Here is a 72,089-nt window from a genome sequence, read left to right as displayed (position 1 = left end):
TTTTATTTGCGAACAAGTTTAGAATTAACTAAACTATGTTCTAGTGATTACAAGTTTAAACCTTCGAATAAGATAGCTTTATATGTATGAATTGAATGATGTTATGAACATCATTACTACCTCAAGTTCCTTGGATAAACCTACTGAAAATGAGAAAAAAAGATCTAGCTTCAAAGGATCCTTGGATGGCTTGAAAGTTCTTGAAGCAGAATCATGACACGAAAACAATTTCAAGTAAGATTTCCACTCGAAATAAGATTGTTATCGTTATAGAAATTGAATTAAAGTTTGAATATAATTATTACCTTGTATTAGAAAGATAACCTACAGTAAGTAACAAAGGTTTCTTGATCTTGGATGATTACTTGGAATGGATTTAGAAAACTTGGAAGTAAACTTGCAATCTTGGAAGTATTCTTGATTTTATGAAACTAGAACTTTTGGAATTTATGAAGAACACTTAGAACTTGAAGATAGAACTTGAGAGAGATCAATTAGATGAATAAAATTTAAGAATAAAAGTGTTTGTAGGTGTTTTTGGTCGTTGGTGTATGGATTAGATATAAAGGATATGTAATTTTATTTTCATGTAAATAAGTCATGAATGATTACTCATATTTTTGTAATTTTATGAGATACTTCATGCTAGTTTCCAAATGATGGTTCCCACATGTGTTAGGTGACTCACATGGGCTACTAAGAGCTGATCATTGGAGTGTATATACCAATAGTACATACATCTAAAAGCTGTGTATTGTACGAGTACGAATACGGGTGCATACGAGTAGAATTGTTGATGAAACTGAACGAGGATGTAATTGTAAGCATTTTTGTTAAGTAGAAGTATTTTGATAAGTGTCTTGAAGTCTTTTAAAAGTGTATGAATACATATTAAAACACTACATGTATATACATTTTAACTGAGTCGTTAAGTCATCGTTAGTCGTTACATGTAAATGTTGTTTTGAAACCTTTAGGTTAACGATCTTGTTGAATGTTGTTAACCCATTATTTATTATAATAAATGAGATGTTAAATTGTTATATTATCATGATATTATGATATATAATATATCTTAGTATGATATATATACAGTTAAATGTCGTTACAACGATAATCGTTACATATATGTCTCGTTTCGAAATCATTAAGTTAGTAGTCTTATTTTTATATATGTATTTCATTGTTAATACACTTAATAATATATTTACTTATCATTTAACATAATTAACCAAGTGTATCAATATCTTAATATGATTCATATGTATCTAGTAAGATGTTGTTATAACGATAATCGTTATATATATCGTTTTCGAGTTTCTTAAATTAATAGTCTCATTTTTATGTATATAACTCATTGTTAAAATACCTAATGAGATACATACTTATAATAAAATCATGTTAACTATATATATAACCATATATATGTCATCGTATAGTTTTTACAAGTTTTAACGTTCGTGAATCACCGGTCAACTTGGGTGGTCAATTGTCTATATGAAACCTATTTCAATTAATCAAGTCTTAACAAGTTTGATTGCTTAACATGTTGGAAACACTTAATCATGTAAATAACAATTTCATTTAATATATATATAAACATGGAAAAGTTCGGGTCACTACAGTACCTACCCGTTAAATAAATTTCGTCCCGAAATTTTAAGCAGTTGGAGGTGTTGACGTATCTTCTGGAAATAAATGCGGGTATTTCTTCTTCATCTGATCTTCACGCTCCCAGGTGAACTCGGGTCCTCTACGAGCATTCCATCGAACCTTAACAATCGGTATCTTGTTTTGTTTAAGTCTCTTAACCTCACGATCCATTATTTCGACGGGTTCTTCAATGAATTGAAGTTTTTCATTGATTTGAATTTCGTCCAACGGAATAGTGAGATCTTCTTTAGCAAAACATTTCTTCAAATTTGTGACGTGGAAAGTGTTATGTACAGCCGCGAGTTGTTGAGGTAGCTCCAGTTGGTAAGCTACTGGTCCGACACGATATATAATCTTGAATGGTCCAATGTACCTTGGATTTAGTTTCCCCCGTTTACCAAATCGAACAACGCCTTTCCAAGGTGAAACCTTAAGCATGACCATTTCTCCAATTTCAAACTCTATATCTTTTCTTTTACTGTCCGCGTAGCTCTTTTGTCGACTCTGGGCGGTTTTCAATCTTTATTGAATTTGGATGATTTTCTCGGTAGTTTCTTGTATTATCTCCGGACCCGTAATCTGTCTATCCCCCACTTCACTCCAACAAATCGAAGACCTGCACTTTCTACCATAAAGTGCTTCAAACGGCGGCATCTCAATGTTTGAATGGTAGCTGTTGTTGTAGGAAAATTCTGCTAACGGTAGATGTCGATCCCAACTGTTTCCGAAATCAATAACACAAGCTCGTAGCATGTCTTCAAGCGTTTGTGTCGTCCTTTCGCTCTGCCCATCAGTTTGTGGATGATAGGTAGTACTCATGTCTAGACGAGTTCCCAATGCTTGCTGTAATGTCTGCCAGAATCTTGAAATAAATCTGCCATCCCTATCAGAGATAATAGAGATTGGTATTCCATGTCTGGAGACGACTTCCTTCAAATACAGTCGTGCTAACTTCTCCATCTTGTCATCTTCTCTTATTGGTAGGAAGTGTGCTGACTTGGTGAGACGATCAACTATTACCCAAATAGTATCATAACCACTTGCAGTCCTTGGCAATTTAGTAATGAAATCCATGGTAATGTTTTCCCATTTCCATTCCGGGATTTCAGGTTGTTGTAGTAGACCTGATGGTTTCTGATGTTCAGCTTTGACCTTAGAACACGTCAAACATTCTCCTACATATTTAGCAATATCGGCTTTCATACCTGGCTACCAAAAATGTTTCTTAAGATCCTTGTACATTTTCCCCGTTCCAAGATGTATTGAGTATCTGGTTTTATGAGCTTCTCTAAGTACCATTTCTCTCATATCTCCAAATTTTGGTACCCAAATTCTTTCAGCCCTATACCGGGTTCCGTCTTCCCGAATATTAAGATGCTTCTCCGATCCTTTGGGTATTTCATCCTTTAAATTTCCCTCTTTTAAAACTCCTTGTTGCGCCTCCTTTATTTGAGTAGTAAGGTTAGTGTGAATCATTATATTCATAGATTTTACTCGAATGGGTTCTCTGTCCTTTCTGCTCAAGGCGTCGGCTACCACATTTGCCTTCCCCGGGTGGTAACGAATCTCAAAGTCATAATCATTCAACAATTCAATCCACCTACGCTGCCTCATATTCAGTTGTTTCTGATTAAATATGTGTTGAAGACTTTTGTGGTCAGTATATATAATACTTTTGACCCCATATAAGTAGTGCCTCCAAGTCTTTAATGCAAAAACAACTGCGCCTAATTCCAAATCATGTGTCGTATAATTTTGCTCGTGAATCTTCAATTGTCTAGACGCATAAGCAATCACCTTCGTCCGTTGCATTAATACACAACCGAGACCTTGCTTTGATGCGTCACAATAAATCACAAAATCATCATTCCCTTCAGGCAATGACAATATAGGTGCCGTAGTTAGCTTTTTCTTCAATAATTGAAACGCCTTCTCTTGTTCATCCTTCCTTTCAAATTTCTTCCCTTTATGCGTTAATGCAGTCAAGGGTTTTGCTATTTTAGAGAAATCTTGGATGAATCTTCTGTAGTAACCAGCCAATCCTAAAAATTGTCGTATATGCTTCGGAGTTTTTGGGGTTTCTCACTTTTCAACGGTTTCGATCTTTGCCGGGTCCACCTGGATACCTTCTTTGTTCACTATGTGACCGAGGAATTGAACTTCTTCCAACCAAAATGCACACTTTAAAAACTTAGCGTACAGTTTTTCTTTCCTCAATACTTCTAGTACTTTTCTCAAATGTTCTTCGTACTCTTGATCATTCTTTGAGTAAATAAGTATGTCATCGATGAAAACAATGACAAACTTGTCAAGATATGGCCCACACACTCGGTTCATAAGGTCCATGAACACAGCTGGTGCGTTAGTCAATCCAAACGGCATAACCATAAACTCGTAATGACCATAACGCGTCCTAAAAGCAGTTTTTGGAATATCATCCTCCTTTACTCGCATTTGATGATATCCAGAACGTAAATCGATCTTCGAATAAACCGACGAGCCTTGTAGTTGATCAAATAAGTCGTCAATTCTCGGCAGTGGATAACAGTTTTTGATGGTAAGTTTGTTCAACTCTCTGTAGTCAATACACAACCTAAATGTACCATCCTTCTTCTTGACAAACAAAACAGGAGCTCCCCATGGTGATGTGCTTGGTCGAATGAAACCACGTTCTAATAGTTCTTGCAGTTGGCTTTGCAGTTCTTTCATCTTGCTGGGTGCGAGTCTATAAGGAGCACGAGCTATTGGTGCAGCTCCTGGTACAAGATCTATTTGAAATTCAACAGATCGATGTGGAGGTAGTCCCGGTAATTCTTTCGGAAATACATCGGGAAATTCTTTTGCGACGGGAACATCATTGATGCTCTTTTCTTCAGTTTGTACTTTCTCGACGTGTGCTATAATAGCATAGCAACCTTTTCTTATTAGTTTTTGTGCCTTCAAATTACTAATAAGATGTAGCTTCATGTTGCCCTTTTCTCCGTACACCATTAAGGGTTCTCCTTCTTCTCGTACAATGCGAATTGTATTTTTATAACATACGATCTCTGCTTTCACCTTCTTCAGCCAGTCCATGCCAACTATTACATCAAAACTCCCTAACTCTACTGGTATCAAATCAATCTTAAATATTTCACTACCCAGTTTAATTTCTCGATTCTGGCATATATTATCTGCTGAAATTAATTTACCGTTTGCTAATTCGAGTAAAAATTTACTATCCAACGGCGTCAATGGACAACTTAATTTAGCACAAAAATCTCTACTCATATAGCTTCTATCCGCACCCGAATCAAATAAAACGTAAGCAGATTTATTGTCAATAAAAAACGTACCCGTAACAAGCTCTGGGTCTTCCTGTGCCTCTGCCGCATTAATATTGAAAACTCTTCCGCGGCCTTGTCCATTCGTGTTCTCCTGGTTCGGGCAATTTCTAATAATGTGGCCCGGTTTTCCACATTTATAACAAACTACATTGGCATAACTTGCTCCGACACTACTTGCTCCGCCATTACTCGTTCCGACACCATTTGTTCCTTTCGTTCTGTTAACCCCTAGTCCGTAGAACTCACACTTCACCGCGCTATGACCATTTCTTTTACACTTGTTGCAAAATTTGGTGCAGAACCCCGAGTGATACTTTTCACACCTTTGGCATAGCTGCTTCTGATTGTTGTTGTTGTTGTTGCAGTTGTTATTATTGTTGGGATGATTGTTGTAGTTGCTGTTGTTGTTGTTGTTGTTGTTGTTGTTGTTGTTGTTGTTGTTATTGTTGTTGGGCTTTTGTTGTAGTTGCGATTGATGTTCTGATTGTTGGGATAATTGTTGCGATTATTATTGTAATTGCTGTTGTTGTTGTATTGGTGATTCTTATCACCGTTTTCCTCCCACTTTCTTTTGACTTGCTTCACATTGGCCTCTTCAGCCGTCTGTTCTTTAATTCTTTCCTCAATCTGGTTCACTAGTTTGTGAGCCATTCTACATGCCTGTTGTATGGAGGCGGGCTCGTGTGAACTTATATCTTCTTGGATTCTTTCCGGTAATCCTTTCACAAACGCGTCGATCTTCTCTTCCTCATCTTCGAACGCTCCCGGACACAATAGGCACAATTCTGTGAATCGTCTTTCGTACGTGGTAATATCAAATCCTTGGGTTCGTAACCCTCTAAGTTCTGTCTTGAGCTTATTGACCTCGGTTCTAGGACGGTACTTCTCGTTCATCAAGTGCTTGAATGCTGACCACGGTTGTGCATACGCATCATCTTGTCCCACTTGCTCTAGATAGGTATTCCACCATGTTAACGCAGAACCTGTGAAGGTATGTGTAGCGTACTTCACTTTGTCCTCTTCAGTACACTTACTTATGGCAAACACCGATTCGACCTTCTCGGTCCACCGTTTCAATCCGATCGGTCCTTCGATTCCATCAAATTCCAAAGGTTTGCAGGCAGTGAATTCTTTGTAGGTGCATCCTACACGATTTCCTGTACTGCTAGATCCAAGGTTATTGTTGGTATGTAGCGCAGCCTGTACTGCGGCTATGTTTGAAGCTAGAAAAGTACGGAATTCCTCTTCATTCATATTCACGGTGTGTCGAGTAGTCGGTGCCATTTCCTTCAAAATAGTCAAATGGAACAAGTTAATCATACAGAATATTAAGAGTAGTTAATAGTGTTTCGTAGCATAATATGAACTCATTTATAAAAGCTTTTTCTTCATATTAGCGTTTTATAAGTTTAAATTCGGGTAGTACCTACCCGTTAAGTTCATACTTAGTAGCTAATATACAATTCAACTACTACAATTCTATATGAAAAACTGATTATAATAATATTTCGCGTTCAAACTTTTATACAATATTTTACAAACTTACAATACCGCTTATTTTACATAAAGCATGAAATATAGCACACAATAACTTTGATACAAGATAGTTGGGAAGATAATTCTAGCTAGTACACAAGTCGTTCAGCAAAGGCAATAAAGACACGTAATTCATAAGTCCAGAAACAAGTCATGCATTCTGGTTTTACTAGGACTACTTCCCATCCTTGGTCTTGTGGAACATAACCGTTATGGCCGTTGATAAGACAGCGTGTTGTAACGTCGTCAAAGGGACGAGGGTTACGTAATGACCAACAGTCTCGTAATAACCTAAAAACCTCATTTCTTACCCCAATTACCGACTCCGTCACTTGTGGGAACGTTTTGTTTAATAGTTGTAGCCCGATGTGAAATGTCTCGTTCTTATTGATTAAAAACGTTCCATATTAATTGATTTCGTTGCGAGGTTTTGACCTCTATATGAGACGTTTTTCAAAGACTGCATTCATTTTTAAAACAAACCATAACCTTTATTTCATAAACAAAGGTTTAAAAAGCTTTACGTAGATTATCAAATAATGATAATCTAAAATATCCTGTTTACACATGACCATTACATAATGGTTTACAATACAAATATGTTACATCGAAATCAGTTTCTTGAATGCAGTTTTTACACAATATCATACAAACATGGACTCCAAATCTTGTCCTTATTTTAGTATGCAACAGCGGAAGCTCTTAATATTCACCTGAGAATAAACATGCTTTAAACGTCAACAAAAATGTTGGTGAGTTATAGGTTTAACCTATATATATCAAATCGTAACAATAGACCACAAGATTTCATATTTCAATACACATCCCATACATAGAGATAAAAATCATTCATATGGTGAACACCTGGTAACCGACATTAACAAGATGCATATATAAGAATATCCCCATCATTCCAGGACACCCTTCGGATATGATATAAATTTCAAAGTACTAAAGCATCTGGTACTTTGGATGGGGTTTGTTAGGCCCAATAGATCTATCTTTAGGATTCGCGTCAATTAGGGTGTCTGTTCCCTAATTCTTAGATTACCAGACATAATAAAAAGGGGCATATTCGATTTCGATAATTCAACCATAGAATGTAGTTTCACGTACTTGTGTCTATTTTGTAAATCATTTATAAAACCTGCATGTATTCTCATCCCAAAAATATTAGATTTTAAAAGTGGGACTATAACTCACTTTCACAAAATTTTTTTTTTACTTCGTCGGGAAGTAAGACTTGGCCACTGGTTGATTCACGAACCTATAACAATATATACATATATATCAAAGTATGTTCAAAATATATTTACAACACTTTTAATATATTTTGATGTTTTAAGTTTATTAAGTCAGCTGTCCTCGTTAGTAACCTACAACTAGTTGTCCACAGTTAGATGTACAGAAATAAATCGATAAATATTATCTTGAATCAATCCACGACCCAGTGTATACGTATCTCAGTATTGATCACAACTCAAACTATATATATTTTGAAATCAACCTCAACCCTGTATAGCTAACTCCAACATTCACATATAGAGTGTCTATGGTTGTTCCGAAATATATATAGATGTGTCGACATGATAGGTCGAAACATTGTATACGTGTCTATGGTATCTCAAGATTACATAATATACAATACAAGTTGATTAAGTTATGGTTGGAATAGATTTGTTACCAATTTTCACGTAGCTAAAATGAGAAAAATTATCCAATCTTGTTTTACCCATAACTTCTTCATTTTAAATCCGTTTTGAGTGAATCAAATTGCTATGGTTTCATATTGAACTCAATTTTAAGAATCTAAATAGAAAAAGTATAGGTTTATAGTCGGAAAAATAAGTTACAAGTCATTTTTGTAAAGGTAGTTATTTCAGTCGAAAGAACGACGTCTAGATGACCATTTTAGAAAACATACTTCCACTTTGAGTTTAACCATAATTTTTGGATATAGTTTCATGTTCATAATAACAATCATTTTCTCAGAATAACAACTTTTAAATCAAAGTTTATCATAGTTTTTAATTAACTAACCCAAAACAGCCCGCGGTGTTACTACGACGGCGTAAATCCGGTTTTACGGTGTTTTTCGTGTTTCCAGGTTTTAAATCATTAAGTTAGCATATCATATAGATATAGAACATGTGTTTAGTTAATTTTAAAAGTCAAGTTAGAAGGATTAACTTTTGTTTGCGAACAAGTTTAGAATTAACTAAACTATGTTCTAGTGATTACAAGTTTAAACCTTCGAATAAGATAGCTTTATATGTATGAATCGAATGATGTTATGAACATCATTACTACCTTAAGTTCCTTGGATAAACCTACTAGAAAAGAGAAAAATGGATCTAGCTTCAACGGATCCTTGGATGGCTCGAAGTTATTGAAGCAGAATCATGACACGAAAACAAGTTCAAGTAAGATCATCACTTGAAATAAGATTGTTATAGTTATAGAAATTGAACCAAAGTTTGAATATGATTATTACCTTGTATTAGAATGATAACCTACTGTAAGAAACAAAGATTTCTTGAGGTTGAATGATCACCTTACAAGATTGGAAGTGAGCTAGCAAACTTGAAAGTATTCTTGATTTTATGTAACTAGAACTTGTAGAATATATGAAGAACACTTAGAACTTGAAGATAGAACTTGAGAGAGATCAATTAGATGAAGAAAATTGAAGAATGAAAGTGTTTGTAGGTGTTTTTGGTCGTTGGTGTATGGATTAGATATAAAGGATATGTAATTTTGTTTTCATGTAAATAAGTCATGAATGATTACTCATATTTTTGTAATTTTATGAGATATTTCATGCTAGTTTCCAAATGATGGTTCCCACATGTGTTAGGTGACTCACATGGGCTGCTAAGAGCTGATCATTGGAGTGTATATACCAATAGTACATACATCTAAAAGCTGTGTATTGTACGAGTACGAACACGGGTGCATACGAGTAGAATTGTTGATGAAACTGAACGAGGATGTAATTGTAAGCATTTTTGTTAAGTAGAAGTATTTTGATAAGTGTATTGAAGTCTTTAAAAAGTGTATAAATACATATTAAAACACTACATGTATATACATTTTAACTGAGTCGTTAAGTTATCGTTAGTCGTTACATGTAAGTGTTGTTTTGAAACCTTTAGGTTAACGATCTTGTTAAATGTTGTTAACCTAATGTTTATAATATCAAATGAGATTTTAAATTATTATATTATCATGATATTATCATGTATGAATATCTCTTAATATGATATATATATATTAAATGTATTTACAACGATAATCGTTACATATATGTCTCGTTTAAAAATCATTAAGTTAGTAGTCTTGTTTTGACATATGTAGTTCATTGTTAATATACTTAATGATATGTTTACTTATCATAGTATCATGTTAACTATATATATATATATCCATATATATGTCATCATATAGTTTTTACAAGTTTTAACGTTCGTGAATCACCGGTCAACTTGGGTGGTCAATTGTCTATATGAAACATATTTCAATTAATCAAGTCTTAACAAGTTTGATTGCTTAACATGTTGGAAACATTTAATCATGTAAATATCAATCTCAATTAATATATATAAACATGGAAAAGTTCGGGTCACTACAGTACCTACCCGTTAAATAAATTTCGTCCCGAAATTTTAAGCTGTTGAAGGTGTTGACGAATCTTCTGGAAATAGATGCGGGTATTTCTTCTTCATCTGATCTTCACGCTCCCAGGTGAACTCGGGTCCTCTACGAGCATTCCATCGAACCTTAACAATTGGTATCTTGTTTTGCTTAAGTCTTTTAACCTCACGATCCATTATTTCGACGGGTTCTTCGATGAATTGAAGTTTTTCGTTGATTTGGATTTCATCTAACGGAATAGTGAGATCTTCTTTAGCAAAACATTTCTTCAAATTCGAGACGTGGAAAGTGTTATGTACAGCCGCGAGTTGTTGAGGTAACTCAAGTCGGTAAGCTACTGGTCTGACACGATCAATAATCTTGAATGGTCCAATATACCTTGGATTTAATTTCCCTCGTTTACCAAATCGAACAATGCCTTTCCAAGGTGCAACTTTAAGCATGACCATCTCTACAATTTCAAATTCTATATCTTTTCTTTTAATGTCAGCGTAGCTCTTTTGTCGACTTTGGGCGGTTTTCAACCGTTGTTGAATTTGGATGATCTTCTTGGTAGTTTCTTGTATAATCTCCGGACCCGTAATCTGTCTATCCCCCACTTCACTCCAACAAATCGGAGACCTGCACTTTCTACCATAAAGTGCTTCAAACGGCGCCATCTCAATGCTTGAATGGTAACTGTTGTTGTAGGAAAATTCTGCTAACGGTAGATGTCGATCCCAACTGTTTCCGAAATCAATAACACATGCTTGTAGCATGTCTTCAAGCGTTTGTATCGTCCTTTCGCTCTGCCCATCAGTTTGTGGATGATAGGCAGTACTCATGTCTAGGCGAGTTCCTAATGCTTGCTGTAATGTCTGCCAGAATTTTGAAATAAATCTGCCATCCCTATCAGAGATAATAGAGATTGGTATTCCATGTCTGGAGACGACTTCCTTCAAATACAGTCGTGCTAACTTCTCCATCTTGTAATCTTCTCTTATTGGCAGGAAATGTGCTGATTTGGTGAGACGATCAACTATTACCTAAATAGTATCAAAACCACTTGCAGTCCTTGGCAATTTAGTGATGAAATCCATGGTAATGTTTTCCCATTTCCATTCCGGGATTTCGGGTTGTTGAAGTAGACCTGATGGTTTCTGATGCTCAGCTTTGACCTTAGAACACGTCAAACATTCTCCTACGTATTTAGCAACATCGGCTTTCATACCTGGCCACCAAAAATGTTTCTTGAGATCCTTGTACATCTTCCCCGTTCCAGGATGTATTGAGTATCTAGTTTTATGAGCTTCTCTAAGTACCATTTCTCTCATATCTCCAAATTTTGGTACCCAAATCCTTTCAGCCCTATACCGGGTTCCGTCTTCCCGAATATTAAGATGCTTCTCCGATCCTTTGGGTATTTCATCCTTTAAATTTCCCTCTTTTAAAACTCCTTGTTGCGCCTCCTTTATTTGAGTAGTAAGGTTATTATGAATCATTATATTCATAGATTTTACTCGAATGGGTTCTCTGTCCTTCCTGCTCAAGGCATCGGCTACCACATTTGCCTTCCCCGGGTAGTAACGAATCTCAAAGTCGTAATCATTCAATAATTCAATCCACCTACGCTGCCTCATATTCAGTTGTTTCTGATTAAATATGTGTTGAAGACTTTTGTGGTCAGTATATATAATACTTTTGACCCCATATAAGTAGTGCCTCCAAGTCTTTAATGCAAAAACAACCGCGCCTAATTCCAAATCATGCGTCGTATAATTTTGTTCGTGAATCTTCAATTGTCTAGACGCATAAGCAATCACCTTCGTTCGTTGCATTAATACATAACTGAGACCTTGCTTTGATGCGTCACAATAAATCACAAAATCATCATTCCCTTCAGGCAATGACAATATAGGTGCTGTAGTTAGCTTTTTCTTCAATAACTGAAACGCTTTCTCTTGTTCATCATTCCATTCAAATTTCTTCCCTTTATGCGTTAGTGCAGTCAAGGGTTTTGCTATTCTGGAAAAGTCTTGGATGAACCTTCTGTAGTAACCAGCTAGTCCTACAAACTGGCGTATGTGTTTCGGAGTTTTCGGGGTTTCCCACTTTTCAACAGTTTCTATCTTTGCCGGATCCACCTTAATACCTTCTTTGTTCACTATGTGACAGAGGAATTGAACTTCTTCCAACCAAAATGCACACTTTGAAAACTTAGCGTACAATTCTTCCCTCCTCAATACTTCTAACACCTTTCTCAAATGTTCACCGTGTTCTTGGTCATTCTTTGAGTAAATAAGTATGTCATCAATGAAAACAATGACAAACTTGTCAAGGTATGGTCCACACACTCGGTTCATAAGGTCCATGAACACAGCTGGTGCATTAGTTAAACCAAACGGCATGACCATAAACTCGTAATGACCGTAACGTGTTCTGAAAGCAGTCTTTGGAATATCATCTTCTTTAACCCGCATTTGATGATACCCGGAACGTAAGTCAATCTTTGAATAAACAGACGAGCCTTGTAGTTGATCAAATAAGTCGTCAATTCTCGGTAGTGGGTAGCGGTTCTTGATGGTAAGTTTGTTCAACTCTCGGTAGTCAATACACAACCTGAATGTACCATCTTTCTTCTTGACAAACAAAACAGGAGCTCCCCACGGTGATGTGCTTGGTCGAATGAAACCACGCTCTAAAAGTTCTTGTAATTGGCTTTGCAGTTCTTTCATCTCGCTGGGTGCGAGTCTGTAAGGAGCACGAGCTATTGGTGCAGCTCCTGGTACAAGATCTATTTGAAATTCAACGGATCGATGTGGGGGTAATCCCGGTAATTCTTTCGGAAATACGTCGGGAAATTCTTTTGCAATGGGAACATCATTGATGCTCTTTTCTTCAGTTTGTACTTTCTCGACGTGTGCTAGAATAGCATTGCAACCTTTTCTTATTAGTTTTTGTGCCTTCAAATTACTAATAAGATGTAGCTTCGTGTTGCCCTTTTCTCCGTACACCATTAAGGGTTTTCCTTTTTCTCGTATAATGCGAATTGCATTTTTGTAACAAACGATCTCTGCTTTCACTTCTTTCAACCAGTCCATACCGATTATCACATCAAAACTCCCTAACTCTACTGGTATCAAATCAATCTTAAATGTTTCGCTAACCAGTTTAATTTCTCGATTCCGACATATATTATCTGCTGAAATTAATTTACCATTTGCTAATTCGAGTAAAAATTTACTATCCAAAGGCGTCAATGGACAACTTAATTTAGCACAAAAATCTCTACTCATATAGCTTCTATCCGCACCCGAATCAAATAAAACGTAAGCAGATTTATTGTCAATAAGAAACGTACCCGTAACAAGCTCCGGGTCTTCCTGTGCCTCTGCCGCATTAATATTGAAAACTCTTCCGCGGCCTTGTCCATTCGTGTTCTCCTGGTTCGGGCAATTTCTAATAATGTGGCCTGGTTTTCCACATTTATAACAAACTACATTGGCATAACTTGCTCCGACACTACTTGCTCTGCCATTACTCGTTCCGACACCATTTGTTCCTTTCGTTCTATTAACCCCTGGTCCGTAGACCTCACACTTCGCCGCGCTATGACCATTTCTTTTACACTTGTTGCAAAATTTGGTGCAGAACCCCGAGTGATACTTTTCACACCTTTGGCATAGCTGCTTCTGATTGTTGTTGTTGTTGCGGTTATTATTGTTGTTGGGATAATTGTTGTAGTTGTAGTTGTTGTTGTTGTTGTTGTTGGGCCGTTTGTTGTAGTTGCGATTGATGTTGCGATTGTTGGGATAATTGTTGCGATTATTGTTGTAATTGCTGTTGTTGTTGTATTGGTGATTCTTATCACCATTTTCCTCCCACTTTCTTTTGACTTGCTTCACATTGGCCTCTTCAGCAGTCTGTTCTTTAATTCTTTCTTCAATCTGGTTCACTAGTTTGTGAGCCATTCTACATGCCTGTTGTATGGAGGCGGGCTCGTGTGAACTTATATCTTCTTGGATTCTTTCCGGTAATCCTTTCACAAACGCGTCGATCTTCTCTACCTCATCTTCGAATGCTCCCGGACACAATAGGCACAATTCTGTGAATCGTCTTTCGTACGTGGTAATATCAAATCCTTAGGTTCGTAACCCTCTAAGTTCTGTCTTGAGCTTATTGACCTTGTAGCGACCCGACCAAATCGTCATTGACGGCGCCGACTACTTAGGTCCCGTTACGTGGTCGTAGTCCCTATATGAGACTCGTTTGACCAAAATTATGTCGCATTCATTTGAAAGGTACAAGACTTGCAAGTTTAGTTTACAAAACCGTTCGACAACAAGTCTAAGTTTACAAAAGTCATAAAGTATAAATGAAATAACTTGCGACATAATATAAGTTGAAAAACACAGTTGCTATAAATAGCGTAAGTATGTAAACAATATGTTTGAATCCAAAGGTGCTATCACTAGCGTATGCATGTATGTATCTTGACTCCAAGCAAATAATCAGAGTGTATGCGGAAGCATGTATCAAATAGCCATGTATGAACCTGAGAAACATATAGAAAACTGTCAACGAAAAACGTTGGTGAAATCATAGGTGTATTAGTAAACGTTATATTTTGAACCACAAGATTTAGTATTTCCATAAATTGATCATCCAAAAGTTGCATTCCAAAAGTTGGTTCGCGAGCACCCAATTATCAAAGCTTAACATTCCTTCCATTGTATACCCCATCACTTAGTGCTAGAACAAACACTGATTCTCGAAAATATATTTCATCCGTAGACGGTAGCGAACCGTCAAAGATGAGGGTTGTCAACCCATATGGCCATATAACATAAGTTCTCGCTTACACCAGGCAAGTGTAACTAATGATAATCGAATTGAGGATTTTCGTTCTAAACTCGCTGTAGAATGTTTGTTTTCCTTGTTCTTGTGTTCAAAGTATAAAAGCAAGTAGTACAAAATGTAACAAAGTATATGTTTCTCAGCCCACAATTTAAAAGTATAAAAAGTTGTTGAAAAGGTGGGACTATGATCTCACCTCGAGTGCACGAGTATAAAAGTACTTCACAAAGTAACGTATGCATGAAAGTTGCTTAGCCTTGACCTAAACAAGTAAGTTATATCAATTAACCGGTTACGACACAAGGTCGGGTGAAATGTGTTCAATTAGTCCTATGGCTCGTTACGACTCGAATAGTATAGCATGTGAATCACGTTGTCAAGTTTCATGCAAGAATCAAGTATAGAAGCATGTTAGAACGATTGTAATAAAGTTTGAGTTGACATTTCAAAACCTTACCATTAGAAAGGAAATCTTATTACGTTTCCAACGATATTTGATTCATCGAAAACGGAGTTACGGTCAAAAAGTTATGGCCAAAACAAGTTTGCTGAAGTTCGGATGAAACAGGCAATTGTCGCGGCGCGACAAATTGCTCCGCGGCGCGACAAATGCCTATGTTGAAGGTCAGAAAGCCTGAAAAACATGTTCTAAAATCACCCTTTGGGCCACGGCGCGACAAAAAGCTCCGCGGCGCGACAAATAACGTGGTCTGGTGCCTGGTCAGTTTCAAAAGTTCAAGTCTTGATCCAAAATTCAATTTAGCACAAAACGCAAACCGTAAACACTTAGAATACGCATCTTATATCATTGGAAAGCTCTTTTGACAAGGAACACAACTAACCACATATCATCAAACAAAAACATCATTTATAATAGCCGAAATCTCATCAAGTGATCAATAAAAGTCCATTTTCAAAGTTTCAAGTTCGTAAAACGTATTTTATGATTCGGGAATCCAATTTACACATACGATATGCCGTTTTGAGGGTAATGAAGCATACATTACTACTAACCACTAACAATTAACATTCCATGGCATTCAAGCATCAAAAGTTCATGTCAAGAACTATCAAACCCTAGTCAAACATCACAAAATCATTAATCGGGTTTTTGAAGTTTTCTTAATCAACCTACACATCCAAACGAAGCTAGTGATACTAGTAACACAATTAAAACATGCACTTTAACAATCTAACAACATTAACTCATCCAAAATCAAGGATTAAGCTAACCCGTTTCAAGTTCATGCTAGTTACTCCAAAAACAACAAATCGAGCAAACCAAACATATATTCATGCTAGACACGAGCCATAGACACTAACTAACACCATTTCAAATCAAAAACACGAATTTAGAGAAATCTAGAGTTTTAGAAATGTTACCCAAAATGGATGAAATTGGTACCAAATCGAAGAGGATGATGAGAGGATCACGAATATGTAATTTGTTTTGAAGTTTGCTTCCCGATCCGAATTTAGATGATGAATTATGTTTGTGTTCTTGAGAGAAAAAAAAAGAAAGAGAGAGAGATGGAGGGATTGAATGGTGGAGAAAATGGGTTGACTAGTTGACCTAGTCAACTAGTTTGCCCATTTGGCAACTCCGGTCCCTCGAGTTTCAAAGCGGGTGCGGGATTTAACCGATCGAATATTTTTAAAACGTTCGAGTAAACGGGTGATGTCAAAATTAAATAGCGGGAATATAATGAACGTTACTCACGGAAACTATTAATTTAAATACGAAAGATTATGTTTTTAAAAAAAAAAAAGACGGTGTTAAAATTAAATTTAACGGAAAAACGCGGGATGTTACATTATCCACACCTCAAAAGAAATTTCGTCCCGAAATTTAGTTGGAAGTAGTAGTTGTTGAATCTTCCTCGAGATTTTGTGTTGCCAATTCTACGAATGAGGGAGAAGTACGTTCTAGGGTATTTCAACGAATTTTGACTGTCGGGATCATATGTTGTTTTAAGGTTTGGCTTCACGATTTATGGTTTCAACCGGTCCTCCTAGGAAGTGAGGTTTATCGTCGATAGTGAGTTCATCAGAGGAGATAACAAGTTCTCGTTTCGCAAAACACGTCTTTGAGTTGATACATCGAATGTAGGATAAACGGAGACCCAAAATGAGTCGGAAAAGTCTAAACGGCTAGCGACGGGTCCAAAACACCCCAAGAATTTAAAGGATCAAAATATCGCGGATTTAGCTTCCTACGTTTCCCGAAACGGATTTGCACCTTTCCAAGGTGCGACTCTTAACGTGACGCGGTTTCCCACGTGGAATTTGAAATGTTTACGTCTAACATCGGCGTAGCTCTTGGTGATTACGAGTCGCGTAGGGTTTTACCCGAATATGAATAAATTTTCTCGGTTGCTCATGAATAACCTCGGCCCCGGTGAATTGATCATCGTTTACTTGGTTCGACAAAGGAGAATGACGTTTCCGGTCACATGTGGTTTCAAAAGGAGTGACGTTAAAACTCGAATGAAAATCATTGTAGTACGAGGATTCGGTTAAAGAAAAATACTTTTCTCAAGTAAATTTGAAGTTGGTAATACAAATTCGTATTATGGTTTCCAAGGTTTAAATCGCATGTTTGTTTGGTCCGTCGGGTTGTGGATGGTACGCGGTACTCATGTCTAAACGCGGTCCCGAGGCTTTTTTTGTAAGTCTAGAAATGAAACGAGGATCTCGATCCGAAACGAGGTACATTTCCTTAAGGCATATTGAACAAGTTTGCTAGGAATTGAAAACGTTAGCTAGGACAAATTTCTCAAGAAAATTCGCGTCGCGAAAGATTTATCAGTTTCCAAAAACGTTCGTCGGGGCAAGTCCTCATCGGTTTCTGAAAGAAAAACGTTCGTCGGAACTATTCACCCTCGAGGTGAATACTAGTATAACGTGGAGAGTCTCTCTCCATTGGGAATTTAGAATAAGGACCTCCTGAACCGGAAGTACGAGGGTGATGCAAAAGAAGTTTCCGCCTCGGTGCGAGCATAACGAGTAAATCGTAATTAGTCAATAAGACTGTGCGAGGACGAGATAGTATCCACGTGTAACATACGGTTGAAGTCGAGAGGAATCGGTAATTCATTCGGAAGCATAAGTATAGTTCGACAAAAGTCGAAGGGGTGTCCCCGGTATGGTTGTTATCAATATTCTCGGAGTTTTCGGATGTCCAAACATGAAAGGATGAAGTCATGTACATGGCACATGGTGGTGTTTAGGTTGATCGAGTCTAACCACCATCACGCGTCACTAGAACTTTGGTATGTCTTACCGTAATATAACCACGTTGATCGAGTGTCGTTATATTACGCTAACTCATACCTCCATTCCCACATCACTCTATAGATTCAAGTTCGTGTCATCGCGAAAATCTAAAATGAACAAAATGTAACGACGTCTCAAACGTGACTCGTATTAAATCGAAATAGTTTCTACAACTCTAAAGAAGCGTTTCCCCGCGGGAAGTGTATAAAGGATTGTTAACGTCAAATCGGTTCGATTCAAACAATAATGTATTTAGGTATGAAAAGAGTAACGAGTCATGATAACGAGTAGCACGCAACCGTAGTGATAAATGTTGATGACGATACTCACCTAGAGTAGTGATGGTAGTAACACCAAAAAGTAGATAGTAAGAAACACCAGTGAGAAACCGAGAGTAAGTTGAAACGGTGGCAAATAACAATCCGGGAGACAGAGTTCCCGAACGAGTGTGACTAATGAAGTCGTCGTCATCCATACGTGTATGAATCATGAATTTACGTGTGTTACCAAAAAGTGGCGGAATACGAGTTCGTATGATGAAGGTTGGGTACCATTAAAAAGTTTGCCTAAGAATGATTCAAGTATAATGCACAAGTAGTCAAGTAAGGGCTATCTATAGCAAATGTATGTAAGAATGCAAATGCTAACTATCCGGTTGTAGTCTAGACTCACTAATGCGTCCTAACGACTCTGTTAGACACACTAATGCACGTCCTAGTTCCCTACAACCAACGCTCTGATACCATCTGTAGCGACCCGACCAAATCGTCATTGACGGCGCCGACTACTTAGGTCCCGTTACGTGGTCGTAGTCCCTATATGAGACTCGTTTGACCAAAATTATGTCGCATTCATTTGAAAGGTACAAGACTTGCAAGTTTAGTTTACAAAACCGTTCGACAACAAGTCTAAGTTTACAAAAGTCATAAAGTATAAATGAAATAACTTGCGACATAATATAAGTTGAAAAACACAGTTGCTATAAATAGCGTAAGTATGTAAACAATATGTTTGAATCCAAAGGTGCTATCACTAGCGTATGCATGTATGTATCTTGACTCCAAGCAAATAATCAGAGTGTATGCGGAAGCATGTATCAAATAGCCATGTATGAACCTGAGAAACATATAGAAAACTGTCAACGAAAAACGTTGGTGAAATCATAGGTGTATTAGTAAACGTTATATTTTGAACCACAAGATTTAGTATTTCCATAAATTGATCATCCAAAAGTTGCATTCCAAAAGTTGGTTCGCGAGCACCCAATTATCAAAGCTTAACATTCCTTCCATTGTATACCCCATCACTTAGTGCTAGAACAAACACTGATTCTCGAAAATATATTTCATCCGTAGACGGTAGCGAACCGTCAAAGATGAGGGTTGTCAACCCATATGGCCATATAACATAAGTTCTCGCTTACACCCGGCAAGTGTAACTAATGATAATCGAATTGAGGATTTTCGTTCTAAACTCGCTGTAGAATGTTTGTTTTCCTTGTTCTTGTGTTCAAAGTATAAAAGCAAGTAGTACAAAATGTAACAAAGTATATGTTTCTCAGCCCACAATTTAAAAGTATAAAAAGTTGTTGAAAAGGTGGGACTATGATCTCACCTCGAGTGCACGAGTATAAAAGTACTTCACAAAGTAACGTATGCATGAAAGTTGCTTAGCCTTGACCTAAACAAGTAAGTTATATCAATTAACCGGTTACGACACAAGGTCGGGTGAAATGTGTTCAATTAGTCCTATGGCTCGTTACGACTCGAATAGTATAGCATGTGAATCACGTTGTCAAGTTTCATGCAAGAATCAAGTATAGAAGCATGTTAGAACGATTGTAATAAAGTTTGAGTTGACATTTCAAAACCTTACCATTAGAAAGGAAATCTTATTACGTTTCCAACGATATTTGATTCATCGAAAACGGAGTTACGGTCAAAAAGTTATGGCCAAAACAAGTTTGCTGAAGTTCGGATGAAACAGGCAATTGTCGCGGCGCGACAAATTGCTCCGCGGCGCGACAAATGCCTATGTTGAAGGTCAGAAAGCCTGAAAAACATGTTCTAAAATCACCCTTTGGGCCACGGCGCGACAAAAAGCTCCGCGGCGCGACAAATAACGTGGTCTGGTGCCTGGTCAGTTTCAAAAGTTCAAGTCTTGATCCAAAATTCAATTTAGCACAAAACGCAAACCGTAAACACTTAGAATACGCATCTTATATCATTGGAAAGCTCTTTTGACAAGGAACACAACTAACCACATATCATCAAACAAAAACATCATTTATAATAGCCGAAATCTCATCAAGTGATCAATAAAAGTCCATTTTCAAAGTTTCAAGTTCGTAAAACGTATTTTATGATTCGGGAATCCAATTTACACATACGATATGCCGTTTTGAGGGTAATGAAGCATACATTACTACTAACCACTAACAATTAACATTCCATGGCATTCAAGCATCAAAAGTTCATGTCAAGAACTATCAAACCCTAGTCAAACATCACAAAATCATTAATCGGGTTTTTGAAGTTTTCTTAATCAACCTACACATCCAAACGAAGCTAGTGATACTAGTAACACAATTAAAACATGCACTTTAACAATCTAACAACATTAACTCATCCAAAATCAAGGATTAAGCTAACCCGTTTCAAGTTCATGCTAGTTACTCCAAAAACAACAAATCGAGCAAACCAAACATATATTCATGCTAGACACGAGCCATAGACACTAACTAACACCATTTCAAATCAAAAACACGAATTTAGAGAAATCTAGAGTTTTAGAAATGTTACCCAAAATGGATGAAATTGGTACCAAATCGAAGAGGATGATGAGAGGATCACGAATATGTAATTTGTTTTGAAGTTTGCTTCCCGATCCGAATTTAGATGATGAATTATGTTTGTGTTCTTGAGAGAAAAAAAAAGAAAGAGAGAGAGATGGAGGGATTGAATGGTGGAGAAAATGGGTTGACTAGTTGACCTAGTCAACTAGTTTGCCCATTTGGCAACTCCGGTCCCTCGAGTTTCAAAGCGGGTGCGGGATTTAACCGATCGAATATTTTTAAAACGTTCGAGTAAACGGGTGATGTCAAAATTAAATAGCGGGAATATAATGAACGTTACTCACGGAAACTATTAATTTAAATACGAAAGATTATGTTTTTAAAAAAAAAAAAGACGGTGTTAAAATTAAATTTAACGGAAAAACGCGGGATGTTACAGACCTCGGTTCTGGGACGGTACTTCTCGTTCATCAAGTGCTTGAATACTGACCACGGTAGTGCGTACGCATCGTCTTGTCCCACTTGCTCTAGATAGGTATTCCACCATGTTAACGCAGAACCTGTGAAGGTATGCGTAGCGTACTTCACTTTGTCCTCTTCAGTACACTTACTTATGGCAAACACCGATTCGACCTTCTCGGTCCACCGTTTCAATCCGATCGGTCCTTCGGTTCCATCAAATTCCAAAGGTTTGCAGGCAGTGAATTCTTTGTAGGTGCATCCTACACGATTTCCTGTACTGCTAGATCCAAGGTTATTGTTGGTATGTAGTGCAGCCTGTACTGCGGCTATGTTTGAAGCTAGAAAAGTACGGAATTCCTCTTCATTCATATTCACGGTGTGTCGAGTAGTCGGTGCCATTTCCTTCAAAATAGTCAAATGGAACAAGTTAATCATACAGAATATTAAGAGTAGTTAATAGTATTTCGTAGCATAATATGAACTCATTTATAAAAGCTTTTTCTTCATATTAGCGTTTTATAAGTTTAAATTCGGGTAGTACCTACCCGTTAAGTTCATACTTAGTAGCTAATATACAATTCAACTACTACAATTCTATATGAAAAACTGATTATAATAATATTTCGCGTTCAAACTTTTACACAATATTTTACAAACTTACAATACCGCTTATTTTACATATAGCATGAAATATAGCACACAATAAATTTGATACAAGATGGTTGTGAAGATAATTCTAGCTAGTACACAAGTCGTTCAGCAAAGGCAATAAAGACACGTAATTCATACGTCCAGAAACAAGTCATGCATTCTGGTTTTACTAGGATTACTTCCCATCCTTGGTCTTGTGGAACATAACCGTTATGGCCGTTGATAAGACAGCGTGTTGTAACGTCGTCAAAGGGACGAGGGTTACGTAATGTCCAACAGTCCCGTAACAATCTAAAAACCTCATTTCTTACCCCAATTACCAACTCCGTCACTTGTGGGAAAGTTTTGTTTAATAGTTGTAGCCCGATGTTCTTGTTCTCACTTTGGTGAGAAGCGAACATTACTAATCCGTAAGCATAACATGCTTCTTTATGTTGCATGTTAGCTGCTTTTTCTAAATCACGAAGTCCAATATTCGGATATATTGAGTCAAAATAATTTCTTAACCCATTGCGTAAGATAGCATTTGGGTTCCCCGCAATATATGCGTCAAAGTAAACACATCGTAACTTATGGATTTCCCAATGTGATATCCCCCATCTTTCGAATGAAAGCCTTTTATAAACCAAGGCATTCTTGGAACGTTCTTCGAATGTCTTACAAACTGATCTCGCCTTAAATAGTTGTGCCGAGGAATTCTGACCGACTCTAGACAAGATTTCATCAATCATGTCTCCAGGTAGGTCTCTTAAAATATTGGGTTGTCTATCCATTTTGTGTTTTTATACTGTAAAATAGACAAGAGTTAGATTCATAAATAAAAAAAATACTTATTAATACAAGCAATTTTTACATATATCATAAAGCATAAGCACACTATATTACATATATTACACCACACGAATACAACTATCTTATTCCGACTCGCTCGTTTCTTCTTATTCGGTTTTGGTTCGTTTTGCCAAGTTTCTAGGGATATATGATGTTCCCCTAATACGAGCCGTCGTTATCCACATTGGTTTAGAAAAACCTGGTGGTTTAGAGGTTCCCGGGTCATTGTTACAACTTAAGGACTTCGGGGGTTGACGATACATATAAAGTTCATCGGGGTTGGAATTAGATTTCTCTATTTTTATGCCCTTTCCCTTATTATTTTCTTTTGCCTTTTTAAATTCAGTTGGGGTAATTTCTATAACATCATCGGAATTCTCGTCGGAATCCGATTCATCGGAGAATTGGTAATCCTCCCAATATTTTGCTTCCTTGGCGGAAACACCATTGACCATAATTAACCTTGGTCGGTTGGTTGAGGATTCTCTTTTACTTAACCGTTTTATTATTTCCCCCACAGGTTCTATTTCTTCTTCCGGTTCCGATGCTTCTTCCGGTTCCGATTCTTCTTCCGGTTCCGACTCTTCTTCCGGTTCCTCTTCGGGAACTTGTGAATCAGTCCACGAATCATTCCAATTTACATTTGACTCTTCATTATTATTAGGTGAGTCAATGGGACTTGTTCTAGAGGTAGACATCTATCACATAATACCAAACACGTTAAGAGATTAATATATCACATAATATTCATATGTTAAAAATATATAGTTTCCAACAAAAATGTTAAGCAATCATTTTTAAAGAAAACACGGTCGAAGTCCAGACTCACTAATGCATCCTAACAAACTCGATAAGACACACTAATGCAAATTTTCTGGTTCTCTAAGACCAACGCTCGGATATCAACTGAAATGTCCCGTTCTTATTGATTAAAAACGTTCCATATTAATTGATTTCGTTGCGAGGTTTTGACCTCTATATGAGACGTTTTTCAAAGACTGCATTCATTTTTAAAACAAACCATAACCTTTATTTCATAAACAAAGGATTAAAAAGCTTTACGTAGATTATCAAATAATGATAATCTAAAATATCCTGTTTACACACGACCATTACATAATGGTTTACAATACAAATATGTTACATCGAAATCAGTTTCTTGAATGCAGTTTTTACACAATATCATACAAACATGGACTCCAAATCTTGTCCTTATTTTAGTATGCAACAGCGGAAGCTCTTAATATTCACCTGAGAATAAACATGCTTTAAACGTCAACAAAAATGTTGGTGAGTTATAGGTTTAACCTATATATATCAAATCGTAACAATAGACCACAAGATTTCATATTTCAATACACATCCCATACATAGAGATAAAAATCATTCATATGGTGAACACCTGGTAACCGACATTAACAAGATGCATATATAAGAATATCCCCATCATTCCGGGACACCCTTCGGATATGATATAAATTTCAAAGTACTAAAGCATCCGGTACTTTGGATGGGGTTTGTTAGGCCCAATAGATCTATCTTTAGGATTCGCGTCAATTAGGGTGTCTGTTTCCTAATTCTTAGATTACCAGACATAATAAAAAGGGGCATATTCGATTTCGATAATTCAACCATAGAATGTAGTTTCACGTAATTGTGTCTATTTTGTAAATCATTTATAAAACCTGCATGTATTCTCATCCCAAAAATATTAGATTTTAAAAGTGGGACTATAACTCACTTTCACAAAAAAAAATTTTACTTCGTCGGGAAGTAAGACTTGGCCACTGGTTGATTCACAAACCTATAACAATATATACATATATATCAAAGTATGTTCAAAATATATTTACAACACTTTTAATATATTTTGATGTTTTAAGTTTATTAAGTCAGCTATCCTCGTTAGTAACCTACAACTAGTTGTCCACAGTTAGATGTACAGAAATAAATCGATAAATATTATCTTGAATCAATCCACGACCCAGTGTATACGTATCTCAGTATTGATCACAACTCAAACTATATATATTTTGGAATCAACCTCAACCCTGTATAGCTAACTCCAACATTCACATATAGAGTGTCTATGGTTGTTCCGAAATATATATAGATGTGTCGACATGATAGGTTGAAACATTGTATACGTGTCTATGGTATCTCAAGATTACATAATATACAATACAAGTTGATTAAGTTATGGTTGGAATAGATTTGTTACCAATTTTCACGTAGCTAAAATGAGAAAAATTATCCAATCTTGTTTTACCCATAACTTCTTCATTTTAAATCCGTTTTGAGTGAATCAAATTGCTATGGTTTCATATTGAACTCAATTTTAAGAATCTAAATAGAAAAAGTATAGGTTTATAGTCGGAAAAATAAGTTACAAGTCATTTTTGTAAAGGTAGTCATTTCAGTCGAAAGAACGACGTCTAGATGACCATTTTAGAAAACATACTTCCACTTTGAGTTTAATCATAATTTTTGGATATAGTTTCATGTTCATAATAACAATCATTTTCTCAGAATAACAACTTTTAAATCAAAGTTTATCATAGTTTTTAATTAACTAACCCAAAACAGCCCGCGGTGTTACTACGACGGCGTAAATCCGGTTTTACGGTGTTTTTCGTGTTTCCAGGTTTTAAATCATTAAGTTAGCATATCATATAGATATAGAACATGTGTTTAGTTGATTTTAAAAGTCAAGTTAGAAGGATTAACTTTTGTTTGCGAACAAGTTTAGAATTAACTAAACTATGTTCTAGTGATTACAAGTTTAAACCTTCGAATAAGATAGCTTTATATGTATGAATCGAATGATGTTATGAACATCATTACTACCTTAAGTTCCTTGGATAAACCTACTAGAAAATAGAAAAATGGATCTAGCTTCAACGGATCCTTGGATGGCTCGAAGTTATTGAAGCAGAATCATGACACGAAAACAAGTTCAAGTAAGATCATCACTTGAAATAAGATTGTTATAGCTATAGAAATTGAACCAAAGTTTGAATATAATTATTACCTTGTATTAGAATGATAACATACTATAAGAAACAAAGATTTCTTGAGGTTGGATGATCACCTTACAAGATTGGAAGTGAGCTAGCAAACTTGAAAGTATTCTTGATTTTATGTAACTAGAACTTGTAGAATATATGAAGAACACTTAGAACTTGAAGATAGAACTTGAGAGAGATCAATTAGATGAAGAAAATTGAAGAATGAAAGTGTTTGTAGGTGTTTTTAGTCGTTGGTGTATGGATTAGATATAAAGGATATGTAATTTTGTTTTCATGTAAATAAGTCATGAATGATTACTCATATTTTTGTAATTTTATGAGATATTTCATGCTAGTTGCCAAATGATGGTTCCCACATGTGTTAGGTGACTCACATGGGCTGCTAAGAGCTGATCATTGGAGTGTATATACCAATAGTACACACATCTAAAAGCTGTGTATTGTACGAGTACGAATACGGGTGCATACGAGTAGAATTGTTGATGAAACTAAACGAGGATGTAATTGTAAGCATTTTTGTTAAGTAGAAGTATTTTGATAAGTGTATTGAAGTCTTTCAAAAGTGTATAAATACATATTAAAACACTACATGTATATACATTTTAACTGAGTCGTTAAGTTATCGTTAGTCGTTACATGTAAGTGTTGTTTTGAAACCTTTAGGTTAACGATCTTGTTAAATGTTGTTAACCCAATGTTTATAATATCAAATGAGATTTTAAATTATTATATTATCATGATATTATCATGTATGAATATCTCTTAATATGATATATATACATTAAATGTATTTACAACGATAATCGTTACATATATGTCTCGTTTAAAAATCATTAAGTTAGTAGTCTTGTTTTGACATATGTAGTTCATTGTTAATATACTTAATGATATGTTTACTTATCATAGTATCATGTTAACTATATATATATTCATATATATGTCATCATATAGTTTTTACAAGTTTTAACGTTCGTGAATCACCGGTCAACTTGGGTGGTCAATTGTCTATATGAAACATATTTCAATTAATCAAGTCTTAACAAGTTTGATTGCTTAACATGTTGGAAACATTTAATCATGTAAATATCAATCTCAATTAATATATATAAACATGGAAAAGTTCGGGTCACTACACGATGTTCTTTTTCTCACTTTGGTGAGAAGCGAACATTACTAACCCGTAAGCATAGCATGCTTCTTTATGTTGCATGTTAGCCGCTTTTTCTAAATCATGAAGTCCTATATTCGGATACATTGAGTCAAAATAATTTCTTAACCCGTTGCATAAAATAGCATTTGGGTTCCCCGCAATATATGCGTCAAAGTAAACACATCGTAACTTATGGGTTTCCCAATGTGATATCCCTCATCTTTCAAACGAAAGTCTCTTATAAACCAAGACATTCTTGGAACGTTCTTCGAATGTCTTACAAACTGATTTCGCCGTAAATAGTTGTGCCGAAGAATTCTGACCGACTCTAGACAAGATTTCATCCAACATGTCTTCGGGTAGGTCTCTTAAAATATTGGGTTGTCTATCCATTTTGTGTTTTTATACTGTAAAATAGACAAGAGTTAGATTCATAAAAAAAAATACTTATTAATACAAGCAATTTTTACATATATAATAAAGCATAAGCACACTATATTACATATATTACACCACACGAATACAACTATCTTATTCCAACTCGCTCGTTTCTTCTTCTTCGGTTTTGGTTCGTTTTGCCAAGTTTCTAGGGTTATATGATGTTCCCCTAATACGAGCTGTTGTTTTCCACAACGGTTTAGAAAAACCTGGTGGTTTAGAGGTTCCCGGGTCATTGTTACAACTTAAGGGCTTCGGGGGTTGACGATACATATAAAGTTCATCGGGGTTGGAATTAGATTTCTCTATTTTTATGCCCTTTCCCTTATTATTTTCTTTTGCCTTTTTAAATTCAGTTGGGGTAATTTCTATAACATCATCGGAATTCTCGTCGGAATCTGATTCATCGGAGAATTGGTAATCCTCCCAATATTTTGCTTCCTTGGCGGAAACACCATTGACCATAATTAACCTTGGTCGGTTGGTTGAGGATTTTCTTTTACTTAACCGTTTTATTATTTCCCCCACCGGTTCTATTTCCTCCTCCGGTTCCTCCTCTTCCGGTTCTGATTCTTCTTCCGGTTCTGATTCTTCTTTCGGTTCTTCTTCGGGAACTTGTGAATCAGTCCAATATATATTCGACTCTTCGTTATTATTAGGTGAGTCAATGGGATTTGTGCTAGAGGTAGACATCTATCACACAATATCAAACATGTTAAGAGATTAATATATCACATAATATATACATGTTAATAATATATAGTTTCCAACAAAAATGTTAAGCAATCATTTTTAAAGAAAACACGGTCGAAGTCCAGACTCACTAATGCATCCTAACAAACTCGATAAGACACACTAATGCAAATTTTCTGGTTCTCTAAGACCAACGCTCGGATACCAACTGAAATGTCCCGTTCTTATTGATTAAAAACGTTCCATATTAATTGATTTCGTTGCGAGGTTTTGACCTCTATATGAGACATTTTTCAAAGACTGCATTCATTTTTAAAACAAACCATAACCTTTATTTCATAAATAAAGGTTTAAAAAGCTTTACGTAGATTATCAAATAATGATAATCTAAAATATCCTGTTTACACACGACCATTACATAATGGTTTACAATACAAATATGTTACATCAAAATCAGTTTCTTGAATGCAGTTTTTACACAATATCATATAAACATGGACTCCAAATCTTGTCCTTATTTTAGTATGCAACAGCGGAAGCTCTTAGTATTCACCTGAGAAAAAACATGCTTTAAACGTCAACAAAAATGTTGGTGAGTTATAGGTTTAACCTATATATATCAAATCGTAACAATAGACCACAAGATTTCATATTTCAATACACATCCCATACATAGAGATAAAAATCATTCATATGGTGAACACCTGGTAACTGACATTAACAAGATGCATATATAAGAATATCCCCATCATTCCGGGACACCCTTCGGATATGATATAAATTTCGAAGTACTAAAGCATCCGGTACTTTGGATGGGGTTTTTTAGGCCCAATAGATCTATCTTTAGGATTCGCGTCAATTAGGGTGTCTGTTCCTTAATTCTTAGATTACCAGACTTAATAAAAAGGGGCATATTCGATTTCGATAATTCAACCATAGAATGTAGTTTCACGTACTTGTGTCTATTTTGTAGATCATTTATAAAACTTGCATGTATTCTCATCCCAAAAATATTAGATTTTAAATCATTTATAAAACCTGCATGTATTCTCATCCCAAAAATATTAGAATTAACTAAACTATGTTCTAGTGATTACAAGTTTAAACCTTCGAATAAAATAGCTTTATATGTATGAATCGAATGATGTTATGAACATCATTACTACCTCAAGTTCCTTGGATAAACCTACTGAAAATGAGAAAAATAGATCTAGCTTCAAAGGATCCTTGGATGGCTTGAAAGTTCTTGAAGCAGAATCATGACACGAAAACAATTTCAAGTAAGATTTCCACTCGAAATAAGATTGTTATCGTTATAGAAATTGAATTAAAGTTTGAATATAATTATTACCTTGTATTAGAAAGATAACCTACTGTAAGTAACAAAGGTTTCTTGATCTTGGATGATTACTTGGAATGGATTTAGAAAACTTGGAAGTAAACTTGCAATCTTGGAAGTATTCTTGATTTTATGAAACTAGAACTTTTGGAATTTATGAAGAACACTTAGAACTTGAAGATAGAACTTGAGAGAGATCAATTAGATGAAGAAAATTGAAGAATAAAAGTGTTTGTAGGTGTTTTTGGTCATTGGTGTATGGATTAGATATAAAGGATATGTAATTTTATTTTCATGTAAATAAGTCATGAATGATTACTCATATTTTTGTAATTTTATGAGATACTTCATGCTAGTTGCCAAATGATGGTTCCCACATGTGTTAGGTGACTCACATGGGCTGCTAAGAGCTGATCATTGGAGTGTATATACCAATAGTACATACATCTAAAAGCTGTGTATTGTACGAGTACGAATACGGGTGCATACGAGTAGAATTGTTGATGAAACTGAACGAGGATGTAATTGTAAGCATTTTTGTTAAGTAGAAGTATTTTGATAAGTGTCTTGAAGTCTTTCAAAAGTGTATGAATACATATTAAAACACTACATGTATATACATTTTAACTGAGTCGTTAAGTCATCGTTAGTCGTTACATGTTAATGTTGTTTTGAAACCTTTAGGTTAACGATCTTGTTGAATGTTGTTAACCCATTATTTATTATAATAAATGAGATGTTAAATTGTTATATTATCGTGATATTATGATATATAATATATCTTAGTATGATATATATACAGTTAAATGTCGTTACAACGATAATCGTTACATATATGTCTCGTTTCGAAATCATTAAGTTAGTAGTCTTATTTTTACATATGTATTTCATTGTTAATACACTTAATAATATATTTACTTATCATTTAACATAATTAACCAAGTGTATAAATATCTTAATATGATTCATATGTACCTAGTAAGAAAAATGTTATAACGATAATCGTTATATATATCGTTTTCGAGTTTCTTAAATTAATAGTCTCATTTTTATGTATATAACTCATTGTTAAAATACCTAATGAGATACATACTTATAATAAAATCATGTTAACTATATATATAACCATATATATGTCATCGTATAGTTTTTACAAGTTTTAACGTTCGTGAATCACCGGTCAACTTGGGTGGTCAATTGTCTATATGAAACCTATTTCAATTAATCAAGTCTTAACAAGTTTGATTGCTTAACATGTTGGAAACACTTAATCATGTAAATAATAATTTCATTTAATATATATATAAACATGGAAAAGTTCGGGTCACTACACAGAAGAATCTGTTTACTTTTACTATTACATTGGGGTGATACTATTCTTAATTCTTCCGTGTCTCTATATTGCTATTCGTATTAATATTCACGGTTTGTAACCTCCGTTGTTATTATTGGGCTGTATATTTTCTCTTATATTTTGGAGCTCTTTGCCTTTTTATTATATTCCCGATCGCTAGTAAAGCAAGTAACGGTCCAGAATTCATAAGTATGGAACTTCGAATGAACTTAATGTTCTAAACAAGAAAGAACGTAATGGCACAATTTGATTTGTCAAATTACCTGAATCACTGAGAATAGAACTATCAAGAATATACTTTCTTGATATGTTCAGAAGTTAAGCAGAACGAAAGAGTTATGTAACATGGTACGTGATGATTATATTCGGTGAATCATCACATCCCATTAGAAACTCAGCATGACTTACTGTAATATAATTACGTTGATCAAGTGTCATTATATTATACTAACTCATGCATCAATTCCCAACATTACTTCAATAACATTCATATTTTAAGCTCGAAAGTTTACAGAATATAGAAACTAACAGTTTCTATATGATGTAATACTGATAGCACGAAGAGATTAGTGATTTCAGATAAGAATAATTATGAAAATATCTTCAGAAATATGGAGGATATTTATAATAAAATATACGATGATATCTTGGAATTTTTAATATCGAAGGATGGTGAAGAAAATTTGTCCGCAAGAGTTTGGAGTCAGAAGCAAGATATTCACTAAAGATTCCATCAGAAACAGAATCATCAGGGTTCTTTATGTACAAGTTTAGTCCTTGTGATTTGCTCAGAGTCTCCTTCATGGTTTGCTCAATCCGTTTTTCAGTACCAAACTTCCTTTTGAGCTTTTCCAACGTATCTTTCTTTTTTTTTATCAAACTTTTGACTGTTAAAATCATCCACAGTTTTTGTTGCTTCATTCAACTTTTCAAAATTCAGAGCATTAATTCGCAGACTGTGTGCTTTTCAGAATTTCAGAATGGAAGATCATAGTTCTAAGAGAATAATGTTATATGGATACATATAACTGTTGATGTGGAAACGTTGCGAGACTCACAATACATATTTGCTGATTTCCGGTAATTGGTATGGCAATTCTTGTTACAAGATGCGGATGAGTACATGATGAGACTTCAGTAGATAAATATAGTGATTTGTCGGAGAGATTTAAACCAAGGAGCGACGAAGTTGCTGGTACATCTGCTGGTAATATGGTGGAATATAAAAGATTTCCCGGTAACGATAAAAGAGTACGTATATATATCAAGGTTATAATAAGGTTGTTTATAACGAAAAGTCGAAGTTGACTTGTTGGAGCTGTGACAAAATTGACTAATTTGAAAAGAATTGAAATGTTATTTTCGGTAATAACAAGGCCAAAAGAGCTAGCACTATATGTGTTAAACGTTTACTCAGGTTCCGAGTGTTTTCAGGTACATAACTATATGCATAAATCTTTTCTTCCATAGATGAAGTGCGGTTGGTTCATCCTCTCGATTGAGGTGTTTTCAAGAATCATGAAAGGTTTGAACGCAGATTGAAATCGTCAGGATACAAATGAGGTTTAAGATGAAATCAAGTGGCAAACTTGAAGAAATGTTTAGTTTCATATGCTATAATCAATATTTTAATTCATTTTTAATTGTCCAATCTTGATAGTCCACAGTCGGTAGTCCACAGTCGGTAGTCCACAGTAACAGTCCAATAATTCATATATAGTTTAATATATAATATTCGAATTAATTAATATGTGTCGTGACCCGTATACGTCTCAGACTCGATCACAACTCAAAGTATATATATTATTGTAGAATCAACCTCAACCCTGTATAGCTAACTCCAGCATTACTGCATATAGAGTGTCTATGGTTATTCCAAATAATATATATAGATGCGTCGATATGATATGTCAAAACCTTGTATACGTGTCCCGATATTTAAAGTGCGTAAAATAAATAACAGAAATTAAATGACGATAAATAAAGTGCGTAAAGTAAATAACAGAAGTTAAATGACGATAAATAAAATTGCGATAATTAAATTGCGATAAATAAACTACGATAAATAAAATGTATTTAGTTAGCTAGGAACAGTTAGCTAGGAACAGTTAGCGTGGATTCTTAACAAAATTTTTCTCATAGTTAATTTGTTTGTTTCTAACAAATTTTATTTTGTCCAATGTTTTCTTCATTATGCCACTTGTTGGATTCTGATAGGTCAAAATCCAAATATAAAATTGAAGAAAAATGGTTATTTTGCTGTAAACGGATACGTATATATGTGGATGTAAATATGATAGTAAATGACTGTTGAATCAGATTCTAAGAATGTACAGTATAACATGTTAATATGAAAGTTAAATATTTCCTCGGGTAGTACCTACCCGTTAAAATATTTTCACCATTAACAGTTTGTACAAAAGAATTTTTAATTACAATCTTTATGAAAACATATATACATATATATTTTCTTCAGGTGCAATCATGGATTTAATGAGTTAATATGATATTAACTCATCTGATTTACCGTTAGAACAAGAATACATAATCTCTAAAACATTAGAGATTACATAATCGCCATGAAGAACGAAGATAATTGATGTAGAACGATACGTAGAACGATAATTATACTCGAGGTACAGAATGAGATGTTGAGGCATGGATTGTTGAAACTTGGGTTGTTGGTGGTACTGGTGCCATTAGTGCTGAGGCTGGTGACGTTACTGGTGTTGGTGATACTGCCGGTGCTTGCAAATTGTGTAACGTTCTCTCTAAAGTTAATACTCGAGCTCGAAGTTCTCTAACTTCTTCTACTAGCCCTGGTTGGTTATCAGTGTGAGGTAGAGGTCGGATATCTCTTCTATTTCCGTTAATGGTAGCCTCAAGACAAAAAATTCTTGCAAAAAGGGTATAAACGGTGTTGCGAACGGGTTCGCCAGTGAGCGGGTCAAGTACTCCAAGGTTAGGTAGTAGATTCGGTTCATGATATGGAGTACCTTCTTCCCTTCTCCATAGGGTGAGTATGTCGCGAACCCACCCCCATTTTCTCCAGTAATCACGGTAGTTGATTGGTTGGTGTACTCCTGTCACGCTGTCTTCGGAGTCAGAGGAACTTGGTCGATTCGTAGAGGCCATCTTACGCGATCTCAGGAAAGATTTTTGGTATGAAGAGTTTAGTGACAGCAATTGATAGTTGGATGGTATTCTCAATATATAATATGCATATATATATATAGTACCAAGATCCCTTAAATTACGGAGCAATTTACGGGAGATATCAGGCAAAATTTACCATAATAGATAAGCTAAGATATGAATTTGTCTATACACTATCTATGCAATAAAGGCAGTAGGACGTGTCTAGACTTAGAAATGATAAGCAGGTAATTTTCGACACGAAATGATAAGCAAAACTTTTGACATGCAGACACGGTCGAAGTCCAGACCCACTAATGCACCTAAACATCTATCAGTTAGACACACTAATGCAAGACCTGGTTCGCTAAGACCACCGCTCTGATACCAACTTTCATGACCCGTCCTAATCCATCAGGACGAATACATTACATTTGGTTACATCGCGAGGTATTGACCTTTATATGATACATTTTACAAACATTGCATTCATTTTTGAAAGACAAACTTTCATTTCATCTAAAGTTGACAGGCATGCATACCATTTCATAATATATCCAACTATAATTGACTTTAATAATAATTTTGATGAACTCGACGACTCGAATGCAACGTCTTTTGAAATATGTCATGAATGACTCCAAGTAATATCTCTAATACGAACAAATGCACAGCGGAAGATTTCATTCATACTTGAGAATAAACATGCTTTCAAGTGTCAATCAAAAGGTTAGTGAGTTCATTAGTTTATCATAAGCATTCATTTTCATCATTTTAATAGACCATAAGATTTCATATTTTCATAAACATCATTCTCATATCAGGCATTTCGCAAACTGCATAGAGATAAAAAAAATCATTCATATGGATTGAACACCTGGTAACCGACGTTAACTTAATGCACAGAATATTCCCAAAACAGAACCTCTCGTCTGTATAATAATCTCGAAGTACTAAAGCATTCGTACCCCGAATGGGACTTGTCAAGGTCCATAGATCTATCTTTAGGATTCGCGTCAATCAGGGGCCATTTCCCTAAATTCTTAGGTTACCAGACTTGAAGGGCGATATTCGATTTAATAATCCAACCATATAATGTAGTTTTTGATCACTTGTGTCTATTTCGTAAAACATTTATAAAAGCAGCGCATGTATTCTCAGTCTCAAAAATATATATTGCAAAAGCATTTAAAAAGGGAGCAAATGAAACTCACCTAATGTATTTTGTAGTAAAAATACATATGACTATATTGAACAACTGAACAATGCAGGGTTGGCCTCGGATTCACGAACCTATATCATTTGTATATATATATTAACACACATATTTGTAATTGAACAATATATATATATATATATATATATAATTTGTTATTAATAATATACTTGTTATATTATGTTATTTAGATATATTTGATATATTTAATTTATATGTTATATTTATTTATTTTGTATATATATTTAAAATGATAAATATTTATATATTTATTTGTATCAATATATCCTTATATATTATATGATCAGTATTATATTTAAAATCATTAGTTGGTTATATGTAAGTATTTATATAAATACTATTAATATGTTTGATATATTGTATATGAAATATTAATGTACTTTTAGTATATGTAAAGAGTATATTTTATGTACAAAATATTTATTTGTTAAAAAAATGATAGTTCTGATAACAATGATTTACTCATAATAATAATAATAATAATAATTTTATTGATAATGATAATACTAATAATAATAGTAATGATATTGTTTAAAATGCTACTTGGGTTTATAATAACAATAATACTAACAATTACAAAAATGATAAATTAGTAATCCTAATAATAATATTATTATTCATATTGGTGACTATAATCATAATACTAATAATAAATGGTAACTAATACTTTTATTAGTAATAATAATTATCATGTTAGTCCTAATAACAATTTCTAATAATAACAATGATAATTCTATAATTTTAATCATACTACTTTTAAATGATATTGATGAGGATAATAATAATAATAATAATGATGATAATTATAATACATTAACAATAACAATAACAATAATTTTAATCATAGTAATAATAGTAATATTTATAATACTAATTATAATGATAATTCCAATAATTATAATGATAATACTAATAGTACTAGTAATACATTTAACAATAATAATACTAGTAACATCATTAGTAACAATAATAATAATAATAATAATAATAATAATAATAATAATAATAATAATAATAATAATAATAATAATAATATGAAACTACCTTTAAAGGTTTAAAAAGGAATGGTAGACTGCCCAAGCCGGGACTCGAACCTCGACCACTCGCTCACCCGACAACACTCGTGACCATTGAGCCATAACTATTTTTCTGTTTAATAACCCATCTGGTAACTTTATAACCCATATGTGTTCTGTATCTTCTTCTTCCTTCTTCTTATATACAGTCGAACCATTCCCCTCATAACATAATCGTAATTTACAAAATTTATTTTTAAGACTTGGATTTGAATCATAATTAACTTATTGTGAATACTTTTAAAAGAAGAAAAAAAAAATTAAAAAAAACATATCACAGCTTGTTCTTGCCGTCGCTGCTTTAAAAAAAAATTAATTCGCTTTTGAATTTTAAGAACGTGATAGGCAAAGATTATATCACAAATTGTGTTTCAAATTACTTCTAAAAAACTTTCCCGATCACCAATTTAACCGGAAACACAACCACGAACCCAAGTTTCATGATTGAACTCGATGTTTGACTTTCTACAAAAATACTTTGACTCGACAATTTAATAATCAATATGATAAATTAAAGCTTGAAAATTTACGAAGAGCTTCACTAGGTGATTCCTGATAACTCTCCATTAATAGATTTTGGTGATTGATTAGAATTTGAGTTATGGATTATATGGTTGCGAAAAGAAGGAAAAAAAATAAAAAATAAATAAATCTGTTTCTGTGAGATTCTCTTCCTTATCACGATTAGTAGATGTTGGATATATAATATACAAGTGAGTAGTTGAAGTGATAACAATAATTTAGCAAAAATCATTTTATTGTGGTGATGGTAGTCGACAACTACTCACGAGCAGGGAAGAAAAAAAACAAAGAAAAGAAATAAAATGATATAGCAGATAGTTACAGCAGGTCGATTTGTTTTTATGTATCATAATTAATAATAAAAATTGATAAATACATTAATATTAATAATATTGTTAATATTAATAATAATAATAATACTAATAATATAACAATAATAATATCAATAATAATAATTGTATTAATAATATCTATATATAGTAATGATATCATAAAATTTATAATTTTAATAAGTTTACTAATAACACTCATAATAGAATGATAATAATAATATGTTTATTAATACTAATAATAATTCTTCTTTTAATAATATTGTTGATAATAATATTAATAATTTTGATAATATAATAACTTATATCAATTTTCATATTTCATATATATCTATATATTAAATATATAAAGAATCATAATAACATATTATGTATTAATATAAGGATTATAATTTAACTTGTAATAAGGCTTAATATATTAACCTTACATTTCATTAATTATGTATTAATTATTTTATATAATAATAACCTTATTTGAATATTTATATATTTTATATATATATATATATATATATATATATATATATATATATATATATATATATATATATATATATATATATATATATATATATATATATATATATATGTGTGTGTGTGTGTGTGTGTGTGTGTGTGTGTGTAGTCATACATCGGTTCGTGAATTGTCGGAAATAGTCAAAGGCGTAAATGAATCTATGTAAACAGTTCAAAATTTTGTGACTCAGCTTTACAGATTTTGCTTATCGTATCGAAATCAAATAAGATCCAAGTTTAAATTTTGTCGAAAATTCCCGGATCATCACACTGTTTTCTTAGCCAAATGGACACTTAATCAAAATGAGCATCCATGAGTTTGTTTTAACAGTTGACAGTGAAACTCCTGGTCTAACAGTTGACTCCATCAAACCAGTGAAACCCCTGTTCTAACAGTTGACATGACTAGCTGATGTATCTATGTAGAAGACGAAACTGCGTTATCTACCAAGAACTCTTTTGTGCAGTATATGAAGAAATTATGATCTGGGTTCAATCTTTTCTCATGTTGTAAGTTGTAACCATTCTGGAGCTATCTATGTAACCTTATATATATATGAAGAATTAACAACTTGCATCTAAAATAACTGGTTGATGTTATTATTTCTATTCTATTCTATGTATTTATTGACCCCTTTATTTTCTACCCACCTTTTGTTTTGCTGGAAGTACCCTTCAATCTTTTTTTTGTAACATTTTTTTTATCAAATACCTTTCTAAATTATTACTCTATCCCCATCACAATCTCACTTTTTTTAAAAAGCATTATTTTTGTATTTCTTATACTAAGTATACAAAAATAACATTTCAAACAATAAAGAACTTTAGTACAATCTTTTATTTATTGTTTACATCTTACCTCTCCTATAACCCACTTTTGCGAGATTGGATTTTGTTGTTATTATTGTTTTATTTATTGTCATTTCCTTTAAAAGGTGTTTCTAATCTTTGATAAACACATCTAAATCTATCTACTTCTACTTAATATTTATTTTATTAATATTCTCTTTGTTACATTTATAATTTTTTTTTTTAAAGGCATATTAAGAATTATATTATATTATAAAATATTAAATTTAATAACAAGCTGCTAGACGTACAACGGCCAACAAATCTATCTATCACAACCATTAAAACTCAATTCCACCCAATGTAGAAAATAGTTATTTGTTACGATCCTTTAATGGTAGGAACTGTAAGAAGTCTATTCAATGCAACTGAAGTAGAAATATAAGTTATTTGACATGATCAAAACAAAATTAAAAATTATTTGATGCTACTGATTAAAAAAAAAATTGTGATACCAATAAATAATACCATACCATTTTAAATGTTTCAATGAGAAATTAATTGCATCCAAAAATGTAACTTTTTCTAACGTGATTACTACTATAATTCGTTAAAAATAAAATAGTTTTTATATCAAAAATTGTACTCGTAGTAGCAAATTATATTCGGACATGTATAACCAAGTATCAAGATCAACGCAGGGTCAAAGCTGACGCAGCTGATTACATTACATATATCTATTGATACCAATCCGTATATCTATCGCCCTAACAAAATCAACAACAAACCTCACTTGAATCAATCAGATAGATTAATCGATCGATACTGAAATTCTGTGCTGATTTGATCACTGGTTAGTTTCTACACTGTTGCTAATTATTATGATCTTATTTTGAGTAATCAGTAATTTTTAGGGTTTATGATTATTTAATTTTAATTCTGACGATTGTTTTACTCACCTGACTGACACTGATGAGTAATTAGGTCTGATTAGTTCATTTATTTGTTTTGATTTTTTGTTCAAAGTGATATCTTGAATTTTATTATTTCTTTAATATTTCGTATTTGTAGTTGATTTGATAGTGGAATTTTAAATTAGTTGTGCGATTTATGCTCAATTTAGGTCAGTTTTATTGCACATTTTAGGATTTTTTTTTAATTTTTTTTTTCAATTTTACTATGCATCAATCAATTGTAAATACACCTGGTCTATCTCCAAGGTTTTGGCTAATTATAGTATTATACAAGTTGGTAGGCTTTATATAAATGCTTTATTTTCTTGTTTGTTGGTCTATTATTGTTTATATTTGTGTGTGATTAAGATGGTCCATTACACTATCTTCAAAGGGTTATCATATGTAATTAGAAAGAAACAGAAAACCTCTTCTAGGATAATATTTTACTGTATGCAATAACAAATTTAAAGGCTGAGTAAGCCAACTTTGTGTCTTTAAGGAGACAGAATCAATGATTGGTGTTTCATTTCATTCTTCTATTAGTGACTTTAAGGTATTTTGAAGCTGTAAGCAATGGCCCTAACGAAAGCTTATTTAAGTAATGAAAATACATTACATATGAAATACGAAATTGGTGTGTATTTGAGAGGTAAAAGTTCCCTTAAATAATTTACTAATAATGGGATGCAGATCAACTGATCAAGCTTACTAAAGCTTATCTCATCATCCCTATTTGTAGAGCTATTTGTAATAGATTATATAAATACAAACTATAAATATATAATACATCTACTATGTTATTGTAGTCAATTGCCATATCTCATTAGTAAGTTCTGTAACTATTGTTACCATACATGGGTCTACCAAAACAATATACATCTTTGCAGGCTGATGTTACTTTGAGTTTGATATTTGATTTTGAATAAGTGATCTGCACTTTTTATGAGTCTGATTGTGTAAGATTGACAAATGCGATTTGATATTGCCAGCCCATGTGTTGTCCACTTTGTGATTTGTTGGAGGATATAGATGGGAGTTTCTGCATTGGGGCTACAGCGTAAAATCCAAACAAGCAAGGTGCCTCTACTAATGGAATCAGAGCACGTAATTGATATAACAAATGGCAATGAAGCTTCCTCATCCAGGTCAACCCTTGCTAGACCAGTCAATGGGTCAAACTCAAGTCACAATGAAGCTCCATCTTCAAGTAATGCGCAAAATTCTGTCTCTATTTCTACTAATAATGGAACAAATTCAAGAAATTCGTCAGTTTCTAGAAGGGGAAATGGGAATGGCAGACGTAGGAGCCCATTGAATTCCGGATATTGGATATCTGTTGAATTAGTCATTACAGTGAGCCAAATTATAGCAGCAATTGTTGTTTTGTCTTTATCAAGACATGAACATCCTCATGCTCCATTATTCACATGGGTTATTGGTTATGCTTCTGGATGTGTTATAACACTTCCTCTTCTTTTTTGGCGTTTCCATAATCGCAATTCTTCAAATCAAGAACCGTCTGCTCATGTGAGCTCTTTTGCTTCATCTTCGAATGTAAGGATCTCAGAAGGGGAATCTCGCAACACTGTTGGTTCATTAACAAGACGTCTGACACTCAGATCACTGAGTGCAAGGTAAAATTTTTATTATAACTGCGACTTTGATTAATCTTCTTTTGCTGTATTCATGTGATTTTAAAATGCACCTTTGTTTTATGAAAAACACTTGGTCATATTAAATTTTACTTTGGGCGAATGGAGCATTGCTTATAAGGATATCGACCATGCGAGAAGAACAACTATATTTCAGTCAAAATTTGGGATATAGTAACTATAGAAATATGCTTAAATGAGACAACTTACACAACTGATATAAGGAAAAAAAAAAAAATTTTTGTTTTGCAGAGTTAAGGAACTAATTGAATACTTCAAAATGGGATTGGATTGCTTCTTTGCAGTCTGGTTTGTGGTTGGAAATGTGTGGATTTTTGGAGGCCATTCTTCATCTTCTGATGCTCCAAACTTGTACAGGTACCAAACAATGCATGAGATATAATCTGAATAGGCCCATCAATAAGTGGGTCAAAATTGCCACCTCTACATCCGATTTCTTTTACTTATCTTATATCATTGATGTTACATATAATTTTGGTTAACGTTTCAGGTTATGTATAGTGTTTCTTACGTTTAGTTGTATCGGATACGCAATGCCATTCATTTTGTGCACCACAATCTGCTGTTGTCTTCCTTGTATAATTTCAGTCCTGGGCTTTAGAGAAGATCTTGCACAAAATAGAGGAGCTACTACAGAGTCTATTAATCTTTTGCCTACATACAAGTTTAAGAAAAATAAACACATCGATGATAAAGAAACCAACTCGGCTGCTTGTGAAGGTGGGATTGTAGCTGCAGAAACGGAAAAAGAGCGTGTCATATCAGGAGAAGACGCAGTTAGTTCTTAGTTTCATTCATGCTTCTCCATATATTATTAGACTTGACAAAATGGACTGGTGGGGCGGGCTGGAGTCAAAAGGGTTTGGGCCATCCACAAACTAATCTAATAAATTTCTCCTCTATTTATAACTAGTTCATCTGTTTTCCTTTTTTTTTTTTTTTTTTTTTTTTAACAAACTTTTAGACATAAAATACGTGATTATTTTTACTGGAAATAAAATCTGTTGTGGCATGTCACGTCAGATGCCACGTGCCTTTCAGATTTGAGAATGGTTAAGGGGTAACCTGTTAAGGGTTAAACTAGTAATACAAATGCATTAAAACACACTTATTGCAGGTTAAGTGTATTAAAAGTAGTAAATTCAGCCCTTTTTGTTTACTCAACAGGTCTGTTGCATATGCTTGGCTAAGTACGCAAACGATGATGAACTCAGGGAACTGCCTTGTGCTCATTTCTTTCATACGGAATGTGTTGACAAGTGGTTGAAGATCAATGCTTCATGCCCACTTTGTAAGATTGAAGTCGGTGAGACCATTTTGAGTTCACTTACAGAAGTAACTGCCAATCTGAGACGTAGCACTGTTTATTAGTTCTACCAATGCTTTTGATGTCTTTGTATGTTAATGTTAATATATGCAAATCTGCCTAATGGAATGTTGTTTAATAAGTGAATACGTGCTCAAAAAGTTAGATACTTATTGTTATCGTTTTTTTATTCGGCTCTCTACTTATTATTTTCCTAAAAAAGTATCTTACGGTTTCGCTTGTTTGATATTTTAAACTGTTTGTGTTTGACATTATAATGAGGAGTGTAACTAGCAGAAGTGGCAAGTCAGCAATGGTCAAATGGTAGAATGTATAACAGGTAACTTTGTATAACTGTAAATGTTGTTTGTTTTACTCTAGACATCATTACGAGTTTACGACTTACGAGTATATTGAGACATAAGATAAGCACGCAGACTTGAGTATATGGTTCTTGCTATTACAAACAAAACATAATACAAAATCTCAGAATTTTCTAAGTATCTGAATATATGTAATATGTTCGAGTAAACCACATCTTAATACACTCATTATAAGCAAAATTAAATATTGCTCATCCTGAGCAACATCAAATATCGGGGACTCGTGAAAACAATTAGCACATTTAAAAAGAATGAAAAGTTTTTACTAGTTGAAAACACTTCTAAAAAAATCGTTCATATTTAAGTTGAACAATTATTAACACATCTTCTATTTTCATTGTTCATTACCTTTAAATGAATTTTTTTTTTTTTTTGTCAATTTTCGTTTTTCACTCGAGTAAAAAAAAAAAATAATGTTTTTTTCGACGAAAATATTAATATATATATAAAGATCAAAAAGATCCGGTCGAACATACAAACGACAATGATTGAAATTGTAAGGGCTCGCTCTTATCGTCCTACACACAGTAAATCATGTATTATAAATACCCCATCAAACAACATGTATTATAAATACCCCAACATGTTGTGATAAAGATGGATTACAAACTTTTCTATAATATTGTGCCACCTATTCCTAATTGCAATCATGTACAGTAAATCATGTATTATAAATACCCCATCAAATGTAATCATGTAACACATATAGAATATATTTTCATATATCACCATTCTTTTACTCTCTCTTATTTTAAGTTTATTAGTAGCCTATAGTTAAGAACAAACCCACTAAAGGTAGTTATAAGCCTAATGAATTATAACACGAACCAAACCACTAAAGGTAGTTATAAGTCTACTGAATTATAACAATTATGGATATCCTAGAACACATTAAAATAAGAATTATTGTTGTCCGGGGTGTTAAACGTAAAAGATCAAACTAAGAGGACTGATAAAGCTATATTAGTTTTCTATTCAATCTTTTTTCTTTTCTTTAATCACAAATTTTGATAAAGTGAAGTGGATGAGCTATGGAAACTGTCCTCTCTCCCTCTCATTCTCGCGCCATATCCAACCGTCCCAGCTTTTCTCTATTCAGGTTCTTTATTTATTTATATATCTTTCTGAGTATTACTGTATGCCATTGAGCTCTGTATAATAAAACAGTATTTGTGTGTCTGTTTGTTGTTCAGGGAGCAAAGTAAGATAAGTTCATTAAACCAAAAGATATGCAAAAAAACTGTAGTTTGTTGTTGTGAATCTTCAGAATCCAAATCACCAAATGGGTTTTTCAGAAGGGATATGATTCTATCTGGGTTTGCTGCTTCAGTTGCTACAGTTTTCCCGGTTCAAGGTAAAATATCCAATCAAATAATTTGACTCGTAATATATAACTTATATATGGAATTGTTGTTTTAAATGTTCATAGTTCAAAAAAGGTAAAGCCTGCACATATGGTTTCATGTTGTACCACATTGTCATGGATACATAGTCGGTGTTGACCAAGTTATCACCAATCAGTGGGAGGGATAGTAAAGAATTGATCCTTTGTGTGCCTTTTTGGTTTTATGTAGTAGTAGGACAACAAAAAATCATGGTAATGAAGGGGTAATTTTATTTTTTTAATAATTAAGAACATTTCATCATCATGTGTTTTTGTAATTTTCAGGATCAAGTGCAGATGAAGAAATAAAAATGGATCAAGTAGTTGATGATCTAAATGCTTATTCATATCTGATACCATTGGAAATGCCTTCCAAGAAATTTTCCTTTAAATGGTTTGCATCTCATCTTAATACCGTGTTATTTGATTATTATTTGAATTTTGAAGTGTAGGTATCTGATAATTTACATCGATCTCTAGGGTCGAGTCAAGAAAACCCGAACGCTATTCATCTGCAGCACCTCTGTCTCGTAAGTTTGTAGCTTTATTTTTCAAAAATGAAACCATGAAAGTAAAGGTGGCAAAATGGACGGGCTAAGTTGGGTAATGGGTCAAAACAAGTGAATATTTACAGGTTTCATTCAAATGGTTAACTGGAAACAGTTCTGTGTCCCACTTTTTCTTTAATTATTTAGTGTGTCAAATATGATACAACAATCATATTATGACAATGGTAATATAATCCTATGAATAAAAAATTTCAGGAGGTTATGTGCCTTAATGGGTCGCTCAGTAACAATATTTACATAACCCGAATCGACCCATTCATAAGTAATGGGTCGATCACCTCTACAACCTACAAGATAGTTTTATACATATGTGTAAATATTAAGTAACAAATTCATAGAGAATTATACTTGTTATGTATGATACAGCTAATGCAAGGCTACGAATTGTGTCTGAACGTGTCGATTTTATTGACAACCTCATCTTATCTGTAACGGTAAGGATACCAGATTTGACTCTTTAAAAGTCAACTTAATAAGTTCATCTATTGAATTATTCTTATAGGATTTTCTGTATCATGTATTCAGATAGGTCCCCCCAATCCAATCTTTTTAAAATCGCCAGATAAGACTACATGGAATGCAAAAGACGTTGCTGATTCTGTTTTATCCGACAAGTCTGCTTTGGTAATTCACTAATTATCCTCAAACTAATGATGGTGGTAATTAAGACCCATTCACTTATGAGTGGGTCAATGCAGATTGCTTTATCTCTAGCAGCTCAAATGGGTAGCTAGTGGTCCAGTGGTTCACCCCTTTACACTTGTGTATTGGGATGGGGGTGGGGAGGTCTCAAGTTCGAGTCCATCCCCTTAAAAATATCCGTGGGATTTATTTCGTGAAAGCTGGATTGGCCCGGGGAGGTTTTACTGACCCGTATTTAGGACCTAGGTCCATCCCGCCTGCCCCTCGGGATGGTTTAAGGTTCGGATCCTTGTAATCGGGTTTCCCTCGAAAGCGCGAGCGTGCATGGAAAATGAGAGTATTCGATGCCAACAACTTGCCTTTCCAAAAAAAAAGGAAATGGGTCAAGATTCGCCCAAATTGTACAGTTAATGCATAGATCTCCTGCATTATACTAACCACAGAATAAGATTATTACCAAAATAACATTATGGAAAAGCTTGTGTTCGGGTTATTCTAACCCAACCCGATTAGTAACTAAAACCTTCTGTCTTTGACCACAAACCAATCGTTCCAACCCACTCATTTGACCACCGTCATTAATGTTAGCAGTTCTGCCTAAATGATGTTATACTGTTTGGTACAACCCGTTTTAACCTTTAAGTGAAACCTTTTTATGATTGACGATAAAATCACAAACATTTATAACAATCAGTGTTTGATTTTGGACAGAGAGTTACCACGACTCAACGCATGGCAGAAAGTTCAGTCCTCGATGCTCACACTTCAGATGTTAGTTCTCAAATATTTCATATCGAGCTAATTTAGTTTTGAAGATAATGATCTATGATAACTTGCTTATAAACCTATATCTACTCATTTTGTGCTTTAATTTTGTTTGGTACCTTAGATTGACGGGGAGCCATATTGGTACTATGAATACCTGGTTCGCAAATCACCTACAAAAACTGTAAGTTTTTAGTTTAACCCAATTGGCCATTTGACACTGTAGAGACAAAACATCAAATCAAGCTTTTATATTATGTATATGGCTAGAATTTCCACCTCTATTTTGTAAAAATGTTAACGGGTGTTCATTGATATCTAAAATGTAGGTGCAAGATTCAAACATCTTCCGGCATTATCTTGCTGCATCCGTCGAACGCGATGGTCTGATCCTATTTCTTTTTTTCTTTTAGCTAGAGACGGTTTTTTCAATACCTAGACGAATCTTTGAGTAACTTCAAGGGTTACTACTTATGTGACCAGAGGCTAAAAGCCCCTTTGTAATCATCATAACATAGTTTTTTATTTTATTTTATTGGAAAGTGATTATTTTTAAAAAAAATTCTCATCCTTAATTTTGATTTGGAGCAAGAAATCTGCAAAATGGTAACCAAAAGTTACATAAAATAACTAAAATTTTATCTTTTTTTTTTTTTTAATTGGAAACTGATTATTTCACAACTCCCTTTTTAACACTTTTGTTAATACATTGACGTTATTGTTTGTAGGATTTTTGTACTCGTTGAACGCTTCAACTCTCAACAAGCAATGGGACATGGTAACTCTCTCAACCAACCCTACTCCACCTTATTGTGAATTGTATATACATATCAATCGATGATAATATATGGCGTTATAATCTTTGTGGTTAGCCATATATTATAACAAAGGTGGTTGGTTATTTAAATCCCCCAAAATTATATATATATTGTTAGTTGGCCACCTGGTCGGGTCTTGCATTGGCAAAATGGGTAGGTTAAAAACAAGTTCAGGTCAGAAAGGCTATTTCTTTGATACGGGTGGGGTCGACCCACCATCGTTCTTTTTGTTTTCTCGTATTTTATGAATAGTTAATGTATAAAATATGATCAAAACGCCATATTGTTAAAAAATTAATCTGTTGTTCCGATAACACGATTTAAGAGGTCTTGAAGAAAAATGATACATATACCTACTTAGATAGACCTAGCAGGCCTAAAATTGTGAGACTTTCATGTGTCAAGTTTAACTAAGATTTGGAGAGTTAACTGTATCACCCAATGGATGTATTAAGCCTACTTTTAGGTCCATCTAAGTAGGCATATATGGCATTACTCGGCTTTAAGCATTAGAATTATGTATAACCTAAATCAACCATTATTTATGTGAAATGGGTCGGGTCAGACTTGTCACCTTTGACTAGGCCATTCCTAGATACACCCTTTTATGCGACATTTTGGGGTTAGGCATGTCATTAGGATTTAGGCGTATCTTTGAGGTTTCAAAAGTCTTATAGCGTCAACGAAAACTTTGGTTGTGGATCCTTGAGTGGGTGTGCGGTAGGAGCAGTTTGTTTGTTTAAACAAATTCTATTCATTTGGTGTATCAGGTGGTGTTATAGTGGCTTTAACCAATTTTATTTTGTTAGGGTTCTAACTTGAATTTGTTAATTGTTTGAAACAGATGGGACCTGTACTGGAAAAAACTGTAGCTTCTTTTAGGCTTCTCCCTCCAACTGCAAACTACGTTCCACCTGGCAAGGATCCATGGAGATTCTGGTGATCAATGAGTCATCATCTTTTTTTTTTCTTTTGTGAAATTTTTGTTGCGTATTTAAGGCTCTCTTGAAACTGTATAGACTAGGATTTTGTAGCAATAATGAGTATATTACATTAGATTCTTTGATTCACATCGACTCTTAGCTGAAAAACTACAGAACACTTTCGATTCAATTACTTTTGATTAAGTCCAAATGTATAGAATTCTTTTTGCTACATTGGGTTCAATTGGCCCTGACCCATATCATACAAGGTGAAGGTACACAGTTTTACGATACTACATTAGGTTCATACTACACCCGATATTTAATTACAAAAGGTGACAGACGCCATATAAAGAAGCATAAGAAGCTACTTGAGTTCAACAGTCCAACCCATTTTGTCCTCAGCCAGGCCCATTTGTAGACGGGTCAACCCAGCATAGAGTTGTCGGGACACGAGTCCTACACCACCACTTCCATAGGCCACTCTGCACACATAAAAACCACGAAAAAACAATAAAAAGTTACCACTAATAAATCTTAAAAAATTACCTCTATTAACTACTAGTCGCTTAATCAGTTAATCTTGATATGAATAAAAGGCTTTACCTTTTGCCTTGATAAGTTATGCTACCCACAGGGGATACAACCACCGCAGTTCCAGTACAAAATACTTCATCACCATCAAGTAACTCGTCAACTGTTACTGGTTTCTCAAAAACCTGTATCCGGAAACACATCAAGGAGAGTACAAACATATACCCATTTTGACCCCAAACCACCATACCCAATTTTCCACCTTTACACGTAATTTATTGGATAGATGTTGCCGTTAGTTTGCTATTTGCTAAAGGGTATTTTAGGCATTTTCTAAATCGGCTAAACCACACATTGGACAGTGAAAGTAGTTTTATGAAGCATATGCGCAATCGTCTCTTCATTTTCAATTATATGCAACATGTTTAGAAACTGGGAGCAAAAAATCAAGTACCTTGAATCCTTGATCACGAGCCACATCAATGATACTCTTTCGTGTGATCCCCGGTAGGATAGTCCCTTTTATGTCAGGAGTGGATATAGTTTTGCCCTATATCACATTTTAAAAAATATTTATTATTAATACGAAATTTATTGAATCAACACATAAATATCGAGACCATGAAGGGAAAACATCAGGGCCAGTTACAAATTTTGGAAATACCTTTACAACAAAAATATTGCAAGACGAAACCTCTTCCAAGTACTTCTTGTGCACACTATCAAGATACAAAACATCAGAATAGCCTTTAGCTTTTGCTGCACCTTGTGCCTTCAGGACCTACAATTTTTATGAATAAAACATCAAACACTACTCAATATTAAAACATTAATTAATTAGTATAATTATTTTCGTCTAATGTATACGGAGTATAAGCTTACCGCGGCGTAGTTTCCTATCGTTTTTACCCCTCCGGTACCTCCAGGTGTTGCCCGATGCATTTCCGTCTCAACTAATAAATTTATTGGTGACAAACCTTCCTGGTATTAATAAATAAACAGGACAGAAAGATCATTAAATATTTAAAGAAACTCAACGAGTAATGTATATCTATACGGGTTTATTGTTTCAAAGTATGGAACTTTACACGTTCTACTATTATTGTATGTGGTGGATTTTGAAAATTTCTGTGAGTAATTAAGATCCAAAAAATGTATAATGTATATTTAATTGTTTTTGGCTGTTTTTTGTTATGTAAAAAACGTTTTTTGAAAGTTCTATACATACAATGGTAAGTTAAATGCATACAATAACATTTTTTTTTTTTTATCTTAAATACATCCAATAGAAAATTTTCAAAAATCACACCATACATAGTAAAAGAAGTGTAAAGTCCGATACATTTTGATATGATAAACCCTATAAAATATGCACACCTAATGAAAATTTATACGTATTTTTACATGGAACTAAAAAAAACATACCTTGAAATAGTTACCAACAGGAGAAACATAAATTAGAAAAGTATATTCTGGTGCCGGTGCAAGACCAAGTACACTTCCACTACCCATAAGAAGCGGTCTTATATACAGCGAGCCTTTGCCGGGAGGAGGTAACTAAAAATCAGCCATAAAAAGTACATATTTCTTATGCAATATTTTTTTATGCGAAGTACTTATATGTATGTAGGTATGTATGTGTGTGTATGTATATATATGTGTGTGTGCGTGTGTGTATGTATGTATATATATAGTGTATTACCCATCTTTTATTTGCCAATACAGTTGCCTTAACAGCTTGCAGAAACTGGTCAACGGAAGGAGCCGGCATACACATCCGTTCTGCTCCTGATATCATCCGTTTAGCATTTTCCTCGGGACGAAACAATAAAATGCTACCATCATCCTTCAGATATGCTTTCAGACCTTCGAACAATCCCTTTGCAATTTCAAAAGTATATACTTATAATTTAGTTACAACAGTAGTAGATTAAGGTAAGAAAATAGAAAGACACCACACGAAACAACCTTTCTTTGTACATCTGACATAGAAACTCAATCAACAGATAATACTAAAAAAAAAAAAAATCAAGAAAAACATCTGTAAAAATGACGATGAAACTGCAATCAGTTGATTGATTACAATACAAAGTTATGTCTCTTAACCCTAAAATTATCGTAAAAGACAAGATAAAATGATATGTAGTATCAAACTCCAATTTGAAATATTGCAGGAAAAGAAAGTTCAAAACATAGTTTTGCCCTATTTTACAAAATGAAATCCACAAAACAATGGTAACATGCAAAGTTGAGAGGTCCAGTGGCGGAGGCAGAAAAATTTTTCACCGGGGGCGAAATTTTTTGGGGCAAAATATGGAGATTTGGGGACAAAATATAGAGATTTTTGGGCAAAATTTGGAGGTTTTGGGCCAAAATTTGGATGTTTTTGGGCAAAATATGAACGTTTTGGGGCAAAATATGGAGGTTTTGGGGCAAATAAAGAAATCCACCGGGGGCAAAATCAAAAAATCCAAAATTTTTGCACTAAAAATTGCAAATATCCCCCCCCCCCCCCCCCCCCCCCCAACTCTTCCCCTTAATATTATCGCCCCTTGGTCCGTACATCCCACTCCAAGGACATTATGTGGATGCAATATTGGGCATATGGCTACCCGCTAAGAAAGTGTCCACCCGATTTTATTTTAAATTGATGAAATATATAACATAGTCATATACATAATAAGTACAAGGAGATAGTTTCCATTGAACAGCCAAAACTTAAAGATTTGATGATGAGAGAGCTCAACAAGTGGAAATGAATAATTTATTGTATGTGCCACTATTCATTAATAATCTAAATGCTTATTTCGAAATTAATTCTACGTATTGTTTACGAGGGCACATTAAAGAAAACGATCTTCTTCCACAATATATTAGTGCTTTAGAGTATACGCATAAAAGCAATATATACATGTTTGTTCTTATTTGGCTCCAAAATATAAAGGATGTATGAAGTTTTAAGTACTAACTTGGCCGTAATTTAGGACTCCAGCAGATGGATGGATTTCGATGTTTCCAAAAGGTACTAATTCCCCTTTAGTAAAACTTTCACCTAAAGAACATTTCATGATGTACATATAATCCGTATTCACTAGCCCGAATCCAAGATTGTCCCAATCAAGGTCAATTGACTCAGTTGATACACTCCTATATTATGATTAAAATAACATTAAGCTCTCAGATATTGCATCAAGATATAAACATAGTGTGTTCGGAAAAATCAATTAAATATAAATTTACCTGATTGAAGAATCCACTCCAACTCCAACAGCATGTGCATTTCTAATTCCATTAGTATTCAACAAATTAAAACGCAATCGATTTCGAATCAGCTGCCCAAATTCAAAAATTAACAAAAAAAAAAATAAAGTTAAATACAGCATGTTAATTTCATCACACATATATAGAAATAGATGTGTGTGTGTGTGTGTGTGTGTGTGTGTGTGTTCAATTATCAGAAACTTAACTACAAAAACTATCGATGATCAGAACGATAAAAATGAATATTTAAACAGATAGACCGATAAGAATTTATAATTATGTAATGATTGATAAATATAAATAATTAAATTTAAATGTAAAAAATGGAAATACTTTGTTGTTGGGAGGGATAAAGAAGATAGGAGTTGAGAAATATGTAGTTGACCGGGAGAAAAGACCGCCATTGGTGGTGTGACTCCGGCCGGCGAACGCGGCGGTTTTTGAGAGCACGGCGGCGGTGTCCATTATGTATTGTGTGCAATTGTTTAATTAGTCGCTGTATATTTTGACTCATGCACTTTGCCCGCTACTAATAATGACAATTTGTTTGTGATATATTAATCCAATCGGTAAAAAATTCTAAAGTTTTGTGCTGAGTTTAAGATTACATTAACTAAAACATAGATTAGTTGCTATATGTTGACACCTAATTCCACATGGCGGATTATAAGTATCATATAACTTCTTAGTGTAATTGGGTAGATTGTCGATTGATGTTTTACCCTCTGAACGGATCCATGTAGACCTGGATCACTATCTGAATCTATGGGTGGCTTAATCAATCTTACGAAACCAAAATGACTATAACCCATCTAGCGCTTTGCGACTAAATTTTCAAATTCTAGAGTGAAAAATTATTGTATAAAAGAGCAAATGTGTTCTCTACCACAAGCCCAAATGTCTGAGAAGTGATGGCTCAGTTTTCCCATTTATAAGCATAGGAGCTCCTGGGTAATCAGAGGCACGTGTTACATTATGACTGATTGATTTGTGGGAAAACGTGTAACAGACCTCGAGATTTACGCTGACGTGGTGCGTGCTATCCACACTCTTTATGTTTAAATATTTAGGACTTACGCTCCGTATAGCGCCTTCAAGGCTTACGCAAAACGCTGAGCTGCCTGACTTGTAATTTATTACCAGTATGGTATTGTTAGAGGAAAACATTGAACGGCTTATGAATAAATAATTGTTTCTGATGATATTTTTATACCTTTTAAGAGCTTATTGATACAAAAATGATATTTTGTATGCAAAATATGGTGCACCACTAAGTTCCACAGTTTGATGTTTTTTGAAATGTCCCGTTCTTATTGATTAAAAACGTTCCATATTAATTGATTTCGTTGCGAGGTTTTGACCTCTATATGAGACGTTTTTCAAAGACTGCATTCATTTTAAAACAAACCATAACCTTTATTTCATCAATAAAGGTTTAAAAAGCTTTACGTAGATTATCAAATGATGATAATCTAAAATATCCTGTTTACACACGACCATTACATAATGGTTTACAATACAAATATGTTACAACAAAATAAGTTTCTTGAATGCAGTTTTTACACAATATCATACAAGCATGGACTCCAAATCTCGTCCTTATTTAAGTATGCGACAGCGGAAGCTCTTAATAATCACCTGAGAATAAACATGCTTAAAACGTCAACAAAAATGTTGGTGAGTTATAGGTTTAACCTATATATATCAAATCATAATAATAGACCACAAGATTTCATATTTCAATACACATCCCATACATAGAGATAAAAATCATTCATATGGTGAACACCTGGTAACCGACATTAACAAGATGCATATATAAGAATATCCCCATCATTCCGGGACACCCTTCGGATATGATATAAATTTCGAAGTACTAAAGCATCCGGTACTTTGGATGGGGTTAGTTAAGCCCAATAGATCTATCTTTAGGATTCGCGTCAATTAGGGTGTCTGTTCCCTAATTCTTAGATTACCAGACTTAATAAAAAGGGGCATATTCGATTTCGATAATTCAACCATAGAATGTAGTTTCACGTACTTGTGTCTATTTTGTAAATCATTTATAAAACCTGCATGTATTTTCATCCCAAAAATATTAGATTTTAAAAGTGGGACTATAACTCACTTTCACAGATTTTTACTTCGTCGGGAAATAAGACTTGGCCACTGGTTGATTCACGAACCTATAACAATATATACATATATATCAAAGTATGTTCAAAATATATTTACAACACTTTTAATATATTTTGATGTTTTAAGTTTATTAAGTCAGCTGTCCTCGTTAGTAACCTACAACTAGTTGTCTACAGTTAGATGTACAGAAATAAATCGATAAATATTATCTTGAATCAATCCACGACCCAGTGTATACGTATCTCAGTATTGATCACAACTCAAACTATATATATTTTGGAATCAACCTCAACCCAGTATAGCTAACTCCAACATTCACATATAGAGTGTCTATGGTTGTTCCGAAATATATATAGATGTGTCGACATGATAGGTCGAAACATTGTATACGTGTCTATGGTATCTCAAGATTACATAATATACAATACAAGTTGATTAAGTTATGGTTGGAATAGATTTGTTACCAATTTTCACGTAGCTAAAATGAGAAAAATTATCCAATCTTGTTTTACCCATAACTTCTTCATTTTAAATCCGTTTTGAGTGAATCAAATTGCTATGGTTTCATATTGAACTCTATTTTATGAATCTAAACAGAAAAAGTATAGGTTTATAGTCGGAAAAATAAGTTACAAGTCGTTTTTTCAAAGGTAGTCATTTCAGTCGAAAGAACGACGTCTAGATGACCATTTTAGAAAACATACTTCCACTTTGAGTTTAACCATAATTTTTGGATATAGTTTCATGTTCATAATAAAAATCATTTTCTCAGAATAACAACTTTTAAATCAAAATTTATCATAGTTTTTAATTAACTAACCCAAAACAGTCCGCGGTGTTACTACGACGGCGTAAATCCAGTTTTACGGTGTTTTTCGTGTTTCCAGGTTTTAAATCATTAAGTTAGCATATCATATAGATATAGAACATGTGTTTAGTTTATTTTAAAAGTTAAATTAGAAGGATTAACTTTTGTTTGCGAACAAGTTTAGAATTAACTAAACTACGTTCTAGTGATTACAAGTTTAAACCTTCGAATAAGATAGCTTTATATGTATGAATCGAATGATGTTATGAACATCATTACTACCTTAAGTTCCTTGGATAAACCTACTGGAAAAGAGAAAAATGGATCTAGCTTCAATGGATCCTTGGATGGCTCGAAGTTCTTGAAGCAGAATCATGACACGAAAACAAGTTCAAGTAAGATCATCACTTAAAATAAGATTGTTATAGTTATAGAAATTGAACCAAAGTTTGAATATGATTATTACCTTGTATTAGAATGATAACCTACTGTAAGAAACAAAGATTTCTTGAGGTTGGATGATCACCTTACAAGATTGGAAGTGAGCTAGCAAACTTGAAAGTATTCTTGATTTTATGAAACTAGAACTTTTGGAATTTATGAAGAACACTTAGAACTTGAAGATAGAACTTGAGAGATATCAATTAGATGAAGAAAATTGAAGAATGAAAGTGTTTGTAGGTGTTTTTGGTCGTTGGTGTATGGATTAGATATAAAGGATATGTTATTTTGTTTTCATGTAAATAAGTCATGAATGATTACTCATATTTTTGTAATTTTATGAGATATTTCATGCTAGTTGCCAAATGATGGTTCCCACATGTGTTAGGTGACTCACATGGGCTGCTAAGAGCTGATCATTGGAGTGTATATACCAATAGTACATACATCTAAAAGCTGTGTATTGTACGAGTACGAATACGGGTGCATACGAGTAGAATTGTTGATGAAACTGAACGAGGATGTAATTGTAAACATTTTTGTTAAGTAGAAGTATTTTGATAAGTGTCTTGAAGTCTTTCAAAAGTGTATGAATACATATTAAAACACTACATGTATATACATTTTAACTGAGTCGTTAAGTCATCGTTAGTCGTTACATGTAAATGTTGTTTTGAAACCTTTAGGTTAACGATCTTGTCAAATGTTGTTAACCCAATGTTTATAATATCAAAATAGATTTTAAATTATTATATTATCATGATATTATGATGTACTAATATCTCTTAATATGATATATAAACATTAAATGTCGTTACAACGATAATCGTTACATATATGTCTCGTTTCAAAATCATTAAGTTAGTAGTCTTGTTTTTACATATGTAGTTCATTGTTAATATAATTAATGATATGTTTACTTATCATAATATCATGTTAACTATATATATAACCATATATATGTCATCATATAGTTTTTACAAGTTTTAACGTTCGTGAATCACCGGTCAACTTGGGTGGTCAATTGTCTATATGAAACCTATTTCAATTAATCAAGTCTTAACAAGTTTGATTGCTTAACATGTTGGAAACATTTAATCATGTAAATATCAATCTCAATTAATATATATAAACATGGAAAAGTTCGGGTCACTACATTTTTGTTTTGTAAAAATAAAGACATTAAACTAAAAAGCAATGGAATGCCTTTCTAATTTTTTCTTGGGAAATTCTCTCTTTTGCCTCTATTTTTTTGATGCATTAATTTGATTTGCATTAAAGAAAATAAATTCTGACACCAACTGTGACTCGGAGATGTAAGGTATTTTATGAAATTCCAGCGTGTAACGTTTTGTAATTTTTCTTAAATATTCATCACGATGCATTTTGATCTCGTGGGCACCTAAGTGAATTAACGTGCAACTCCTTAGAAATTTATTAAAATGTTAATTTATCGACGGTTTTAGAAATTAAATGTAGATTATAACAAATGTAAATGTGTAATCTTCATGTTTTTGGCTTATTACACATGTTTGATTGTAAATTGTCGCCGATGTGACTCTGATTGAACAAAATACGTTACAATATAAGTAAATATATGTTTAAACCAATATAAATGTGTAACGTTTAATATTATTAATAACGGTTTAATAATTATAACTTTTATAACTCTTATTTTTGTTAATGACGTTAAAATTTATAGGTTAGATGTGTATGTATATTAGTATGTAGATGCATATGTATATATTTTAGTACATATATGTATGTATAAATGTATTTCGAATAATAATGGATATATTCATGGATGATAAATTTCCATCCATATTTTGATCCACGAAATATTCAAATCATTCATATTCATATGCATTATTCATCCATTTAAATTATTCATATCCATTATAAATTCACGATGGAACATTCCTTGTCATCTCTAACTATAGAGAGATAATCCTAGCATTTTTCACGCAAAAAAAATATTATAGAGGAACTAAAAAAAAATTAGAAGAGAAATTAAAACTTAACGATCACATTTTGGCGTAGCAAATGTCTTTTCACTCTTCATTTCGGCTTAACTCATTTTAGATAGTTAGCTTAGTTAGATTTCTTTGTTGCTGCGAGTCATGCTGTTTTTATCTGCATTTTTATTTGGTCTTTCATTAGATGATAAAAGTCTGTGTTGCATTGGTGATTACTTAGACTTCCATATGAGGGAGGTTTGACTTCGACTATCATGTGCAGTAAAAAACTTTTTATCTACTAAATTATAACACGTTATCAGCACGAAGAGCTCCGTATAATCATGGTGATTCTTCTAGTTGCTCAACCACCACTTCCACCTCTCAAGATTTCTGTCGGCCACCGTCCTCCGCCGCTAAAACCACCGGAAGATCTAGAAACCTCCGATGTGTCTTCTGATCAAAAATTTATCAGCTTGGATTCTTCCACCACTGAGTTATACTCATCAGGTATTCCAAAAAGTTGCTGACGTTATTTAATTTACATTATTTTGACTTAATTAATTATCAAAAATAAAAAAAATAAGATTTTACAACGATCATAAATGAACCTGCATTAAGAGGGAGAGAGAATCATAGAGTTACATTCACCACCTTGTTCCTTCCATTTCCTGTACGGCTATAAACACCAACTCACTACTCCAAAATTTATGTTTTAGTCAAGTAAAAGTCATCGACCACCACCTTTAATCACCACAACACGAACCCACTTTGGTTTTGCGACTACTATTTGAAGAACCCTCTTGTAACCGAAACCTTCTAATCACCACCATAATGTTTTTGTTGTTTCATCTACAACAAGTACAATCATCTAAAACCGCCATATCTCTCTCACATGCTCTCTCTCCTTCTCTTATTCTTGAACGTAAACCCAAACCAAGAAGAACATCAAAAACAGCACGCTTGGGCATTCGAATTCACAAGTGGCCGAGTTAAAACGTACGGGTAACATGTCATTTTTTTTCCAAAATTTTAATATTACAATTGGGTGTTGTGTTATGCCTTAAAAAGAAGGAAAAAGCAAAAAGGAGAAGGTGGTGGATTCCACCGATGAAATTAAGAGGTTAAAACTTGATTATTAAAAGAAAAAATAAGGATGACTTGTTATAATATGTTTTGGCCACCGAATATTTTTGTTAGTGGGATTTGTGGCCGACAATATGGGTCACAAATGTGACATTTAATAATTTTTTTTTGATGGGATGATAAGATTATAGTGGGTCAGTGTATGAAAACGAGTTTAGAGTGGTTTGTCCAACGAGGACTTTGTTTATCATGATTGGGCCGTAAAAAAAAAAAGATTTAGCATGTTATAATGGACTATGTCCCGGTTTCTACTAACATGGCTGTTACTTCCGTATTTTTGCTGCTATTCTTTCCTGTTTTCAATCACCAAACCAACTCATTTAACCTACCATAAAGTTGCTAAAGGAGATGATTTAAAAAAAAAAATCAAAAGCAGTAGCACTCACGGAAAAATATTAATAGATTATGATAGGGTTGGTGATTGATAGAAGCTAGTTGAATAATAAAAAAAAATGAGGAAGTGAAATCATGACCCAAATGTGACTCCATGAATCACGACTTATAAGGGAATGGTGGCTTCAAATCTGTTTCCTTGTAAATAAAAAAAAATCCCATTAAAATTCTCCTTTAAGATTCCTAGTGGGGTTAATTGGATATCAACAAAAAAAAAAAAAAAAATACTCCCTCCGTCCCACTACAAGTGTCCACTTACTTTTTGCACACAGTTTTAGGAAATCCCACTAACTTTATTCTCCACCAATCAAAGGCTTTCTCTCTCCAGAATAACCTCTTCTTATTGGTCAAAAAACAAAGTGGACACTTCAAATGAGACGTCCCAAAATAGTAAGGTGGACACTTTAGATGGGACGGGGGAGTATAAACAATGATTATATCGTTACTAAGCTAGACATATGATGATCACCAAATTAAAAGTTGTCCAAGTTGATCGATCTACTTTTGATATGATTGAATTCTTTTTATTTATTAATTTTTCTTTTAATAGTAACTAAAATACTTAATACTTTATTTATAATTTTGTGAACTGTTTGCTGCCACGTTGTAGTGACCCGAACTTTTTCATGTTTATATATATATTAAATGAAATTGTTATTTACATGATTAAGTGTTTCCAACATGTTAAGCAATCAAACTTGTTAAGACTTGATTAATTGAAATAGGTTTCATATAGACAATTGACCACCCAAGTTGACCGGTGATTCACGAACGTTAAAACTTGTAAAAACTATACGATGACATATATATGGTTATATATATAGTTAACATGATTTTATTATAAGTATGTATCTTATTAGGTATTTTAACAATGAGTTATATACATAAAAATGAGACTATTAATTTAAGAAACTCGAAAACGATATATATAACGATTATCGTTATAACAACGTCTTACTAGGTACATATGAATCATATTAAGATATTGATACACTTGGTTAATTATGTTAAATGATAAGTAAATATATTATTAAGTGTATTAACAATGAAATACATATGTAAAAATAAGACTACTAACTTAATGATTTCGAAACGAGACATATATGTAACGATTATCGTTGTAACGACATTTAACTGTATATATATCATACTAAGATATATTATATATCATAATATCATGATAATATAACAATTTAACATCTCATTTGTTATAATAAACAATGGGTTAACAACATTCAACAAGATCGTTAACCTAAAGGTTTCAAAACAACATTTACATGTAACGACTAACGATGACTTAACGACTCAGTTAAAATGTATATACATGTAGTGTTTTAATATGTATTCATACACTTTTGAAAGACTTCAAGACACTTATCAAAATACTTCTACTTAACAAAAATGCTTACAATTACATCCTCGTTCAGTTTCATCAACAATTCTAATCGTATGCACCCGTATTCGTACTCGTACAATACACAGCTTTTAGATGTATGTACTATTAGTATATACACTCCAATGATCAGCTCTTAGCAGCCCATGTGAGTCACCTAACACATGTGGGAACCATCATTTGGCAACTAGCATGAAATATCTCATAAAATTACAAAAATATGAGTAATCATTCATGACTTATTTACATGAAAACAAAATTACATATCCTTTATATCTAATCCATACACCAACGACCAAAAACACCTACAAATACTCTCATTCTTCAATTTTCTTCATCTAATTGATCTCTCTCAAGTTCTATCGTCAAGTTCTAAGTGTTCTTCATAAATTCCAAAAGTTCTAGTTTCATAAAATCAAGAATACTTCCAAGATTGCAAGTTTACTTCCAAGTTTTCTAAATCCATTCCAAGTAATCATCCAAGATCAAGAAACCTTTGTTACTTACAGTAGGTTATCTTTCTAATACAAAGTAATAATCATATTCAAACTTTAATTCAATTTCTATAACTATAACAATCTTATTTCGAGTGAAAATATTACTTGAAATTATTTTCGTGTCATGATTCTGCTTCAAGAACTTTCAAGCCATCCAAGGATCCTTTGAAGCTAGATCTATTTTTCTCATTGCCAGTAGGTTTATCCAAGGAACTTGAGGTAGTAATGATGTTCATAACATCATTCGATTCATACATATAAAGCTATCTTATTCGAAGGTTTAAACTTGTAATCACTAGAACATAGTTTAGTTAATTCTAAACTTGTTCGCAAATAAAAGTTAATCCTTCTAACTTGACTTTTAAAATCAACTAAACACATATTCTATATCTATATGATATGCTAACTTAATAATTTAAAACCTGGAAACACGAAAAACACCGTAAAACCGGATTTACGCCGTCGTAGTAACACCGTGGGCTGTTTGGGTTAGTTAATTAAAAACTATGATAAAATTTGATTTAAAAGTTGTTATTCTGGGAAAATGATTTTTATTATGAACATGAAACTATATCCAAAAATTATGGTTAAACTCAAAGTGGAAGTATGTTTTCTAAAATGGTCATCTAGACGTCGTTCTTTCGACTTAAATGACTACCTTTACAAAAATGGGTCAGAATTTTTGAACATGTCAGAATTTTTGAACATGTCGAACAGGTCGGGTTTGGGTTCAAATGAGTCAGGATCTAAACAGGTTAGTATTTTTAAATGGGTCAGATCAAAATTGGGTCGGGTTGAGACCCTTTCCCCCGGGTTGGGTCAGGTGGTAATTTCAACCCACTAATGGGTCAGATAGACACCCAAAGTGTAAAAACTAAGTCACCTAAAGTGTGTTTATCATTAATGTATACAAACTCCTTATTAGTTTAATTAGAAAGGGCAAATCACACTTGAAGAAACCACCACGCTGGACCATGGTTTTCGACTGTTGACCTGGATTACAAAGTCTGTTTTGACCCGTTACCCAAATAGACCCAACATCATTTATAAAACTATATGCTGACCTAAATCTGTTTTGACCCGTTACCCAAATAGACCCAACATGATTTATAATACCATTTGTCCAAAATTATAAATTCTTGCAAATAGTGATAAAGAAAGTTTAATCGTTCATAACTAAACCTAATTTACCAAACATTTCTATAGATAATCATACAAAACATACGTAATAACGGGACGAAATAACGTAATAGAGAGGAAAAATAGAAGCTAACCTCATCAACACCTTCTTCATCCATTGTGTCAAGAAACCCTTTAATCAACGAGTTAAAAACAACAAGATTCGGACGAATATTAAAACCCTTCATCCGATGAACAAACTTTAACGCGTCCCTAATTTTACCTTCTTTACAATAACCTCCAATTATTATCCCACAAGTTCTTTCATCAGGCTTCACATTATTCTTCTCCATCTCAAATATAATCCCTTCTGAATTTACCGTCTTACCCTTTTGAGCGTAACTTGTCGCCAACGTATTATAAGTAACCGCATCCGGTTTCAACCCTAAAACCTCCATTCGACGTACAATTTCCCAAGCTTCATTCATCTTATTCAAATGACAATAAGATCTCACAAGAACATTATAAGTTCTTAAATTCGGTTTCACATTTTCTTCATGCATTAACTCCATTAACTTCAAAGATTCTTCTGGTTTACCTGCAACTCCATATCCTTTAACTAACGTGTTATAAGTACCCGTTGTGACTCTTATTCCATATTCCTTCATCTTTTTCAACATTTTCATGGCTTCTATCATGTTTCCGGATTCAGAAAACGCGTTAATGACCGCATTGAAGTAAATTGAATCGGGTTTTAATCCGTTTTCTTCTACTTGTGAGATGATACTTTGTATATAATCGAACCGTTTTTGAAAAGTCAAAGAAGATAAAAGAGTGGTGTATGATATTAGTGATGGTTTATGACCACCCATGATTAAATTCTTGAATATTGATTGTGCTTCATGTGGCTTGCCTCTTTCTAAGAGTATATGCATTAGTTTTGATTTTGATCGAACGGTTTTGCAACTATCTTTTATCATACAGTGTGTGCACAAAGTGGTATCTGGTGATGGGTACAACTGTATTATGTCATCAGCATTTTTCCCCTGCAAGTTTGACTTATAAAGTCAAAATCACTAAGTTTTAACTTGAAATTTAACATGATCTATGCATATGTTTACAAATTTCAGATAATATACAACATTAAATTCAACACACAGTAAAAAAGATTCAAAATTTTTGTAACACAGTCTATATCACACATGATCTTGAAAAATGATTAATTTGACTTTTGAAAGTCAAACAAACCTGTTCTTTCTTCATGGATGAAGCTATTCCTTGAAATCTGTTTGTAGTAACAGAAAAAGCCTTGTGTCTGTTGAACTCTCTCATTGTAAACTTTGCTCAGTTTCTCATCACCTACTTAAAATGCTGCTTACCATAAAACTATACATTATATGATAATATATTTATATGATAATATATATATATAGTATATATTAATTATTAATATTAATAATAGTAATCAATAGAAGGCATATTTTAAAGAGGCGATATTTGATCCACATATTGAAAAAGGATGGAAAAAAGTGGTCCATATTTCATAATCCACAAGTCTTATCAGTAAAGAGTCCATGGTTCACCCGAAAAAATTACTTGTATCTTTTTATACCACATGTTTTTTTATGCCTGCTATCTATATTTAACATTTATGAAATTATACTACTTCATATAAAGAAAATAATGTCAACATATAAATTCATGGCTTACTTCCTCTATTAGGACCGACTTTTGTGTTATGCATCTGTCCTAACTATTTGTTGTGTTAATGAACAAGCTGATCGTGTCTTAATGTTATTATTATGATTAAAGATACTCATTTGAACTATGTTCATGGTTTTACAGAATCCAATAAGTAAGACGCATTGATGCAGTTCAAAATATCTGAAAATGATCATAGCAAATAGTCTAGTCAAGAAAATTGAAACGGAGCATGAGCGTTCTTTGTCCAGTATGTGGCCTGTAATCACTATCACTTGCCCGGTTACATATGACTTATTCCATATATTGTGAATAACTACCAAAGTTAGGCCAAGTCATTCACATGACATTAACAAATGCCAACTTACAACTTCTCATCCATGTTGTACAAATAAGTATAATAATATATTGAAATTGGTCAAGGAAAATAGTCGAAATGATTACGAGATAACTCAGACTGCAGGTTTACTTTTTATTCCACCGCCCTTACCTGTTTATTTTTAATCTACCATCATATTAGGTTCAAGAGGCTTGAGCAGATAACCACCGAAGCTTGATTTGAGTGGTATGAGGGTGGAATCCAACTTGGGTTAATGTTAACACAGGTTCGATTCCCACTCCAAGCGGGAGTTTTCAACCTTTGATGGTACTGCCAACGTCAATGCATTTCGGGAAGCTCTCGGGGTTTTTTTCCCAACATTCGATGGTACTGCCAACTTGTATATATTTTCTTAATTAATTTGTGACAATAGTGGTGTGTATATGAGTTTGCATTTTTTAAAAATTATAACAAGTTGGATAATTTTCCACCTAATTCACAAAAAGAATGTGACCATCACGCTCTTTTAGTTCATTAGTAAATACTGAATACTGATCTCCTCACATATATTATTTTTAGTTTTTCATATTGCCAATTCTAAAACACCACCTAAATTAAATCTCAACCAACATTATTAACAAAGATTACAAAGTTCTGTTTCCATGTTCCTCAAACCCTCCTTCCATTCCTCAAACATTATTTACACAACCCTAATCAAATTAATAAAAAATATTATTATGGCCAGAAGGAAGGCTTGCTTATTCCTCTATTTAACATCATCATTATGAAAACAAATAGGTTTCACTTTTCATATTTTAGTATCTAACCATAGACAAATTGAAACAACCTTGCTAACTCATCATTTGGATTCTTTGTTTTAATAAAATAAAATAATAAATTAAAGTTGATGAAATGTTGAAGATTTGGAAATGGTATAAAACTTGTTTAGCTACACATCCGGTTAAAACACATGCAATTAGCTCGGGTTTTATTTGGGGTCTTGGTGATCTTGCTGCTCAGGCTGTTACCCGTGCTGCGGCATCCAGGAAAAAATATATTCTTCTTTCTGTAAGTCTTCCTTTCCTTTTATGATCATATATGCATAATCATGGTTTTGCTTTTAGCCTTTGTAATGTTCCATTATGTTTGTATTTTTGATGATCAAGCTTGTAAATAATGGGTCGAAATAGTGGTTTTGTATATAGGTTAGAGGAATAATACGGAGTAATGTTTTAGAAATCATTAATTTTTGAATAGAGAAAACTTTACTATTATATTTGTTTATCTCTTTGTTGCATTTAAGTTAATTGTTGTTAACCACACATCTTATCTGTGTATTCATTTGGTTGTTAAAGACAATGTTTGAGATTAAAATGGCAAATTTTCTCAAAGTTTGAACGGTGATATTTTCTTAAATAAACAGGATGATGATAGAGATTTACATATAAACTGGAGACGCGTTGTTACCACAAGCCTTTTCGGTATGGCATTTGTCGGGCCAATTGGCCATTACTGGTTAGTAATTCATACTTTCATTTAAGTAGAATGTAACTTACATGTGGTTGTACTTAATGCACTAGAAAACTCACATATTTGGTTTTATGTAGGTACGAAGGTCTAGATGGTTTTTTAAAGTATAGACTTGAATATCCACCAAAATCATTGAGATTTGTTGCTATGAAAGTAGCACTAGACGGGATCATATTTGGTCCAGTGGATTTATTTATATTTTTCGCTTACATGGGTTTTGCTTCGGGTAAAAATGTGAGTCAAGTTACAGAAGAGGTAAAACGCGATTTTCTTCCAGCATTAATAGTAGAAGGAGGGATATGGCCAATTGTTCAAGTGGTTAATTTTCGATATGTACCAGTTAGGTATCAGCTTCTGTATGTTAATCTTTTCTGCTTGTTGGATAGCTGTTTTCTTTCATGGCTTGAGCAGCAACAAGATGCTGCTTGGAAACAATGGTTTAAAAGTTTTTCGTTTAAAGAATTTAAACGGCGTAATGGATGATCATCTTCTATATCTGATGATTATGTGTAGTTCTAGAACTGATAACTCTCTTTCGCAAGTGTTTGGTTGTTTTAGGAGAAAAGAGGGAGTTATTAGAACAGTGAATCTCCATGTAGATTTATATTGTCATTGCTATGTTCATTTTCGATTTCATGCTAATTACTAACATAGTTGTGTAAGAAATCTAGAAACAAATCGAATCAAATCAATCATCTCACCTATAGTTGTTGGATCAAATATTTGATTACCAAATCAACCTTTTACATACAATCTTGCAGCTCATAAGTTAAATTTCAGGCAAGATTTAAAACCCATGTAAATTTGATTTTACCATTTTCATGGCGTCTCAATTTTATTTTATTTTTTAAAAAGCTTTTTCCTACTTATTGGCCGGAGGTCCACTCGGAAGCAATCTCTCTATCCGTCGAATAGAGAGAGACATGATTTTCTCTACTTTTGAGAGTGTTTTTTCACTCTAGGTGGAGAAATGACTTGACTTTATTCTCGGATAGGGGAAAGATTGTCTACATCTCACCTTCCCCGTACACCACCTATGTGGTATTGGGTTTTGTTGTTGTTGTTGTTGTTGTTGTTGTTGTTGTTGCAGCTCATAAGTAACCAGCAACAGTAAGGCACAAGTGGACCTCAGAAAGTTCATTTCAATGTTTGATTAAATTCCAAAAATGCATCAGTCCGTCTTAAGGGTCCGTACGAACGGAGCACATTTTCAACATGTTTATCTGACCTAAAAACACCTCTTGTTTCCTCCTAGTAGAGTCTTCCATCCAACCTAGTTACAAACTTGAGTATAACAATCATACCTTTTAAATCATACCTTTTAAGTGAGAGCTTCATACAAGCTTAAATCAGACTAAGAACCTATCTTGGCTTGAGTACTAAGATAACATTGGATTAAATCGGATCATGAATGGTTGATATTCAAATCATCCATTGTTGAAATTTAAATTAATAGTTGATTTGAAGAGAGACAACATGATATAATAACCAAAGGGCTTACCCACAAATATCGAGGAGTGTAATTAACTTGAGGTTATGAGTTTGAGTTCCGTCGCTGACATAATTCTAAAGAACAAATATGATATAATAATTTAAATCATTTACCACCGAAACCTTGTCTTTGAGTGGTATGGGGTAGTTCTTTTTTTAGAAAAGGAAATGAAGTAAACAAGGATACAATCAATAAGTGACCTGTCTTGAGCAAACAAAACCGAACCTATTAAACAAATCAAACTACACTTGAGTCAAGACGCTATCTACCACAAAACCAAGTCACCACAACAATACAATAATGAAACTGCAACAAAAGGCGACCGATAGCCAAACTAAACAAACGAAACCAACAAACGAACGTCAGGTTACTTAACCACATACTTACCCTTGCGAGATTTGGTGCCCGATCTGGTTTGAAAGAGAATACGCCAAGGCATTTGCCGAATGATCACAATGAGCGTACCCGAAGAAGGTTGGATCAACCCCTGCCTCGCTAACCCCTAAAAAAACTAATATTACCCTCATCGCTAGAAGGATCGTCAACCGGTTTGTCGCAAAAAAGGTTTTAAATCCCTTCTCGAACATCTATGTCCTCTTCATTAAACAACCTTACCTTTCTTACCCCTTTCACATACCGAATTCTTAGCTCTTCCTTTCGACTATAAGTCAAATTCTAATGGGGTTTCACTTTTTGGACGTCACTTACATGGCATCCCATGTGACACTAACTGACGCCCCCTGACGCCATGAACGGGGTGTCAGTTTTAACAGAATTTGGGCGTTAGTCGTGGAACTGATAGAAAAAAAAAGGGTCAGTTTTTTTTTTTTTTTGACTAATCAGATTTCACTAAATTATTTTATATATTATTAATTTAATTAAATAATTTATTTTATCATAATCTTTTAATTACATTTTACCACATCACTTACCACAAATTTAACATTCAAAAAGTGACCGGCTCATTTAACCACCACATAAAAAAAGTGCACAGTGATTAGAAGTGGTGTAAAGGAGGGTAGTGATATATCCAAATCTATTTTTGATAAATACACATAAATGTACTAGTATGTCCTTAAATGATACTTTAAATAAATTTTATTTTTAAATTTATTTGAGGGCATTTTAGGAAGATAACACTAAATTGAGTTGAATTTATCAAATATAAATTTGGAAATAACATCACCCAAAGGTTAATATCAGTTTTTAAAATTTTAATAAAGAAATCTATAGTTTCTATTATATTGCTAAAATGATGATGTCATTATTAGGCTAATTCATTTGTTAAGAAAAAATCAAAAACAAAAAGAAAAAAATTTAAGCATGGTGGATGATGTCATTAATCTAAATAATTTTTAATTAAAATTTAATCTTATTAATTAATTATTATTATTAAATCTTATTAATAATTATTTTAATTATTAAAATTAAATTATTTTAATTAATTATTTATAAAAGTTAGGCAGAAGAAGATCAATTCTATATTTATATTTTAATTTACATGAAATGACAACCAATATTATCTCTTATGATTGGATGTGGATTGTTAAATATGCATTTTAGGTGTTTGATGAAATGTTCAGCTGACGAGTTTCTTAGTCGAACTATGTGGTTCCACGGGTCATTAAACTAAATAACTTTAGCATTTACGTTCACTTAATACCTATCATTAAACTGTTTCGTTTAAACAAACCCGTGATTTCACGGTCATTTCACACTAAATATAAGTCTTATATTTTGTAGAGTATAATAAAATAACAAAATAAATTGTTATATACTCCGTAATATAATATTGAACAGAGCTGTAACAGAATAATATATTATATTCTGAAGAAGACAGAGATATATAATCGTATTTTCAGGGGAAGGATCTAAGAAATTGATTATTTGGTTTACAGAAGAAAATTAGGGTTGACAAAAGTAGATCGAAAACAATGGCCGGAAACGCACTAAAGTTCATCAAGCCTAACTCTCGTCCTCAAGCAACCGATATTCAAGCCGCCGCTGCTTGGGGCGTCGCTGCTTTCACCGGCGCCGTTTGGCTCGTTCAGGTCATCTTTCATCTCCCTAATTTTTTACCATATTTAATTATTTGCTCATTTTTTTTTTATTAATTTTTTTTTTAATTTTGTTAGTTAATTGCGACGGAAACCTGTTTATCGTATACCTGACGATTTATTTCGTTTGTGATTTGTGCAATTGATTGTTTTCAGATTCTAGAATTAATATTTTGAATGATTGATGTAGATCTTGATTTTGATTCCGTGACTTCAACCTTTTTGAAATAACTTTGGTTTTTGTGCTCAAACTATACCTGGATGATAAGTTTTTTGATGTAGGTCATATTGTCATCAATTTCTTTTGGTCATAATTAGGTATATATGTGTAAAAATATATATAAATTAACTGGAAATTAATAAGTCTTTGCGGTTAAAAGTGATGATTTTCTTTCTTTTATACAATTTATGGAATATGTATTGATGAATATTAGAGTTTGATGTTGCAATAAAATCTTTGTCCTCGAGGTTATGTGCCTTTTTAAATTGCATATAGGTTTAGCTAGCATTCGGAATGTGGTTATTTGGGCTTCATTGGGTTAAATTTGAGCCACGTAACTAGTGCCTTGTGGTGAGGTTAGATTCGTATGCAGTGGCGAATCTATTTGCATAGCAGCGGTGTCCTATAACATTGTATAAAGTGCCGCTAAATATGTATAAGACACCACTAAATAATTATATAATTATAGGACCTCATATGTGTTTAGAATTTATGGTTTTATTGTATGGAGATTCGCCATTTGTTTTATTGTGTGAGACCCCTTTGAGTTTTGATTCTACACCACTTTTCATTTGGGAAATGTAATGATGATACAAAGGTACCACTAGACTTGTATAAAAAACGAGTTGGTTAATTTGTTTGATATTATGTTAATTTTTTGGTTTGTGATAAAGTAAGTGGACATTATGTTGGCTGCAAGATCTTACTTTGGTAGTCGGTAGACATATAAAAATCCATCTTATGTAATCTGACTTTAAAATGACTTTCCTTCAAGTTAACAAATGATCAGAAAAGTCACCAATGTTCTATCATATTATGTCACAGTCGTCCATGTTTTTGTCGTATCTTGTCAAAATTGTTTGTGTTTTATCGTATCTTGTCGAAATCGTCAATGTGTTGTATGTTTTGTTGAAGCACTTCCAAGAATAATTATTTTAGTTTTGTAGAGATCTTGAAAGCTTTTGGATGCAATAAAACTCCAATTGGAAAGCATTTATTTTAGTGACCTAAATTATGATGAACAGAAGCTGGTCTTTATTGATGTCTATATCAACTGCAATCACTATTGCAGTCTAAGGCTCAAGCTGGATAGTAATAGAGAGTATTATTTTTGCTTTGTGGATGCTCGATTTATTTGTCAAGGTGTCTTTTACCTTCTAAAGTGTTTTCTTTTACCATCTCAGTTGTTGATCTACAACATGGTATTTCGAGTAATAAAAATGCCATTATTGACCCATTTATGACTACGTGGTGGTTATTCTTTTTTTCTTCAATGGGTAAGGTGCTAAAATATAGCCAAAATGGAAGTTGGGAAATGGGTCGAAAGTCGCCCAATAGTTGTCCTATTCACGCTCTTCTCATTTTATTATAATTGCAATCTCTTTGGGATGTAATTGTAATTATTTGTTATCCATATTTTGGCAAGTTTCCACATTGAATGACTTATTTGCCCATAATTACGTTTGGACATAAATTGTTGAGATTCTTATAATTATCTTATTCACTGTTCATAAAGTATGAATCTTTTTTTGTATAGTATTGTCCTTGATGCTTACTTATGTGGTTTAAAGAACTAGGATTTGCGACTTTGCGTTAACAGTTGTCTTTTGTTTTTTTTTTTGTTTTTTTTGTTTTTTTGTTTTTTTTTATTATTGTAATTGCAGCCGTTTGATTGGGCGAGGAAGACATTCTTTGAGAAACCAGAGCCAGAAAACTAAAATAGAGGTGTGAAATCCATCTCCAAAGGCTCAAAAATTGATTTTGCCTTCATCTGTTTACTGGTTTTGATTTGAATAATAATGTAAAACAGGAGATTGATATTTCGTGGTTTATTCTAGTTAGAAAAGATATACCATGCTTTTTGTGTTCATATTGTTGACAGCCTATTGCTTGTGCTAATTTGCATCAGAGGGATGTGAATATAACAGCATTTGGTCTTTCTCAAATTTTAATCATAATAGAAGGATTTTAAGTATTTTCTACACCTAATTTTCATTTGTGTGATTATAAACCTCACAATGTCTTGATGAACCTCAACACTGGAACACAAGTGAAAACTTGTGTAATTTTCACAATGCAGAGTATTTGAAACTAATGCAGAAAATTTTTGAAAACATAAAAATCATGCTGATTCTTATGTTTGGTGATAAGAGCAAAAAGAAAAGGGATTTGGTGATCTACATTTAGAGCATTCTCATCCATTTGCCATTGTCATTCGTCATCAATAATACCAATGGCATTCCATAGCCATTGGTGTGTTATCCATCACCTCGTCATCCTTCATGTTATCAAATAGCATATTCCATCACGGAGTCCATCCTTATCCTTGTTTAAATCAGTTGTACATTGTGTTGTAATAATGTATCGTGCTCAAATTAATTAATTTAGTGGTTGAGGAAGGTTGTCATGAATGGTATTGATCTATTCATTAGTGATGAGGAGGAAATGTCTAATGTGACAGTCGAATGACATGGTTGGAATGGTCTTAGAGTATGTTATATTTTCACACTTAGAATTTGACGTTCGCTATAATTGTGAATTAAGTATGCGATGAATTAATAAAATTTAGTGCCGAAAACATTAAAGTACTTTTCACTTGCATATAATACATTCACCTCTCCTCACTCCAATTTTACGTCTAGTTGCGCACAAACTTTTTTACAGTCAATAAATTAGTAGTAGAGCATCTTCAAGATACTCTAAAGTTTAAACAACTTAATGACTGTTAGTAAATCTCTTAAACATGATTAGAAAGTTACACAACCAATTAAATCCGACTTTTTTGAATCTCGAGTGATCTACTGGTACAATACATTTGAGTATTTGACCCTTTAATCTTTCTTTTTGAATATATAAATTGAGATTGTCCTTTCAAAACTCTCGAACGATCATTTTCTTTTTTCCTCCCATTTTAGTCAGCGATAGACAAATTATTATTAGAAAAAGCACTTTCACTTGATATTCCATCATATACTTTTGCTCTTTTTCAATCATATTCTATTCTATTCTATTTGATTAAATATCAATTTTTTTAATGGA

The 72,089-nt window shown here is 33.4% G+C and overlaps 5 protein-coding genes across 6 annotated transcripts; 3 read left to right on the top strand and 2 right to left on the bottom strand.

Annotated features, from left to right (window-relative positions):
• Positions 1 to 39,263: 39,263 nt before the first annotated feature.
• On the top strand, positions 39,264 to 42,784 carry LOC139860084 (E3 ubiquitin-protein ligase At1g63170-like). Of its 2 annotated transcripts, none has more exons than XM_071848864.1 (5): positions 39,264 to 39,479; positions 40,470 to 41,216; positions 41,487 to 41,612; positions 41,746 to 42,031; positions 42,423 to 42,784. In XM_071848864.1, the coding sequence occupies exons 2-5, from the start codon at positions 40,612 to 40,614 to the stop codon at positions 42,624 to 42,626; spliced, it is 1,221 nt and encodes a 406-aa protein (XP_071704965.1). In that variant the 5' UTR covers positions 39,264 to 39,479; positions 40,470 to 40,611; the 3' UTR covers positions 42,627 to 42,784. The 2 variants fall into 2 exon arrangements, with proteins under 2 accessions (XP_071704965.1, XP_071704960.1); XM_071848859.1 differs by having other exon boundaries at positions 39,266 to 39,479; positions 40,572 to 41,216; positions 42,423 to 42,783.
• A 1,166-nt stretch (positions 42,785 to 43,950) lies between these two features.
• Positions 43,951 to 48,096, top strand: LOC139860080 (psbP domain-containing protein 5, chloroplastic). The gene is made up of 11 exons (XM_071848854.1): positions 43,951 to 44,043; positions 44,138 to 44,298; positions 44,614 to 44,722; positions 44,809 to 44,858; positions 45,264 to 45,331; positions 45,423 to 45,521; positions 46,251 to 46,310; positions 46,429 to 46,488; positions 46,634 to 46,688; positions 47,033 to 47,082; positions 47,967 to 48,096. Exons 1-11 carry the CDS (start codon positions 43,976 to 43,978, stop codon positions 48,063 to 48,065), a joined length of 879 nt encoding a protein of 292 aa, XP_071704955.1. The 5' UTR covers positions 43,951 to 43,975; the 3' UTR covers positions 48,066 to 48,096.
• Positions 48,097 to 48,344: 248 nt separating this feature from the next.
• LOC139860073 (branched-chain amino acid aminotransferase 2, chloroplastic-like) lies at positions 48,345 to 52,350 on the bottom strand. Its single transcript, XM_071848849.1, has 10 exons — positions 52,174 to 52,350; positions 51,820 to 51,911; positions 51,549 to 51,726; positions 50,282 to 50,458; positions 50,005 to 50,136; positions 49,462 to 49,560; positions 49,244 to 49,360; positions 49,034 to 49,129; positions 48,652 to 48,764; positions 48,345 to 48,530 (listed from the first exon to the last, which is right to left on the bottom strand). The coding sequence occupies exons 1-10, from the start codon at positions 52,303 to 52,305 to the stop codon at positions 48,413 to 48,415; spliced, it is 1,254 nt and encodes a 417-aa protein (XP_071704950.1). The 5' UTR covers positions 52,306 to 52,350; the 3' UTR covers positions 48,345 to 48,412.
• Positions 52,351 to 61,308: 8,958 nt separating this feature from the next.
• LOC139860067 (uncharacterized) lies at positions 61,309 to 63,136 on the bottom strand. The gene is made up of 2 exons (XM_071848843.1): positions 62,980 to 63,136; positions 61,309 to 62,777 (listed from the first exon to the last, which is right to left on the bottom strand). The coding sequence occupies exons 1-2, from the start codon at positions 63,061 to 63,063 to the stop codon at positions 61,800 to 61,802; spliced, it is 1,062 nt and encodes a 353-aa protein (XP_071704944.1). The 5' UTR covers positions 63,064 to 63,136; the 3' UTR covers positions 61,309 to 61,799.
• A 1,527-nt stretch (positions 63,137 to 64,663) lies between these two features.
• On the top strand, positions 64,664 to 65,764 carry LOC139860061 (protein sym-1-like). The gene is made up of 3 exons (XM_071848837.1): positions 64,664 to 64,819; positions 65,175 to 65,266; positions 65,359 to 65,764. The coding sequence occupies exons 1-3, from the start codon at positions 64,664 to 64,666 to the stop codon at positions 65,762 to 65,764; spliced, it is 654 nt and encodes a 217-aa protein (XP_071704938.1).
• The last annotated feature ends 6,325 nt before the right edge of the window (positions 65,765 to 72,089 follow it).

The sequence above is a fragment of the Rutidosis leptorrhynchoides genome, chromosome 1, assembly GCF_046630445.1.
Source record: "Rutidosis leptorrhynchoides isolate AG116_Rl617_1_P2 chromosome 1, CSIRO_AGI_Rlap_v1, whole genome shotgun sequence".
In the NCBI taxonomy this organism is placed as follows: Eukaryota; Viridiplantae; Streptophyta; class Magnoliopsida; order Asterales; family Asteraceae; genus Rutidosis; species Rutidosis leptorrhynchoides.
Note: the sequence above shows the minus strand (reverse complement) of the source record. Positions and strands in the feature narration are given on the sequence as shown.

Bases quoted from the DNA above. Each gene is read 5' to 3' on its own strand.
- LOC139860084 (XM_071848864.1), top strand. From the start codon at position 40,612: ATGGGAGTTTCTGCATTGGGGCTACAGCGTAAAATCCAAACAAGCAAG. The intron at 41,613-41,745 runs GTACCAAACAAT...TTAACGTTTCAG, and splicing joins GATGCTCCAAACTTGTACAG to GTTATGTATAGTGTTTCTTA. The intron at 42,032-42,422 runs GTTAGTTCTTAG...TTTACTCAACAG, and splicing joins TCATATCAGGAGAAGACGCA to GTCTGTTGCATATGCTTGGC.
- LOC139860080 (XM_071848854.1), top strand. From the start codon at position 43,976: ATGGAAACTGTCCTCTCTCCCTCTCATTCTCGCGCCATATCCAACCGT. The intron at 44,859-45,263 runs GTAAGTTTGTAG...TGTATGATACAG, and splicing joins ATCTGCAGCACCTCTGTCTC to CTAATGCAAGGCTACGAATT. The intron at 45,332-45,422 runs GTAAGGATACCA...TCATGTATTCAG, and splicing joins ACCTCATCTTATCTGTAACG to ATAGGTCCCCCCAATCCAAT.
- LOC139860067 (XM_071848843.1), bottom strand. From the start codon at position 63,063: ATGAGAGAGTTCAACAGACACAAGGCTTTTTCTGTTACTACAAACAGA. The intron at 62,778-62,979 runs GTTTGTTTGACT...TCAAACTTGCAG, and splicing joins CATCCATGAAGAAAGAACAG to GGGAAAAATGCTGATGACAT.
- LOC139860073 (XM_071848849.1), bottom strand. From the start codon at position 52,305: ATGGACACCGCCGCCGTGCTCTCAAAAACCGCCGCGTTCGCCGGCCGG. The intron at 50,459-51,548 runs GTTAGTACTTAA...GAAATTGCAAAG, and splicing joins GAGTCCTAAATTACGGCCAA to GGATTGTTCGAAGGTCTGAA. The intron at 49,561-50,004 runs GTATGTTTTTTT...TATTAATACCAG, and splicing joins CTGTTGGTAACTATTTCAAG to GAAGGTTTGTCACCAATAAA.
- LOC139860061 (XM_071848837.1), top strand. From the start codon at position 64,664: ATGTTGAAGATTTGGAAATGGTATAAAACTTGTTTAGCTACACATCCG. The intron at 64,820-65,174 runs GTAAGTCTTCCT...TTAAATAAACAG, and splicing joins AAAAATATATTCTTCTTTCT to GATGATGATAGAGATTTACA. The intron at 65,267-65,358 runs GTTAGTAATTCA...GGTTTTATGTAG, and splicing joins GGGCCAATTGGCCATTACTG to GTACGAAGGTCTAGATGGTT.